At 51.0% G+C, this 70557-nt stretch overlaps 1 protein-coding gene across 1 annotated transcript; it reads left to right on the top strand.

Moving 5' to 3' along the window:
- Positions 1 to 12018: 12018 nt before the first annotated feature.
- On the top strand, positions 12019 to 61226 carry LOC140724061 (syntaxin-5-like; the record flags this gene model as incomplete). Its single annotated transcript, XM_073038545.1, has 8 exons — positions 12019 to 12172; positions 44006 to 44216; positions 47597 to 47667; positions 49326 to 49381; positions 53618 to 53688; positions 56347 to 56463; positions 56578 to 56634; positions 61142 to 61226. Coding segments are annotated over exons 2-8 (649 nt in total), but the record flags the coding sequence as incomplete, so codon positions are not given.
- Between the last annotated feature and the right edge of the window lie 9331 nt (positions 61227 to 70557).

Below are 70557 nucleotides of genomic sequence, written 5' to 3'. Positions count from 1 at the left end.
GTTGAGTGTGTGCCTTCAGGCTCCTGTACCCCCTCCCTGATGGCAGAGGGGAAGAAGCTGTTCCTGAATCGTTGAGTGTGTGTCTTCAGGCTCCTGTACCCCCTCCCTGATGGCAGAGGGGAAGAAGCTGTTCCTGAATCGTTGAGTGTGTGTCTTCAGGCTCCTGTACCCCCTCCCTGATGGCAGAGGGGAAGAAGCTGTTCCTGAATCGTTGAGTGTGTGTCTTCAGGCTCCTGTACCTCCTCCCTGATGGCAGAGGGGAAGAAGCTGTTCCTGAATCGTTGAGTGTGTGTCTTCAGGCTCCTGTACCTCCTCCCTGATGGCAGAGGGGAAGAAGCTGTTCCTGAATCGTTGAGTGTGTGTCTTCAGGCTCCTGTACCTCCTCCCTGATGGCAGAGGGGAAGAAGCTGTTCCTGAATCGTTGAGGGTGTGTCTTCAGGCTCCTGTACCTCCTCCCTGATGGCAGAGGGGAAGAAGCTGTTCCTGTATCGTTGAGTGTGTGTCTTCAGGCTCCTGTACCCCCTCCCTGATGGCAGAGGGGAAGAAGCTGTTCCTGAATCGTTGAGTGTGTGTCTTCAGGCTCCTGTACCCCCTCCCTGATGGCAGAGGGGAAGAAGCTGTTCCTGAATCGTTGAGTGTGTGTCTTCAGGCTCCTGTACCTCCTCCCTGATGGCAGAGGGGAAGGAGCTGTTCCTGAATCGTTGTGTGTGTGTCTTCAGGCTCCTGTACCCCCTCCCTGATGGCAGAGGGGAAGAAGCTGTTCCTGAATCGTGTGTGTGTCTTCAGGCTCCTGTACCTCCTCCCTGATGGCAGAGGGGAAGAAGCTGTTCCTGAATCGTTGAGTGTGTGTCTTCAGGCTCCTGTACCTCCTCCCTGGTGGCAGAGGGGAAGAAGCTGTCCCTGAACCGTTGAGTGTGTGTCTTCAGGCTCCTGTACCTCCTCCCTGATGGCAGAGGGGAAGAAGCTGTCCCTGAACCGTTGAGTGTGTGTCTTCAGGCTCCTGTACCTCCTCCCTGATGGCAGAGGGGAAGAAGCTGTTCCTGAATCGTTGAGTGTGTGTCTTCAGGCTCCTGTACCCCCTCCCTGATGGCAGAGGGGAAGAAGCTGTTCCTAAATCGTTGAGTGTGTGTCTTCAGGCTCCTGTACCCCCTCCCTGATGGCAGAGGGGAAGAAGCTGTTCCTGAATCGTTGAGTGTGTGTCTTCAGACTCCTGTACCCCCTCCCTGATGGCAGAGGGGAAGAAGCTGTTCCTGAATCGTTGAGTGTGTGTCTTCAGACTCCTGTACCCCCTCCCTGATGGTCCTGGGTGGTGGGGGTCCCTTTCTGAGGCATCGCTCCGTGAGGATGTCCTGGGGAGGCTGGTGCCCATGATGGAGCTTAAAACCAGAGTGCAAAAGTCAACAAACTGCAAATCAAAAAAAGAAAATTTAATAAATATTGAGATCATGAGGTAAAGAGTCCATTGGTTCATTGGATCGGTGAGTGAAGTTATCGTCACTGGTTCAGGAGCCTGATGGTTGAGGGGTAATAACTGTTCCTGAACCTGGTGGTGTTGGTCCTGAGGCTCCTGTACCTCCTTCCCGATGGAATCAGTTCAGAGTTGAGGTTATCCTCACTGGTTCAGGAGCCTGATGGTTGAGGGGTAATAACTGTTCCTGAACCTGGTGGTGTGGGACCTAAAGCTCCTGTACCTCCTTCCCGATGGAATCAGTTCAGAGTTGAGGTTATCCTCACTGGTTCAGGAGCCTGATGGTTGAGGGGTAATAACTGTTCCTGAACCTGGTGGTGTGGGACCTGAAGCTCCTGTACCTCCTTCCCGATGGAATCAGTTCAGAGTTGAGGTTATCCTCACTGGTTCAGGAGCCTGATGGTTGAGGGGTAATAACTGTTCCTGAACCTGGTGGTGTGGGACCTGAGGCTCCTGTACCTCCTTCCCGATGGAATCAGTTCAGAGTTGAGGTTATCCTCACTGGTTCAGGAGCCTGATGGTTGAGGGGTAATAACTGTTCCTGAACCTGGTGGTGTGGGACCTGAGGCTCCTGTACCTCCTTCCCGATGGAATCAGTTCAGAGTTGAGGTTATCCTCACTGGTTCGGGAGCCTGATGGTTGAGGGGTAATAACTGTTCCTGAACCTGGTGGTGTGGGACCTGAGGCTCCTGTACCTCCTTCCCGATGGAATCAGTTCAGAGTTGAGGTTATCCTCACTGGTTCAGGAGCCTGATGATTGAGGGGTAATAACTGTTCCTGAACCTGGTGGTGTGGGACCTGAGGCTCCTGTACCTCCTTCCCGATGGAATCAGTTCAGAGTTGAGGTTATCCTCACTGGTTCAGGAGGCTGATGGTTGAGGGGTAATAACTGTTCCTGAACCTGGTGGTGTGGGACCTGAGGCTCCTGTACCTCCTTCCCGATGGAATCAGTTCAGAGTTGAGGTTATCCTCACTGGTTCAGGAGCCTGATGGTTGAGGGGTAATAACTGTTCCTGAACCTGGTGGTGTGGGACCTGAGGCTCCTGTACCTCCTTCCCGATGGAATCAGTTCAGAGTTGAGGTTATCCTCACTGGTTCAGGAGCCTGATGATTGAGGGGTAATAACTGTTCCTGAACCTGGTGGTGTTGGTCCTGAGGCTCCTGTACCTCCTTCCCGATGGAATCAGTTCAGAGTTGAGGTTATCCTCACTGGTTCAGGAGCCTGATGGTTGAGGGGTAATAACTGTTCCTGAACCTGGTGGTGTGGGACCTGAGGCTCCTGTACCTCCTTCCCGATGGAATCAGTTCAGAGTTGAGGTTATCCTCACTGGTTCGGGAGCCTGATGGTTCAGGGGTAATAGCTGTTCCTGAACTGGGTGGTGTGGGACCTGAGGCTCCTGTACCTCCTTCCCGATGGAATCAGTTCAGAGTTGAGGTTATCCTCACTGGTTCAGGAGCCTGATGGTTGAGGGGTAATAACTGTTCCTGAACCTGGTGATGTGGGACCTGAGGCTCCTGTAACTCCTTCCCAATGAAATCAGTTCAGAGTTGAGGTTATCCTCACTGGTTCAGGAGCCTGATGGTTGAGGGTAATAACTGTTCCTGAACCTGGTGGTGTGGGACCTGAGACTCCTGTACCTCCTTCCCGATGGAATCAGTTCAGAGTTGAGGTTATCCTCACTGGTTCGGGAGCCTGATGGTTGAGGGGTAATAACTGTTCCTGAACCTGGTGGTGTGGGACCTGAGGCTCCTGTACCTCCTTCCCGATGGAATCAGTTCAGCGTTGAGGTTATCCTCACTGGTTCAGGAGCCTGATGGTTGAGGGGTAATAACTGTTCCTGAACCTGGTAGATGTGGGACCTGAGGCTCCTGTAACTCCTTCCCGATGGAATCAGTTCAGAGTTGAGGTTATCCTCACTGGCTCAGGAGCCTGATGGTTGAGGGGTAATAACTGTTCCTGAACCTGGTGGTGTGGGACCTGAGGCTCCTGTACCTCCTTCCTGATGTGCTTTTGCCCAACAAGGGGGGGAGGAGGAGGGAACCGTGAGCCCGGTGGCAATGTGCTGTCGGGCTTTTGCCCAACAAGGGGGGGAGGAGGAGAGAACCGTGAGCCCGGTGGCAATGTGCTGTCGGGCTTTTGCCCAACAAGGGGGGGAGGAGGAGAGAACCGTGAGCCCGGTGGCAATGTGCTGTCGGGCTTTTGCCCAACAAGGGGGGGAGGAGGAGGGAACCGTGAGCCCGGTGGCAATATGCTGTCGGGCTTTTGCCCAACAAGGGGGGGAGGAGGAGAGAACCGTGAGCCCGGTGGCAATGTGCTGTCGGGCTTTTGCCCAACAAGGGGGGGAGGAGGAGAGAACCGTGAGCCCGGTGGCAATGTGCTGTCGCGCTTTTGCCCAACAAGGGGGGGAGGAAGAGAGAACCGTGAGCCCGGTGGCAATGTGCTCTCCGGCTTTTGCCCAACAAGGGGGGGAGGAGGAGAGAACCGTGAGCCCGGTGGCAATGTGCTGTCGGGCTTTTGCCCAACAAGGGGGGGAGGAGGAGAGAACCGTGAGCCCGGTGGCAATGTGCTGTCGGGCCTTTGCCCAACAAGCGGGGGAGGAGGAGGGAACCGTGAGCCCGGTGGCAATGTGCTCTCCGGCTTTTGCCCAACAAGGGGGGGAGGAGGAGAGAACCGTGAGCCCGGTGGCAATGTGCTGTCGGGCTTTTGCCCAACAAGGAGGGGAGGAGGAGAGAACCGTGAGCCCGGTGGCAATGTGCTGTCGGGCTTTTGCCCAACAAGGGGGCGAGGAGGAGAGAACCGTGAGCCCGGTGGCAATGTGCTGTCGGGCTTTTGCCCAACAAGGGGGGGAGGAGGAAGAGAGAACCGTGAGCCCGGTGGCAATGTGCTGTCGGGCTTTTGCCCAACAAGGGGGGGAGGAGGAGAGAACCGTGAGCCCGGTGGCAATGTGCTGTCGGGCTTTTGCCCAACAAGGGGGCGAGGAGGAGAGAACCGTGAGCCCGGTGGCAATGTGCTGTCGGGCTTTTGCCCAACAAGGGGGGGAGGAGGAAGAGAGAACCGTGAGCCCGGTGGCAATGTGCTGTCGGGCTTTTGCCCAACAAGGGGGGGAGGAGGAGAGAACCGTGAGCCCGGTGGCAATGTGCTGTCGGGCTTTTGCCCAACAAGGGGGGGAGGAGGAAGAGAGAACCGTGAGCCCGGTGGCAATGTGCTGTCGGGCTTTTGCCCAACAAGAGGGGGGAGGAGGAGAGAACCGTGAGCCCGGTGGCAATGTGCTGTCGGGCTTTTGCCCAACAAGGGGGGGAGGAGGAGAGAAGGAGCGGAGTCGGAGGGGTCCTTGATTATCTTGGCTGCTTTCCGGGGGCAGTGGTAAGTTCTCGGGGGAGGAGGCTGGTTTCCGTGATGGACTTGGCCGTATCCATTACTTTCTGTAGGATTTTCCATTCAAGGGCACTGGTGTCTCCATCCCGGGCTGTGATGCAGCCAGTCGATATACTCTCCACCACACGTCCATAGAAGTTTGACACAGTTTTAGATGTCGTGACAAAATCTCCACAACCCCCCTCAGGAATTCGAGGCACCGCCGTGCTCTCTTTGCAATTGCACTTGCGTGCTGAGCCCGGAACAGGTCCTCGGAAATAAGAACGCCTTGCAATTTGAAGTTGCTGGCCCTCTCCACCCCTGATCCCCCAGTGAGGACTGGCTCGGGGACCTCTGGTTTCCCACTCCTGAAGACTGCAATCAGCTCCTTGGCAGCACTCAGACAGACTTTCAATCTCCCATCCTGCACGCTGGTCCGTCTCCACCTTCGAAAACAGTGAGCGGCACCGTTCAACCGCCTGGGTTAACCTGGAGCACCGGATTGAGACTCAGACTGCAGGTGCTGGAATCTGGAGCAAGTCTCGTTAGAACGTAGAACATGCTCTTCGGCCCACGATGTTGTGCCTATCTTAACCTACTGCAAGATCAAGCTCAGGGTAAATTTAGTATCAAAGCGCGTATATGCCACCGTACACACTGCCGTGAGATCAACCGTCTTGCAGGCATTCTCAGAACAAAGGAATCCGATAGAATCAGTAAAAAACTTCACACAAACACTGACAATTTTATTTATGGAGCACTTTGGTCTCGAGCAGGATTATAAGACGGTTCTGTGGTCGCAGAGCTTGGAAAACGAGTAGGAGAACATCAATTCTACGAGATACAGGGAGCCAAGGCAGAGTCGCTAGGATGGGAGCGATCTGCTCCCTCGCCCTGGTTGGAGTTAAGAGCCCAGCAGCGGCGTTCTGAGTGAGTTGAAGTTTGTCAACAGCGTGCTTTGGAAGGCCAGTAGAAAGGCACTGCAGTGATCTAGTCTTCGATGCAAAGGCGTGAATTAATTTTACAGCATCGTTACGTGACAGAAACAGACGCACTTTTAGAATATTTCTCAAGTGTGGTAACACCACTCTGATCACTTCCTTTATGCGGGATTTAAAATTCAAATCTGAATTTAGGCTTGTTACTTCTGATTTTACAAGGGGGAGGGCCAAGCTCCCGCGGTTATCTTTTGGCTTTGGCACCAGCCAGAAGTATTTTCGTTTTCGGAAACTGTCAATCGATAGACCGTTGCAGCAGGGAGGGGAGGAGCGAAGGGCTCGTGGGGCAATTGGCAGGGGCAAATAAAAGGACGGGTCACTGAAGAGGAGCAGTCAGTGTGTGAGTGGCTCAGGGGAGGAGTGGAGCTTTGGCTTTGAGGCTGAGGACGAGCTTGAACCCAGTGAGGTAAGTGCCTTCAATTAATTTAATTAGCTTAGGAGTAGGTAATGGAGGCAACAGTTAGGGCAGTTGAGTGCTCCGTTTGCAGTATGTGGGAAGTCAGGGCGAGCACTGTTGTCCCTGATGACTACACCTGCAAAAGGTGCATCCAGCTGCAGCTCCTGACAAACCGTGTTAGGGAACTGGAGCTGGAGCTGGATGAACTTCGGATCATTCGGGAAGCAGAGGCAGAACTAGACAGGAGTTTCGGAGATAGTCACCCCTAGGAGTCAGGAGACAGGTAGTTGGGTGACTGTCAGGAGAGGGAAGGGGAATAGACAGGAAGAGCAGAGCACCCCTGTGGCCATTCCCATCAACAATAAGTATACCGTTTTGGATACTGTTGGTGGGGACGACCTACCAGGGACAAGTTGCAGTGGTTGCATCTCTGGCACCGAGACTGGACCCTCAGCTCAGAAGGGAAGGAGGGAAAAGAGGAGAGCAGTAGTGATAGGGGATTCGATAGTTAGGGGAACAGATAGGAGGTTCTGTGGAAGAGATCGAGAATCCCGGATGGTCTGTTGCCTCCCAGGTACCAGGGTCCGCGATATCTCGGATCGAGTTCTCAGTATTCTCAAGAGGGAGGGTGAGCAGCCAGATGTCGTGGTCCATGTAGGGACCGATGACATGGATAGGAAGAAGGAGGAGGTCCTGCAAAGAGAATTTATGGAATTAGGTACAAAGTTGAAGGACAGGACCTCCAGGGTTGCAATCTCAGGATTGCTATCCATGCCACGTGCTAGTGAGGCGAGAAATAGGAAAATATTGCAGCTAAATACGTGGCTAAGGAGTTGGTGCAGGAGGGAGGGCTTCATGTTCCTAGACAATTAGGCTTTGTTCCAGGGGAGGTGGGACCTGTTCCGACAGGACGGTTTGCACCTAAACTGGAGGGGGACTAACATCCTTGGGGGGTAGGTTCGCTAGTGCTGCTCCAGGGGGTTTAAACTAGATTTGCAGGGGGAGGGGAACCAAAGTGTTAGAGCAGATGGTGAGGTGGAGGAGGATAAAGATCATGCAAGGACTGCTTGTGTGGACAGAAATCAAAGGTTTGTATGTGATAGGAATGTTCTCAGGTGCCAAACTGCACAGACTGGGGAAGAGGCGTCTGGCTCTCAAACAGAGGAAGATAGGAGACAGCGTGTGAGGGAGGATAGGCAGGTGATAGAGAAGGGACGCGCTCAGACCGAAGGTTTGAGATGTATCTATTTTAACACAAGGAGGGTTGTGAACAAGGCGGATGAGCTTAGAGCGTGGATCAGTACTTGGAGATATGATGTGGTGGCCATTTCAGAGACTTGGATGGCTCAGGGACAGGAATGGTTACTTCAAGTGCCGGGTTTTAGATGTTTCAGCAAGCTCAGGGAGAGGGGCAAAAGAGGTGGGGATGTGGCACTGTTGATCAGAGATAGTGTCACTGCTGCAGAAAAGGTGGACGCCATGGAAGGATTTTCTATGGAGTCTCTGTGGGTGGAGGTCAGAAACAGGAAGGGGTCAATAACATTACTGGGTGTTTTTTATAGGCCGCCTAATAGTAACTGGGATATCGACGAGCAGATAGGGAAACTGATCCTGGAAAGGTGTAATAATAAGAGTTGTCGTGATGGGAGATTTTGATTTCCAAAATATCAATTGGCATCTCCCTAGGGCAAGGGGTTTAGATGGGGTGGAGTTTGTTAGGTGTGTTCGGGAAGGTTTCTTGACACAATATGTAGATAAGCCTACAAGAGGAGAGGCTGTACTTGATTTGGTATTGGGAAATGAACCTGGTCAGGTGTCAGATCTCTCAGTCAGAGAGAATTTTAGAGATAATGATCATAAGTCTGTCTCCTTTACAATAGCATTGGAGAGAGATAGGAACAGACAAGTTAGAAAAGCATTTAATTGGAGTAAGGGGAATTATGAGGCTATCAGGCAGGAAATTGTAAGCTTAAATTGGAAACGTTCTCAAGGAAAAGTACGAAAGAAATGTGGCAAATGTTCAGGGGATATTTGTGTGGAGTTCTGCAGAGGTACGTTCCAATGAGACAGAGGAGTTATGGCAAGGTGTAGGAACCGTGGTATACAAAGACTGTTGTCAATCTAGTCAAGAAGAAAAGAAAAGCTTAAGAAAGGTTCAGAGAGCTAGGTAATGTTAGAGATCTAGAAGATTATTAGGCTAACAGCAAGAAGCTTAAGAAGGAAATTAGGAGAGCCAGAAGGGGCCATGAGAAGGCCTTGGTGGGCAGGATTAAGGAAAACCCCAAGGCATTCTACAAGTATGTGAAGAGCAAGAGGATAAGATGTGAAAGAATAGGACCTATCAAGTGTGACAGTGGGAAAGTGTGTATGGAACCGGAGGAAATAGCAGAGGTACTTACTGAATACTTTACATCAGTACTCACTATGGAAAAGGATCTTGGTGATTGTAGGGACTGAAAAGCTTGAGCATGTAGATATTAAGAAAGAGGATGTGCTGGAGCTTTTGGAAAACATCAAGTTGGATAAGTCACCGGGACCGGATGAGATGTACCCCAGGCTACTGTGGGAGGCGAGGGAGGAGATTGCTGAGCCTCTGGCGATGATCTTTGCATCATCAATGGGGACGGGAGAGGTTCCAGAGGATTGTAAGTTTGCGGATGTTGTTCCTTTATTCAAGAAAGGGAGTAGAGATAGCCCAGGAAATTATAAACCAGTGAGTCTGACAGATCCTGCGTCTCTCGATAGTCACCGTGCACGGGGACGGACCCGGGGGATCCTGCAGATCTTGGACACGCAGAGCAACACGCTCCAAATGTTAGAGGGGTCAGCAGGTCGGGCAGTGTCTGTGGAGTCGAAGCTTTGGGCCAAGAAAGTCCTGGAAAGGGAGCGGGGAGTGGCCAGACGGCAGCCATGGAGAGGGATAAAGAGTCTGCGTTTCAGGCCGAGACTCAGGAGTTCCTCTCCCTGGATGCTGTTTTCCTACAGCATTGCTCTGTCTGCACTGAAGTGCAGAATCGGTTCGAGGGGGGGAAGCAGACGTGGTTTTGGGGTCCAGTTTATCAGCCACTTCGGCCTGTGGTTGCGCAGTCTGCCTTGGATGCAATCTCTAACGCCGACGGGAGTGGTTCGAGGCCCAGCTTCCTCTCGGCACCGCCGGCGACGTAAACCGGACCCCAGGAGCAACGCAGAAGCTGGTGAGATGAGAGGTCACGACCAGAGGGCAGAGGATCTGGGAACTGAAAGGGTATTGAGCTTTCTGACCACAAAACAGGAGCAAACTCAGGCCATGTGGCCCATCGAGCCTGTCGCACCATTCTACCATGGCTGATGTATCACCCCTCTCGACCCCATTCCTCTGCCTCCTCCCCTAACATTCAACGCCCTGACTAATCGAGAGCTGGTCACGCTGTGCTTTACGTATACCCACAGCCACCTGTGGCAGTGAATTCCACAGATTCACCACCTATTTCTAGTTTCAAATATGATTATTACCATCCATCAAATCCCCGATGGGTCTTGAGGAGAATATTGGATTGATGGGCTTGGCTGAAAGCATTCTTCCTCATCTCTCTTCCAAATGGGATGTCCTTGTGTTCTGAAGCCGCGCCCTCTGGTCCGAAACTCCGCCACAGTAGCTGACCGCAAATCTAATCAGTAAGCGTCAAGGACTTGGACTCAATACCTCCCTGGGCAGTTGGATCCTGGATTTCCTCACTTGCAGACCCCAGTCAGTTCGTATTGGCACCAACATCTCCTGCACAGCCTCGAGACTGTCTGCTTAGCCCCCTTTACATTTTACACCCACGACTGTGAGGCTGAGCACAGCTTTGGAGTTTATCATCCCTCCCAACCTCGTTCTCCTGCCTTCTCCCCGTCAGGTCCCACACCACAAGGTTCAGGAACAGTTATTACCCCTCAAACATCAGGCTCCTGAACCCGTGAGGATAACCTCAACTCTGAACTGATTCCATCGGGAAGGAGGTACAGGAGCCTCAGGACCCACACCACCAGGTTCAGGAACAGTTATTACCCCTCAACCATCAGGCTCCTGAACCAGTGAGGATAACCTCAACTCTGAACTGATTCCATCGGGAAGGAGGTACAGGAGCCTCAGGTCCCACACCACCAGGTTCAGGAACAGTTATTACCCCTCAACCATCAGGCTCCTGAACCAGTGAGGATAACCTCAACTCTGAACTGATTCCATCGGGAAGGAGGTACAGGAGCCTCAGGTCCCACACCACCAGGTTCAGGAACAGTTATTACTCCTCAACCATCAGGCTCCTGAACCAGAGGGGATAACCTCAACTCTGAACTGATTCCATCAGGAAGAAGGTACAGGAGCCTCAGGTCCCACACCACCAGGTTCAGGAACCGTTATTACCCCTCAACCATCAGGCTCCTGAACCAGTGAGGATAACCTCAACTCTGAACTGATTCCATCGGGAAGGAGGTACAGGAGCCTCAGGTCCCACCACCAGGTTCAGGAACAGTTATTACCCCTCAACCATCAGGCTCCTGAACCAGTGAGGATAACCTCAACTCTGAACTGATTCCATCAGGAAGGAGGTACAGGAGCCTCAGGTCCCACACCACCAGGTTCAGGAACAGTTATTACCCCTCAACCACCAGGCTCCTGAACCCGTGAGGATAACCTCAACTCTGAACTGATTCCGTCGGGAAGGAGGTACAGGAGCCTCAGGTCCCACACCACCAGTTCAGGAACAGTTATTACCCCTCAACCACCAGGCTCCTGAACCCGTGAGGATAACCTCAACTCTGAACTGATTCCGTCGGGAAGGAGGTACAGGACCCTCAGGTCCCACACCACCAGGTTCAGGAACAGTTATTACCCCTCAACCATCAGGCTCCTGAACCAGAGGGGATAACCTCAACTCTGAACTGATTCCATCGGGAAGGAGGTACAGGAGCCTCAGGTCCCACACCACCAGGTTCAGGAACAGTTATTACCCCTCAACCATCAGGCTCCTGAACCAGAGGGGATAACCTCAACTCTGAACTGATTCCATCGGGAAGGAGGTACAGGAGCCTCAGGTCCCACACCACCAGGTTCAGGAACAGTTATTACCCCTCAACCATCAGGCTCCTGAACCAGAGGGGATAACCTCAATTCTGAACTGATTCCATCGGGAAGGAGGTACAGGAGCCTCAGGTCCCACACCACCAGGTTCAGGAACAGTTATTACCCCTCAACCACCAGGCTCCTGAACCTCCACAACCTCTGGACTCACTTTTAAGGACTCTTCCCCTCATGTTTTTATTTATTTATTGCTTCCTTACCTAGTATTATTTCCCTCGTTTTGTATTTCCGCAGTGTGTGGTCTTGAGCAAACAGATTCAACGTCCAAGTTAGCGTGGTCTTTCATTCATTTTGTTATGATTATCATTCTAATATGAGTATTCTCGCAAGGGCTGTATGTCAAAGGCATTGTATATACAATCATGATCAATTTAATTTGAACTTTGATATTAAACTCGCTTCTGAGGACCGTATCCCTTTAAATCGTGGCCCCGCCCTTTCGCGGCGGGGTTCAGCGAGAGGCGCGCATGCGTCGGGAGACGTGGCAGTCACGTGGGTTCTGCTGACGCCGGCGGGTCGCCGATCGAGCGCGGGGGGAGGGGACCGGGAAGACGTGTCCGGTGCCGCCATCGCCGCCGAGACAGGGAGCCCGGAGGCCGGCGAGCCTTCCGTCCAGACGCCGGCGAGCCGGTCAGCCATCGGGGAGACTCCGAGCCCGGGGTGGTGAGTCCTCCGCGTCCCCACCGTCAACCGGAGGGCCGTTAAAGGCAGGTGGGAGGGAGCGGGGCAGCTGATGGACGCTCGGCTCGGCCAATAGCTGCGCGGCCCTGCCCTGGAGCGTCCAATCAAAGGGCGAGCAGGCTGGTGAGGTGGCCGTCACTCCGCAGCAGGATGTCGCCCCGAGTCGGAGCCCGTGAGTCCGTTGTGATGTGTTCAATCTCTTTGCCTCTCCTCACCTCCCCTCTCCTCTCCTCCCCTCCCCTCTCCTCACCTCTCCTCTCCTCACCTCCCTCTCCTCTCCTCACCTCCCCTCTCCTCACCTCCCCTCTCCTCTCCTCCCCTCTCCTCACCCCCTCTCTCTCCTCTCCTCACCTCCCCTCTCCTCTCCTCACCTCCCCTCTCCTCACCTCCCCTCTCCTCTCCTCCCCTCTCCTCACCTCCCTCTCCTCACCTCCCCTCTCCTCTCCTCCCCTCTCCTCACCTCCCCTCTCCTCTCCTCCCCTCTCCTCACCTCCCCTCTCCTCACCTCCCCTCTCCTCCCCTCCCCTCTCCTCACCTCCCCTCTCCTCTCCTCACCTCCCCTCTCCTCACCTCCCCTCTCCTCACCTCACCTCCCCTCCCCTCCCCTCCCCTCCCCTCGCCTCCCCTCGCCTCTCCCTCTCCTCTCCTCTCCTCTCCTCTCCTCTCTTCTCTTCCTGCCCGCTCCGGGGCGGCCATCTGCCCAGGTCCGCAGGTTACACAGGCCCTTTTCTCCCATCGGCTGCCGTTCTGTCATCTGGCTTGGCCTGAGGCCGTCTGGCTAACGTGGACAAAACCTACAGTTGCTTGGAAATACAGGCGACACAGTCTCTTTGACACAGAATGGTTCTACTGAGGCTGTGACCAGAGGACACAGATAGAGTGGATGTGGAGAGGATGTTTCCTATAGTGGGGGAGTCTAGGACCAGAGGACACAGATAAAGTGGATGTGGAGAGGATGTTTCCTATAGTGCGGGAGTCTAGGACCAGAGGACACAAATAGAGTGGATGTGGAGAGGATGTTTCCTATACTGGGGGTGTCTAGGACCAGAGGACACAGATAGAGTGGATGTGGAGAGGATGTTTCCTATAGTGGGAGAGTCTAGGACCAGAGGACACAGATAGAGTGGATGTGGAGAGGATGTTTCCTATAGTGGGGGGAGTCTAGGACCAGAGGACACAGATAGAGTGGATGTGGAGAGGATGTTTCCTATAGTGGGGGAGTCTAGGACCAGAGGACACAGATAGAGTGGATGTGGAGAGGATGTTTCCTATAGTGGGGGGAGTCTAGGACCAGAGGACACAGATAGAGTGGATGTGGAGAGGATGTTTCCTATAGTGGGGGAGTCTAGGACAAGAGGACACAGATAGAGTGGATGTGGAGAGGATGTTTCCTATAGTGGGGGGAGTCTAGGACAAGAGGACACAGATAGAGTGGATGTGGAGAGGATGTTTCCTATAGTGGGGGAGTCTAGGACCAGAGGACACAGATAGAGTGGAACGTGGAGAGGATGTTTCCTATAGTGGGGGAGTCTAGGACCAGAGGACACAGATACAGTGGATGTGGAGAGGATGTTTCCTATAGTGATGGAGTCTAGGACCAGAGGACACAGATAGAGTGGATGTGGAGAGGATGTTTCCTATAGTGGGGGAGTCAAGGACCAGAGGACACACATAGAGTGGATGTGGAGAGGATGTTTCCTATAGTGGGGGAGTCTAGGACCAAAGGACACAGATAGACTGGATGTGGAGAGGATGTTTCATGTAGTGGGGGAGTCTGGGACCAGAGGACACAGATAGAGTGGATGTGGAGAGGATGTTTCCTATAGTGGGGAGTCTAGGACAAGAGGACACAGATAGAGTGGATGTGGAGAGGATGTTTCATGTAGTGGGAGAGTCTAGGATCAGTGACTGCAGCCTCAGAATGGAGGGATGTACGTTTAGAATGGATATGAGGAAGAATTTCTTTAGCCAGAGGGCAATGAATCTGGAATTCATTGTCACAACAGCTGGTGTATTTTATGTGGAGGCTAATAGGTTTTTGATTAGTCAGGGCTTCAAAGGTTATGGGGAGAAGGCAGGAGAATGGGGTTGAGAGGGATAATGATCGAATGGTGGAGCAGGCTTGATGGGCTGAATTGCTGAATTCTGCTCCTGTGTCCTGTACCCAGCAACTTGCTGTGAAGTGGATTCCTCATTGCAATTTGCCAGCCATCCCATGAACAGCGATATAACACGGATGGTCTGTTTTTAATGATGGTGCTTGAGTCTGGACAAAGGGGAGCTTCCCTTTCCTTTCCCCCTTCCATGCCCCGCTGAGGTACATTGGTCCCTGCGTTCAGGGCAAGTGCAGACGTACTGCATTGTGCTCCTGTCATATGGTGCTGGATGAGATCTTAAACCAGGGTTTAACGGGCTAAATGGCTTAATTCTGCTCCCGTCTTGTGCTTGTGTCTCTATCTGCCTTCACTGATGGACTACAAAGGCACTGAGGTCAGAAAGCAGCAGTCAACATCAGGGACCCCCACCACCCAGGTCAGGCTCTCTTCTCACTGCTGCCTTCGGGAAGGAGGTACAGGAGCCTCAGGTCCCACACCAACAGGTTCAGGAACAGTTATTACCCCTCAACCATCAGGCCCCTGAACCAGTGAGAATAACCTCAACTCTGAACTGATTCCATCGGGAAGGAGGTACAGGAGCCTCAGGTCCCACACCACCAGGTTCAGGAACAGTTATTACCCCCTCAACCATCAGGCTCCTGAACCAGTGAGGATAACCTCAACTCTGAACTGATTCCATCGGGAAGGAGGTACAGGAGCCTCAGGTCCCACACCACCAGGTTCAGGAACAGTTATTACCCCTCAACCATCAGGCTCCTGAACCAGTGAGGATAACCTCAACTCTGAACTGATTCCATCGGGAAGGAGGTACAGGAGCCTCAGGTCCCACACCACCAGGTTCAGGAACAGTTATTACCCCTCAACCATCAGGCTCCTGAACCAGTGAGGATACCTCAACTCTGAACTGATTCCATCGGGAAGGAGGTACAGGAGCCTCAGGACCCACACCACCAGGTTCAGGAACAGTTATTACCCCTCAACCATCAGGCTCCTGAACCAGTGAGGATAACCTCAACTCTGAACTGATTCCATCGGGAGGAGGTACAGGAGCCTCAGGTCCCACACCACCAGGTTCAGGAACAGTTATTACCCCTCAACCATCAGGCTCCTGAACCAGTGAGGATAACCTCAACTCTGAACTGATTCCATCGGGAAGGAGGTACAGAGCCTCAGGTCCCACACCACCAGGTTCAGGAACAGTTATTACCCCTCAACCATCAGGCTCCTGAACCAGTGAGGATAACCTCAACTCTGAACTGATTCCATCGGGAAGGAGGTACAGGAGCCTCAGGACCCACACCACCAGGTTCAGGAACAGTTATTACCCCTCAACCATCAGGCTCCTGAACCAGTGAGGATAACCTCAACTCTGACTGATTCCATCGGGAAGGAGGTACAGGAGCCTCAGGTCCCACACCACCAGGTTCAGGAACAGTTATTACCCCTCAACCATCAGGCTCCTGAACCAGTGAGGATAACCTCAACTCTGAACTGATTCCATCGGGAAGGAGGTACAGGAGCCTCAGGACCCACACCACCAGGTTCAGGAACAGTTATTACCCCTCAACCATCAGGCTCCTGAGCCAGTGAGGATAACCTCACTCAAATCCCACTTGCCCCATCACTGAAATGTTCCCACAACCCAAGGACTCTTCATCTCATGTTCGCAATATTTATTTATTTATTTTTATTACTTAGGTTTTTTTTTCTTTTGTATTTGCACAGTTTGTTGTCTTTTGCACACTGGTTGTCTGTCCTGTTGGGTGCAGGCTTGCGTTGATTCTGTTATAGGATTTATAGAGTATGCCCACAAGAAAATGTATCGCTGGGTTGAAAATATGGTGAGATACAAGTATGTTTACCTTTGACCGTTGTAAAAGGTTCTGTCGATTAGGGGATAAAAAGTGAGGGAGTTTTCCGCAACTCATTAGCTGCAGTTATTTATCATCAGCACATCTGGTTGTGAGAACTGGAAATGGGTTCTGCAGTTCCCCGTTAGTTATTGGGGAGGGACTTGTCTATTTAAATATTGCTATTTCTTTACAGTTGTGAGTAGACAGACTCGTTGCATGGTATCACCTGCTGGTCTTTGAGCTCAAGTCAACCCTGCACTGGGTATTTGTATGAATTTGCGTCATGCTTGGTTTAAAATTACTGGCTGTTTTCTTCAAGGCAGCACTTGATGCTAAATCCGTCCATTGTCTTTGTGTGGTGGAGCCCTCTTGCCTTTAGACCAGGAAGCTGAAACGGGGTGTTGAGCATCTACAGTCGTTAGGTACACCTGCTTGTTCATGCAAATATCTAATTGGCACGCAGACGTGGTCAAGCGGTTCAGTTGTTGTTCAAACCAAACACCAGAGTGGGGAAGAAATGTGATCTCAGTGACTGATTGTGGTGCCAGACGGGGTGGTTTGAGTATCTCAGAAACTGCTGATCTCCTGGGATTTTCACACACAACAGTCTCTAGAGTTTACAGAGAATGGTGTGAAAAACAAAAAACCATCCAGTGAGGGGCAGTTCTGTGGGTGAAAACACCTCGTTAATGAGAGAGGTCAGAGGAGAATGGCCAGACCGGTTCACACGCTGACAGTGACTCAGATAACCACACGTTACGACAGTGGTCGGCAAAAGAGCATCTCTGAACGGATGCCACGTTGAGCCTTGAAGGGGATGGGCCACAGCAGCAGAGACCATGGACATACACTCAGTGGCCACTTATTAGGTAAAGGAGGATGCTGATAAAGTGGCTACTGAACGGTCCAGTCTGATAACCCGGAGGAGGGTACAGATTTTAACTCTCATCTGCACATTCGGTAGAATGTAAGAGGACAGGTGTTTCTCAAACACAGCCACTGCAGTTTGTGCGATCAGACTGTCTGCTGTTTGGCTGCACTCAAATTATTCCTCATGTAGTGAAGTGGTTGGGGATATGAATAGAGTCATTTTTACAGGTTTGCTCTTCTTTCAGTGTTTGGTGGGACTCGTACTGATTTACGGGACTGGGTATGGTTTTCTGCCTAATTACTCGGTATGGATGCAGGCAGATTTGGCCACAATGGCCTGTCCAGTTTGGGATCTGTGCTTTGAACGGTTGGGAGCAGATGCAGCTGTAACCGTGTGGAGTTGCAGAGTCTTACAGGCAGACTGACTACTCCCTGGACAGAGCGATAACCCACAGTCAAATCTCCCAAGTATGTCTCAGAGTGAGGATCATAAACGTTGGAGCAGAATTAGGCCATTCTGCCCATCAAGCCTGCCCCACCATTCAATCATGGCTGATTTGGGGCAATGAATGCCACAGATTCACCACCATCTGGCAAAAGAAATTGCTCCTCATCTTTGTTCCAAGAGGCCATGCCTTCTGGTCCTAGACTCCCCCCACTATAGGAAACATCCTCTCCACATCCACTCTATCTGTGTCCTCTGGTCCTAAACTCCCCCACTATAGGAAACATCCTCTCCACATCCACTCTATCTGTGTCCTCTGGTCCTAGACTCCCCCACTATAGGAAACATCCTCTCCACATCCACTCTATCTGTGTCCTCTGGTCCTAGACTCCCCCACTATAGGAATCATCCTCTCCACATCCACTCTATCTGTGTCCTCTGGTCCTAGACTCCCCCACTATAGGAAACATCCTCTCCACATCCACTCTATCTGTGTCCTCTGGTCCTAGACTCCCCCTCTATAGGAAACATCCTCTCCACATCCACTCTATCTGTGTCCTCTGGTCCTAGACTCCCCCACTATAGGAAACATCCTCTCCACATCCACTCTATCTGTGTCCTCTGGTCCTAGACTCCCCCACTATAGGAAACATCCTCTCCACATCCACTCTATCTGTGTCCTCTGGTCCTAGACTCCCCCACGATAGGAAAACATCCTCTCCACATCCACTCTATCTGTGTCCTCTGGTCCTAGACTCCCCCACTATAGGAAACATCCTCTCCACATCCACTCTATCTGTGTCCTCTGGTCCTAGACTCCCCACTATAGGAAACATCCTCTCCACATCCACTCTATCTGTGTCCTCTGGTCCTAGACTCCCCCACGATAGGAAACATCCTCTCCACATCCACTCTATCTGTGTCCTCTGGTCCTAGACTCCCCCACTATAGGAAAACATCCTCTCCACATCCACTCTATCTCTGTCCTCTGGTCCTAGACTCCCCCTCTATAGGAAACATCCTCTCCACATCCACTCTATCTGTGTCCTCTGGTCCTAGACTCCCCCACTATAGGAAACATCCTCTCCACATCCACTCTATCTGTGTCCTCTGGTCCTAGACTCCCCCACTATAGGAAACATCCTCTCCACATCCACTCTATCTGTGTCCTCTGGTCCTAGACTCCCCCACGATAGGAAACATCCTCTCCACATCCACTCTATCTGTGTCCTCTGGTCCTAGACTCCCCCACTATAGGAAACATCCTCTCCACATCCACTCTATCTGTGTCCTCTGGTCCTAGACTCCCCCACTATAGGAAAACATCCTCTCCACATCCACTCTATCTGTGTCCTCTGGTCCTAGACTCCCCACGATAGGAAACATCCTCTCCACATCCACTCTATCTGTGTCCTCTGGTCCTAGACTCCCCCACTATAGGAAACATCCTCTCCACATCCACTCTATCTGTGTCCTCTGGTCCTAGACTCCCCCACTATAGGAAACATCCTCTCCACATCCACTCTATCTGTGTCCTCTGGTCCTAGACTCCCCCACGATAGGAAACATCCTCTCCACATCCACTCTATCTGTGTCCTCTGGTCCTAGACTCCCCCACTATAGGAAACATCCTCTCCACATCCACTCTATCTGTGTCCTCTGGTCCTAGACTCCCCACTATAGGAATCATCCACTCCACATTCACTCTATCTGTGTCCTCTGGTCCTAGACTCCCCCACTATAGGAAACATCCTCTCCACATCCACTCGGTCTGTGTCCTCTGGTCCTAGACTCCCCCACTATAGGAAACATACTCTCCACATCCACTCTATCTAGGCCTTTCAGCATTCGATAGGTTGGTAATAAATGTCCTGGACATGGAGTCAGAAAGCAGTACAGGAACGTACCCTTCAGCACTTCTAGTCTGTGCTGAACTGTTATTCTGCCTCATCCCATCTGGACCATAGCACTCTATAGCCCTTCCATCCAAATTTCTTCAGTCATCCAGTAAAGACTCGCACCATGCTCTTGAGAGAGGTAGTTCCCCTTAAATATTTAACCTTTCACACGTAACCTATGAGCTCTAGTTGTCGTCTCAGTGGGATAAGTATTTACCCTCTCAATACCCCTCATTATTTTATATACCCCTATGAGATCTTCCCTCATTCTGCGAGGGGAACCGTTGAGCGCCGTGTCGAGGATGGCCTCACGTGGCACTTTAGTGTCCAGTGAGAAAAGGGGGAAGTGCTGTTGCTGTTCTGCTTCGGCAAGCAGTTCTAGATGTACCAGACCGCCGGCACTTTGTGGCCGTGAAGCTGCTGTGCTTGGGGCGAGGGGCTTCCATTCGTCCCAGGGTCAAAGGGAAGGGAAGTGATTGTCGCGCCAGCATACTGGGGAATGGAACCAGGCCAGTTTGACTCAAAGCTGAGTGCTCGTTTCCCGGTGAAACACGCAGATATCCCAGCATAGCAGTTGCTGCTGAGTGGCCCGACGAGCAGGCTTGTTAGCTCGCAGATGTTCTGTTGCCCGGCTAGGCAACATCATCAGTGCATTTATTAATTGGAGGGCGGTGCAGAATTCAAGCTGCACCCCCCAGGTTAACCCCAGCGTAATCACAGGTGAATTTGCAACCTACCAACTGGTACGCCTTTGGAGTGTCAGAATATACCCATGCGGTCACGGGGGGGAAGTGCAAACTCCTTCCGGGCAGGGGGTGGGAATTGAACCTGGGTCGTCTGTGCTAACCCCTACACACCGTGTCACCCCAGCACGGTCTGTTTCCTTCCTGGACTAAACGGACCACCCGACACCCAGAGTCATCTGCAGTTCCGAGTCTTGAGTATAGGTTTGTTGAAATCTTAAAATAGACAAAGTGAAAGAGAATCTGTAAGTGAGTACATTGTGCAATTTTCTGGTGAATTAGAGATTTGAAAGTGAAACAGAAATGCTTTTGAGGTAATGTAATAGTCTCATTAACTCGTCTGTGAATTATCATCACCTGGTACGTATGAAAAACACTAGGGTTAATCTAGTCAGAGTTAGCTCCGTAGGCGATTGATTTAGTCTCTTGTGCACACCTAAAGAATGAGGGTGTGTATTGGTTGTGAGTAAATCAGTTCTGAATCGGGAGGACAAAACTGCGGTTTATGTCATAGCAGACATCCCGCCCTGCAAAAACTGGTTTCAGGGAGGTAGCACCCACTACTGCAACCCCGTATCCCCCCCCCCCCCAACATCACAATTAGAAAAAGCAGCTTCATCAACTGCCAGAGCTCTTTCAATCTCAACTGCCCTGTGCTCACAGATTTCACATTGGACAGCTTCCCCCAGAATCTTCAACTGGAAAACTTCGCTAGCTTGGCACCAGTCCTTCAAGGTTAGTTGAGACATAATCCGGGAGTTCCAAGTGGACTTGTTCTCTTGCATCTGCCTTGACCACATTTGGAAATCTCACTGCCAAAAGTGCAGCGAGCAACACTGTCATTATCTTTGACCCCTGTTAGGCAGGGGTACACTTCAGTGTGGTCTGGGGTGAAGTACGTTTTATATTTCCTTTTCTTGGAACACTCTGCCACGGCGCTGCAGGGCACTAAACTGAACTGATGGACAAAGAAAGAGAGGGAGGTCGACTGTAAAGCTGGCCCACAGAGAAAACTGATGGGTCCTACTTAGCACAGAGAGAGAATGCTCTCCCTCTCCCCCCCAAAAAAGTCGATTTCCAGGATATTGGATATAATTTGCGGTCGTCGGAGCCGCTATCAGTATGCAGGAGACTCCTGTAACGTCCGGGAGAGGTGGGATGTCTGTCATACACCACACCAAGTTCCTTTCACTCCATGTCCCAGAGCTACATTTCCGTCAGGGAAATGTAGTTTAAAATGTAACCCCCCCCCCCCCCCCCATGACTTTTCCTCTCTCTTTATCAACCAGTCTTGCAATTGTTCCGAAGAAGGGTCTTCACCTGAAATGTCTTTCCCATTGTTGCTGCCTGGTCTTCTGAGTTCCTCCAGCATTTTGTGTCTGTTGCTTTGGATTTCCAGAATCGGCAGGAATTCTCATGTTTGCAATTATTCCTGTTGTGTTGTTATCAGATATACCGGGGGTACAGTGAATTCCTGTTGTGTTGTTATCAGATATACTGGGGTACAGTGAATTCCTGTTGTGTTATTGTTATCAGATATACCGGGGTACAGTGAATTCCTGTTGTGTTATTGTTATCAGATATACCGGGGTACAGTGAATTCCTGTTGTGTTATTGTTATCAGATATACCGGGGTACAGTGAATTCCTGTTGTGTTATTGTTATCAGATATACCGGGGGTACATTGAATTCCTGTTGTGTTGTTATCAGATATACCGGGGTACAGTGAATTCCTGTTGTGTTATTGTTATCAGATATACCGGGCTCCATTGAATTCCTGTTGTGTTATTATCAATTATACCGAGGTACAGTGAATTCCTGTTGTGTTATTGTTATCAGATATACCGGGGTACAGTGAATTCCTGTTGTGTTATTGTTATCAGATATACCGGGGTACAGTGAATTCCTGTTGTGTTATTGTTATCAGATATACCGGGGTACATTGAATTCCTGTTTGTGTTGTTATCAGATATACCGGGGTACAGTGAATTCCTGTTGTGTTATTGTTATCAGATATACCGAGGTACAGTGAATTCCTGTTGTGTTATTGTTATCAGATATACCGGGGTACATTGAATTCCTGTTGTGTTGTTATCAGATATACCGGGGTACAGTGAATTCCTGTTGTGTTATTGTTATCAGATATACCGGGCTCCATTGAATTCCTGTTGTGTTATTATCAATTATACTGAGGTACAGTGAATTCCTGTTGTGTTATTGTTATCAGATATACCGGGGTACAGTGAATTCCTGTTGTGTTATTGTTATCAGATATACCGGGGTACAGTGAATTCCTGTTGTGTTATTGTTATCAGATATACCGGGGTACATTGAATTCCTGTTGTGTTGTTATCAGATATACCGGGGTACAGTGAATTCCTGTTGTGTTATTATCAGATGTACCAGGGAACAGTGAAAAACTTGGTTTTGCATTCCGACCATCAAGGTCATCTCCTCACACCAGTACTTCGAGGTTCTTCAAGGGAGAAGCAATAACGGAATGCAGAATAGAGCGTTACACAGAAGCGCACCGCACACAGATCATCGGGTGCAAGGTAGATAACAAAGTAGATTGGGAGGTCAAGAGTCGATCTTAATCATTCTAGGGACAGGGGTGATCCCAGCCATTATCAATACCCTTCAGAGATTGTCTGCCTGGTGTCAGTGGTCACATAACCAGGACTTGTGATCTGCACCGGCTGCTCATACCATCATCCACCACCTGCTCCCACGGCTTCACCTCACCCTGATCGGGGTGGGGGAGGCTAAGTATGTGCTACACCTTGCCTGAGGGTGACCTCGAGGCTAGCAGAGGGAAGGAGCCCCTCACACCTCCTTCGACGTATCTCCACCCTGCCACCAACACTTCCATAATAACTTCAGTTTGCCCTTGTATAGCGGGGGCTGAGGATGCAGTCCTATTGGGTGCAGATATTGAGAATTCTCAGTCATGATTTTCAAGTCTGCCTGGTTTCCTTTGTCCTGTGGAATCAGCATCCCTCGACCCTACAGGAAGAGAGTTTACATAGATGTAGTATAGTAAATAATCTCAGGGGATCCTGGCAGAATCTACACTGCTGAAGTGACTGTCACAGTGAACAGTCAGCGGCCGATATGCAGACTGACGGTGATTACCAGATCATACTGAAGTGACTGTCACAGTGAACAGTCAGCGGCCGATATGCAGACTGACGGTGATTATCAGATCATACTGAAGTGACTGTCACAGTGAACAGTCAGCGGCCGATATGCAGACTGACGGTGATTATCAGATCATACTGAAGTGACTGTCACAGTGAACAGTCAGCGGGCCGATATGCAGACTGACGGTGATTATCAGATCATACTGAAGTGACTGTCACAGTGAACAGTCAGCGGCCGATATGCAGACTGACGGTGATTACCAGATCATACTGAAGTGACTGTCACAGTGAACAGTCAGCGGCCGATATGCAGACTGACGGTGATTATCAGATCATACTGAAGTGACTGTCACAGTGCACAGTCAGCGGCCGATATGCAGACTGACGGTGATTACCAGATCATACTGAAGTGACTGTCACAGTGAACAGTCAGCGGCCGATATGCAGACTGACGGTGATTATCAGATCATACTGAAGTGACTGTCACAGTGAACAGTCAGCGGCCGATATGCAGACTGACTGTGATTACCAGATCATACTGAAGTGACTGTCACAGTGCACAGTCAGCGGCCGATATGCAGACTGACGGTGATTATCAGATCATACTGAAGTGACTGTCACAGTGAACAGTCAGCGGCCGATATGCAGACTGACGGTGATTATCAGATCATACTGAAGTGACTGTCACAGTGAACAGTCAGCGGCCGATATGCAGACTGACGGTGATTATCAGATCATACTGAAGTGACTGTCACAGTGCACAGTCAGCGGCCGATATGCAGACTGACGGTGATTACCAGATCATACTGAAGTGACTGTCACAGTGAACAGTCAGCGGCCGATATGCAGACTGACGGTGATTATCAGATCATACTGAAGTGACTGTCACAGTGAACAGTCAGCGGCCGATATGCAGACTGACGGTGATTATCAGATCATACTGAAGTGACTGTCACAGTGAATAGTCAGCGGCCGATATGCAGACTGACTGTGATTACCAGATCATACTGAAGTGACTGTCACAGTGAACAGTCAGCGGCCGATATGCAGACTGACGGTGATTATCAGATCATACTGAAGTGACTGTCACAGTGCACAGTCAGCGGTCCGATATGCAGACTGACGGTGATTACCAGATCATACTGAAGTGACTGTCACAGTGAACAGTCAGCGGCCGATATGCAGACTGACGGTGATTACCAGATCATACTGAAGTGACTGTCACAGTGAACAGTCAGCGGGCCGATATGCAGACTGACGGTGATTACCAGATCATACTGAAGTGACTGTCACAGTGAACAGTCAGCGGCCGATATGCAGACTGACGGTGATTACCAGATCATACTGAAGTGACTGTCACAGTGAACAGTCAGCGGCTGATATGCAGACTGACGGTGATTATCAGATCATACTGAAGTGACTGTCACAGTGAACAGTCAGCGGCTGATATGCAGACTGACTGTGATTATCAGATCATACTGAAGTGACTGTCACAGTGAACAGTCAGCGGCTGATATGCAGACTGACTGTGATTATCAGATCATACTGAAGTGACTGTCACAGTGAACAGTCAGCGGGCCGATATGCAGACTGACGGTGATTACCAGATCATACTGAAGTGACTGTCACAGTGAACAGTCAGCGGCCGATATGCAGACTGACGGTGATTACCAGATCATACTGAAGTGACTGTCACAGTGAACAGTCAGCGGCCGATATGCAGACTGACGGTGATTACCAGATCATACTGAAGTGACTGTCACAGTGAACAGTCAGCGGCCGATATGCAGACTGACGGTGATTACCAGATCATACTGAAGTGACTGTCACAGTGAACAGTCAGCGGCCGATATGCAGAATGACTGTGATTATCAGATCATACTGAAGTGACTGTCACAGTGAACAGTCAGCGGCCGATATGCAGACTGACTGTGATTATCAGATCATACTGAAGTGACTGTCACAGTGAACAGTCAGCGGCGATATGCAGAATGACTGTGATTATCAGATCATACTGAAGTGACTGTCACAGTGAACAGTCAGCGGGCCGATATGCAGACTGACTGTGATTACCAGATCATACTGAAGTGACTGTCACAGTGAACAGTCAGCGGGCCGATATGCAGACTGACTGTGATTATCAGATCATACTGAAGTGACTGTCACAGTGAACAGTCAGCGGCCGATATGCAGAGTGACTGTGATTACCAGATCATACTGAAGTGACTGTCACAGTGAACAGTCAGCGGCCGATATGCAGACTGACGGTGATTACCAGATCATACTGAAGTGACTGTCACAGTGAACAGTCAGCGGCCGATATGCAGACTGACTGTGATTACCAGATCATACTGAAGTGACTGTCACAGTGAACAGTCAGCGGCCGATATGCAGACTGACGGTGATTATCAGATCATACTGAAGTGACTGTCACAGTGAACAGTCAGCGGCCGATATGCAGACTGACGGTGATTACCAGATCATACTGAAGTGACTGTCACAGTGAACAGTCAGCGGGCCGATATGCAGAGTGACTGTGATTACCAGATCATACTGAAGTGACTGTCACAGTGAACAGTCAGCGGCCGATATGCAGACTGACGGTGATTACCAGATCATACTGAAGTGACTGTCACAGTGAACAGTCAGCGGGCCGATATGCAGACTGACTGATTACCAGATCATACTGAAGTGACTGTCACAGTGAACAGTCAGCGGCCGATATGCAGACTGACTGTGATTATCAGATCATACTGAAGTGACTGTCACAGTGAACAGTCAGCGGCCGATATGCAGACTGACTGTGATTACCAGATCATACTGAAGTGACTGTCACAGTGAACAGTCAGCGGCCGATATGCAGACTGACGGTGATTATCAGATCATACTGAAGTGACTGTCACAGTGAACAGTCAGCGGCCGATATGCAGACTGACGGTGATTATCAGATCATACTGAAGTGACTGTCACAGTGAACAGTCAGCGGCCGATATGCAGACTGACGGTGATTATCAGATCATACTGAAGTGACTGTCACAGTGAACAGTCAGCGGCCGATATGCAGACTGACGGTGATTATCAGATCATACTGAAGTGACTGTCACAGTGAACAGTCAGCGGCCGATATGCAGACTGACGGTGATTATCAGATCATACTGAAGTGACTGTCACAGTGAACAGTCAGCGGCCGATATGCAGACTGACGGTGATTATCAGATCATACTGAAGTGACTGTCACAGTGAACAGTCAGCGGCCGATATGCAGACTGACGGTGATTATCAGATCATACTGAAGTGACTGTCACAGTGAACAGTCAGCGGCCGATATGCAGACTGACGGTGATTACCAGATCATACTGAAGTGACTGTCACAGTGAACAGTCAGCGGCCGATATGCAGACTGACTGTGATTACCAGATCATACTGAAGTGACTGTCACAGTGAACAGTCAGCGGCCGATATGCAGACTGACGGTGATTACCAGATCATACTGAAGTGACTGTCACAGTGAACAGTCAGCGGCTGATATGCAGAGTGACGGTGATTATCAGATCATACTGAAGTGACTGTCACAGTGAACAGTCAGCGGCCGATATGCAGACTGACGGTGATTATCAGATCATACTGAAGTGACTGTCACAGTGAAACAGTCAGCGGCCGATATGCAGACTGACGGTGATTATCAGATCATACTGAAGTGACTGTCACAGTGAACAGTCAGCGGCCGATATGCAGACTGACGTGTGATTATCAGATCATACTGAAGTGACTGTCACAGTGAACAGTCAGCGGCCGATATGCAGAGTGACTGTGATTACCAGATCATACTGAAGTGACTGTCACAGTGAACAGTCAGCGGCCGATATGCAGACTGACTGTGATTACCAGATCATACTGAAGTGACTGTCACAGTGAACAGTCAGCGGGCCGATATGCAGACTGACGGTGATTACCAGATCATACTGAAGTGACTGTCACAGTGAACAGTCAGCGGCCGATATGCAGACTGACGGTGATTACCAGATCATACTGAAGTGACTGTCACAGTGAACAGTCAGCGGCCGATATGCAGAATGACTGTGATTATCAGATCATACTGAAGTGACTGTCACAGTGAACAGTCAGCGGCCGATATGCAGACTGACTGATTACCAGATCATACTGAAGTGACTGTCACAGTGAACAGTCAGCGGCCGATATGCAGACTGACTGTGATTATCAGATCATACTGAAGTGACTGTCACAGTGAACAGTCAGCGGCCGATATGCAGACTGACGGTGATTACCAGATCATACTGAAGTGACTGTCACAGTGAACAGTCAGCGGCCGATATGCAGACTGACGGTGATTATCAGATCATACTGAAGTGACTGTCACAGTGAACAGTCAGCGGCCGATATGCAGACTGACGGTGATTACCAGATCATACTGAGAGTGACTGTCACAGTGAACAGTCAGCGGCCGATATGCAGACTGACGGTGATTACCAGATCATACTGAAGTGACTGTCACAGTGAACAGTCAGCGGCCGATATGCAGACTGACGGTGATTATCAGATCATACTGAAGTGACTGTCACAGTGAACAGTCAGCGGCCGATATGCAGACTGACGGTGATTACCAGATCATACTGAAGTGACTGTCACAGTGAACAGTCAGCGGCCGATATGCAGACTGACGGTGATTATCAGATCATACTGAAGTGACTGTCACAGTGAACAGTCAGCGGCCGATATGCAGACTGACTGTGATTACCAGATCATACTGAAGTGACTGTCACAGTGAACAGTCAGCGGCCGATATGCAGACTGACTGTGATTACCAGATCATACTGAAGTGACTGTCACAGTGAACAGTCAGCGGCCGATATGCAGACTGACTGATTACCAGATCATACTGAAGTGACTGTCACAGTGAACAGTCAGCGGCCGATATGCAGACTGACGGTGATTACCAGATCATACTGAAGTGACTGTCACAGTGAACAGTCAGCGGGCCGATATGCAGACTGACGGTGATTACCAGATCATACTGAAGTGACTGTCACAGTGAACAGTCAGCGGCCGATATGCAGACTGACGGTGATTACCAGATCATACTGAAGTGACTGTCACAGTGAACAGTCAGCGGCCGATATGCAGACTGACGGTGATTACCAGATCATACTGAAGTGACTGTCACAGTGAACAGTCAGCGGCCGATATGCAGACTGACGGTGATTACCAGATCATACTGAAGTGACTGTCACAGTGAACAGTCAGCGGCCGATATGCAGACTGACGGTGATTATCAGATCATACTGAAGTGACTGTCACAGTGAACAGTCAGCGGCCGATATGCAGACTGACTGTGATTACCAGATCATACTGAAGTGACTGTCACAGTGAACAGTCAGCGGCCGATATGCAGACTGACTGTGATTACCAGATCATACTGAAGTGACTGTCACAGTGAACAGTCAGCGGCCGATATGCAGACTGACGGTGATTACCAGATCATACTGAAGTGACTGTCACAGTGAACAGTCAGCGGCCGATATGCAGACTGACGGTGATTACCAGATCATACTGAAGTGACTGTCACAGTGAACAGTCAGCGGGCCGATATGCAGACTGACTGTGATTATCCAGATCATACTGAAGTGACTGTCACAGTGAACAGTCAGCGGCCGATATGCAGACTGACGGTGATTACCAGATCATACTGAAGTGACTGTCACAGTGAACAGTCAGCGGCCGATATGCAGACTGACGGTGATTACCAGATCATACTGAAGTGACTGTCACAGTGAACAGTCAGCGGCCGATATGCAGACTGACGGTGATTATCAGATCATACTGAAGTGACTGTCACAGTGAACAGTCAGCGGCCGATATGCAGACTGACTGTGATTACCAGATCATACTGAAGTGACTGTCACAGTGAACAGTCAGCGGCCGATATGCAGACTGACGGTGATTACCAGATCATACTGAAGTGACTGTCACAGTGAACAGTCAGCGGCCGATATGCAGACTGACTGTGATTACCAGATCATACTGAAGTGACTGTCACAGTGAACAGTCAGCGGCCGATATGCAGACTGACGGTGATTACCAGATCATACTGAAGTGACTGTCACAGTGAACAGTCAGCGGCCGATATGCAGACTGACGGTGATTACCAGATCATACTGAAGTGACTGTCACAGTGAACAGTCAGCGGCCGATATGCAGACTGACTGTGATTACCAGATCATACTGAAGTGACTGTCACAGTGAACAGTCAGCGGCCGATATGCAGACTGACGGTGATTACCAGATCATACTGAAGTGACTGTCACAGTGAACAGTCAGCGGCCGATATGCAGACTGACTGTGATTACCAGATCATACTGAAGTGACTGTCACAGTGAACAGTCAGCGGGCCGATATGCAGACTGACTGTGATTACCAGATCATACTGAAGTGACTGTCACAGTGAACAGTCAGCGGCCGATATGCAGACTGACTGTGATTACCAGATCATACTGAAGTGACTGTCACAGTGAACAGTCAGCGGCCGATATGCAGACTGACGGTGATTACCAGATCATACTGAAGTGTCTGTCACAGTGAACAGTCAGCGGCCGATATGCAGACTGACGGTGATTACCAGATCATACTGAAGTGACTGTCACAGTGAACAGTCAGCGGGCCGATATGCAGACTGACGGTGATTACCAGATCATACTGAAGTGACTGTCACAGTGAACAGTCAGCGGCCGATATGCAGACTGACGGTGATTACCAGATCATACTGAAGTGTCTGTCACAGTGAACAGTCAGCGGCCGATATGCAGACTGACGGTGATTACCAGATCATACTGAAGTGACTGTCACAGTGAACAGTCAGCGGCCGATATGCAGACTGACGGTGATTATCAGATCATACTGAAGTGACTGTCACAGTGAACAGTCAGCGGCCGATATGCAGACTGACGGTGATTATCAGATCATACTGAAGTGACTGTCACAGTGAACAGTCAGCGGCCGATATGCAGACTGACTGTGATTACCAGATCATACTGAAGTGACTGTCACAGTGAACAGTCAGCGGCCGATATGCAGACTGACGGTGATTATCAGATCATACTGAAGTGACTGTCACAGTGAACAGTCAGCGGCCGATATGCAGACTGACAGTGATTATCAGATCATACTGAAGTGACTGTCACAGTGAACAGTCAGCGGCCGATATGCAGACTGACGGTGATTATCAGATCATACTGAAGTGACTGTCACAGTGAACAGTCAGCGGCCGATATGCAGACTGACGGTGATTACCAGATCATACTGAAGTGACTGTCACAGTGAACAGTCAGCGGCCGATATGCAGACTGACTGTGATTACCAGATCATACTGAAGTGACTGTCACAGTGAACAGTCAGCGGCCGATATGCAGACTGACTGTGATTACCAGATCATACTGAAGTGACTGTCACAGTGAACAGTCAGCGGCCGATATGCAGAGTGACTGTGATTACCAGATCATACTGAAGTGACTGTCACAGTGAACAGTCAGCGGCCGATATGCAGACTGACGGTGATTACCAGATCATACTGAAGTGACTGTCACAGTGAACAGTCAGCGGCCGATATGCAGACTGACGGTGATTATCAGATCATACTGAAGTGACTGTCACAGTGAACAGTCAGCGGCCGATATGCAGACTGACGGTGATTACCAGATCATACTGAAGTGACTGTCACAGTGAACAGTCAGCGGCCGATATGCAGACTGACGGTGATTACCAGATCATACTGAAGTGACTGTCACAGTGAACAGTCAGCGGCCGATATGCAGACTGACGGTGATTACCAGATCATACTGAAGTGACTGTCACAGTGAACAGTCAGCGGCCGATATGCAGACTGACGGTGATTACCAGATCATACTGAAGTGACTGTCACAGTGAACAGTCAGCGGCCGATATGCAGACTGACTGTGATTACCAGATCATACTGAAGTGACTGTCACAGTGAACAGTCAGCGGCCGATATGCAGACTGACTGTGATTATCAGATCATACTGAAGTGACTGTCACAGTGAACAGTCAGCGGCCGATATGCAGACTGACGGTGATTATCAGATCATACTGAAGTGACTGTCACAGTGAACAGTCAGCGGCCGATATGCAGACTGACGGTGATTATCAGATCATACTGAAGTGACTGTCACAGTGAACAGTCAGCGGCCGATATGCAGACTGACGGTGATTATCAGATCATACTGAAGTGACTGTCACAGTGAACAGTCAGCGGCCGATATGCAGACTGACGGTGATTATCAGATCATACTGAAGTGACTGTCACAGTGAACAGTCAGCGGCCGATATGCAGACTGACGGTGATTATCAGATCATACTGAAGTGACTGTCACAGTGAACAGTCAGCGGCCGATATGCAGACTGACGGTGATTATCAGATCATACTGAAGTGACTGTCACAGTGAACAGTCAGCGGCCGATATGCAGACTGACGGTGATTACCAGATCATACTGAAGTGACTGTCACAGTGAACAGTCAGCGGCCGATATGCAGACTGACGGTGATTACCAGATCATACTGAAGTGACTGTCACAGTGAACAGTCAGCGGCCGATATGCAGACTGACGGTGATTACCAGATCATACTGAAGTGACTGTCACAGTGAACAGTCAGCGGCCGATATGCAGACTGACGGTGATTACCAGATCATACTGAAGTGACTGTCACAGTGAACAGTCAGCGGCCGATATGCAGACTGACTGTGATTACCAGATCATACTGAAGTGACTGTCACAGTGAACAGTCAGCGGCCGATATGCAGACTGACGGTGATTACCAGATCATACTGAAGTGACTGTCACAGTGAACAGTCAGCGGCCGATATGCAGACTGACGGTGATTACCAGATCATACTGAAGTGACTGTCACAGTGAACAGTCAGCGGCCGATATGCAGACTGACGGTGATTATCAGATCATACTGAAGTGACTGTCACAGTGAACAGTCAGCGGCCGATATGCAGACTGACGGTGATTACCAGATCATACTGAAGTGACTGTCACAGTGAACAGTCAGCGGCCCGATATGCAGACTGACGGTGATTATCAGATCATACTGAAGTGACTGTCACAGTGAACAGTCAGCGGCCGATATGCAGACTGACTGTGATTATCAGATCATACTGAAGTGACTGTCACAGTGAACAGTCAGCGGCCGATATGCAGACTGACGGTGATTATCAGATCATACTGAAGTGACTGTCACAGTGAACAGTCAGCGGCCGATATGCAGACTGACGGTGATTATCAGATCATACTGAAGTGACTGTCACAGTGAACAGTCAGCGGCCGATATGCAGACTGACGGTGATTATCAGATCATACTGAAGTGACTGTCACAGTGAACAGTCAGCGGCCGATATGCAGACTGACGGTGATTACCAGATCATACTGAAGTGACTGTCACAGTGAACAGTCAGCGGCCAATATGCAGACTGACGGTGATTATCAGATCATACTGAAGTGACTGTCACAGTGAACAGTCAGCGGCCGATATGCAGACTGACGGTGATTACCAGGTCATACTGAAGTGACTGTCACAGTGAACAGTCAGCGGCCGATATGCAGAGTGACTGTGATTATCAGATCATACTGAAGTGACTGTCACAGTGCACAGTCAGCGGCCGATATGCAGACTGACTGTGATTACCAGATCATACTGAAGTGACTGTCACAGTGCACAGTCAGCGGCCGATATGCAGACTGACTGTGATTACCAGATCATACTGAAGTGACTGTCACAGTGCACAGTCAGCGGCCGATATGCAGACTGACGGTGATTATCAGATCATACTGAAGTGTCTGTCACAGTGAACAGTCAGCGGCCGATATGCAGACTGACTGTGATTACCAGATCATACTGAAGTGACTGTCACAGTGCACAGTCAGCGGCCGATATGCAGACTGACTGTGATTACCAGATCATACTGAAGTGACTGTCACAGTGCACAGTCAGCGGCCGATATGCAGACTGACGGTGATTACCAGATCATACTGAAGTGACTGTCACAGTGAACAGTCAGCGGCCGATATGCAGACTGACTGTGATTACCAGATCATACTGAAGTGACTGTCACAGTGCACAGTCAGCGGCCGATATGCAGACTGACTGTGATTACCAGATCATACTGATGTGACTGTCACAGTGCACAGTCAGCGGCCGATATGCAGACTGACGGTGATTACCAGATCATACTGAAGTGACTGTCACAGTGAACAGTCAGCGGCCGATATGCAGACTGACGGTGATTACCAGATCATACTGAAGTGACTGTCACAGTGAACAGTCAGCGGCCGATATGCAGACTGACTGTGATTACCAGATCATACTGAAGTGACTGTCACAGTGAACAGTCAGCGGCCGATATGCAGACTGACGGTGATTACCAGATCATACTGAAGTGACTGTCACAGTGAACAGTCAGCGGCCGATATGCAGACTGACTGATTACCAGATCATACTGAAGTGACTGTCACAGGGAACAGTCAGCGGCCGATATGCAGACTGACTGTGATTACCAGATCATACTGAAGTGACTGTCACAGTGAACGGTCAGCGGCCGATATGCAGACTGACTGTGATTATCAGATCATACTGAAGTGACTGTCACAGTGAACAGTCAGCGGCCCGATATGCAGACTGACGGTGATTACCAGATCATACTGAAGTGACTGTCACAGTGAACAGTCAGCGGCCGATATGCAGACTGACTGTGATTATCAGATCATACTGAAGTGACTGTCACAGTGAACAGTCAGCGGCCGATATTGCAGACTGACGGTGATTACCAGATCATACTGAAGTGACTGTCACAGTGAACAGTCAGCGGCCGATATGCAGACTGACGGTGATTATCAGATCATACTGAAGTGACTGTCACAGTGAACAGTCAGCGGGCCGATATGCAGACTGACTGTGATTATCAGATCATACTGAAGTGACTGTCACAGTGAACAGTCAGCGGCCGATATGCAGACTGACTGTGATTACCAGATCATACTGAAGTGACTGTCACAGTGAACAGTCAGCGGCCGATATGCAGACTGACGGTGATTACCAGATCATACTGAAGTGACTGTCACTGTGAACGGTCAGCGGCCGATATGCAGACTGACTGTGATTACCAGATCATACTGAAGTGACTGTCACAGTGAACAGTCAGCGGCCGATATGCAGACTGACGGTGATTACCAGATCATACTGAAGTGTCTGTCACAGTGAACAGTCAGCGGCCGATATGCAGACTGACGGTGATTACCAGATCATACTGAAGTGACTGTCACAGTGAACAGTCAGCGGCCGATATGCAGACTGACTGTGATTACCAGATCATACTGAAGTGACTGTCACAGTGAACAGTCAGCGGCCGATATGCAGACTGACGGTGATTACCAGATCATACTGAAGTGACTGTCACAGTGAACAGTCAGCGGCCGATATGCAGACTGACTGTGATTACCAGATCATACTGAAGTGACTGTCACAGTGAACGGTCAGCGGCCGATATGCAGACTGACTGTGATTATCAGATCATACTGAAGTGACTGTCACAGTGAACAGTCAGCGGCCGATATGCAGACTGACGGTGATTACCAGATCATACTGAAGTGACTGTCACAGTGAACAGTCAGCGGCCGATATGCAGACTGACTGTGATTACCAGATCATACTGAAGTGACTGTCACAGTGAACGGTCAGCGGCCGATATGCAGACTGACTGTGATTATCAGATCATACTGAAGTGACTGTCACAGTGAACAGTCAGCGGCCGATATGCAGACTGACTGTGATTATCAGATCATACTGAAGTGACTGTCACAGTGAACAGTCAGCGGCCGATATGCAGACTGACGGTGATTATCAGATCATACTGAAGTGACTGTCACAGTGAACAGTCAGCGGCCGATATGCAGACTGACGGTGATTATCAGATCATACTGAAGTGACTGTCACAGTGAACAGTCAGCGGCCGATATGCAGACTGACGGTGATTATCAGATCATACTGAAGTGACTGTCACAGTGAACAGTCAGCGGCCGATATGCAGACTGACTGTGATTATCAGATCATACTGAAGTGACTGTCACAGTGAACAGTCAGCGGCCGATATGCAGACTGACTGTGATTACCAGATCATACTGAAGTGACTGTCACAGTGAACAGTCAGCGGCCGATATGCAGACTGACTGTGATTATCAGATCATACTGAAGTGACTGTCACAGTGAACAGTCAGCGGCCGATATGCAGACTGACGGTGATTACCAGATCATACTGAAGTGACTGTCACAGTGAACAGTCAGCGGCCGATATGCAGACTGACGGTGATTATCAGATCATACTGAAGTGACTGTCACAGTGAACAGTCAGCGGCCGATATGCAGACTGACGGTGATTATCAGATCATACTGATACTGATGGATAGGAGTGATGAAGAAATCAGGGAACCTGACTGATGTGCACGTTTTAAGGGATATTGCAACCAGGAACTCGCCTTCAAATTTACGTTTTGAATTTGCTGTCTCAGCGCACATCACAAAAACTCTGTCTCGGCTCTGCCAGCATCATCTCTCTGCTGTTGTGCGCTATGACTCTATGATCCGGAATAAATTACACCTCAGAATACTGATTGGGTTGCCTTTGTTTTGGAATTCTGCTCTGCATCCTTTGGGAGCTGCGTTTGCCTTTTGGCCATGAGAGCTAAGAGCGCTCCCCAATGTTGAATAGTTGCGATACAGATCAGTGATGTGGTTAGGATTGAGGCCGTTCACATCCTGACCTCTGCTGAGGTGTTGGGAGCTAGGCAATGAGGGGGAAACTTCGAGCTGTGTGTGGGAAAAGTCGAATTCACTTTGAAAACTCAGCCAGCTCCATCACAGGCACAATCCTCCCCACCTCTGAAAATTCTTCAAGAGGCAGTGTCTCACTACAAACCCTGTCCTGGTCACCGCTCTCATTGGGGTAGAGATCAGGAGCCTGGAGACCCATAATGAATGATTTTGAAACTCTGTTGGGGTGGTGAGTGTGGAGTGTGGGACAGGGGGCAGAGAAGGAGTGTCAGGGGTGGGTACAGACACACCCAGCCCTGAGACACCAGGCAGGGTCATTTGTTTCCAAACAGTTGGCTTATTGATCATTTTAGAATGTCTCTCTGGTGCTTCCTGCTCCCTCCCCTCTCCCTTCCCCTTTTCCCAACCATGATTCCCCTCTCCCTGCCCCCTTCCCACTCTCAGTCCACAATAGAGACCCAGATCAGAATCAGGTTTATCATCACTCACACATGTTAGGATATTTGCTTTTTTTGTGTGACAGGTCAATACATAAAATTACTACAGTACGGTGCAAAAGTCTTAGGCACCCGAGCGATATAGATGTGCCCACAGTACTGTAGATGATGTGTGGAACCAGCTACCAGCAGTGCACAGTGCACACTCTTCAGCCCACAATGTCTGCCGACATTTTAACCTGCTGAAGATCAATCCAACCCTTCGCACCCACATAACCCTCCATTTTTCCATCATCCATGTGCCTATCTCACAGTCTCTTAAGTGTACCTGATTGTGTTTGGAAAAAGGGGAAGGGAGAGGGGAGGGAGCGGGAAGCACCAGAGAGACATTCTGTAATGATCAATAAACCAATTGTTTGGAATCAAATGACCTTGCCTGGTGTCTCAGGGCTGGGTGTGTCTGTACCCGCCCCTGACACTCCTTCTCTGCCCCCTGTCCCACACCCCTCCCACGGCGCTCTACCCTCACCATTCCCAACACCCTTTGCTCCCGCCAGATTTACAAACTCGCTCTCCGCTCCACGTCGACAAGTACAAGACTGTGTGAAAGTCTCAGGCTCCCTAGATATATATTTGTGCCTAAGTCCTTTGCACAGAACTGTATACAGCTTTTTTTTAAAAAAAGCGCTGGTAAGAATTTCTTGCATTGATGATGTCAGAATGTCCCAGAAAGCCACCAAAGTACTTTAAATACATTTATTTCTGTAATTTGCTAGTGGCAAACTTCCACCTGCCACAATTAGATAAATACCAACATATTTTCAAGGAAGAAATGGGTGTCACATTTTTCTGGATAAAATAATGTTGTGACCATTCGCGTGGTTAATGGAGGGTATCAGGTTTGAAAGACTCATTCGAACTCAGATTAACGACAGATGGAAGACGGTGATCGCTCACGTCATGCAACACGGCACATGACGATGGTGATGGTCAGTCTGGAACAGTAACTCGGTTCACTCTCCACAGATGCTGGCTGAACTGCGGAGTATTTGCAGCACATCTGATTTTAGTTCAGAGGTTGAACCACCTTCTCTCTGTTGCTTCTCAAGCAATGCAACAATTAGCCTGATCATTTGTTTCCAGTGATTGCCCAGAAAACTAGTAAGGGACGATTATCCATCCCCTGCTGTGTGGTGGAATTACACTCAGTGCAGGAATGGAACTAACTTTTAAGATTCATCCATGTGGAAACTTTGTGTGTCCACCCTGAGGGTACTCAAGGACAGGGTAAGGTAGTGGATAGCATAACGTTTTACAGTACCAGTGACCCGGGTTCAATTCCCATCACACGGTAGTGTAGTGGATAGCACACCGTTTTACAGTACCAGTGACCCGGGTTCAATTCCCATCACACGGTAGTGTAGTGGATAGCACAACGTTTTACAGTACCAGTGACCCGGGTTCGATTCCCATCACACGGTAGTGTAGTAATTAACACAACGTTTTACAGTACCAGTGACCCGGGTTTGATGCCCATCACACGGTAGTGTAGTGGTTAGCACAACGTTTTACAGTACCAGTGACCCGGGTTCGATTCCCATCACACGGTAGTGTAGTGGTTAACACAACGTTTTACAGTACCAGTGACCCGGGTTCGATTCCCATCACACGGTAGTGTAGTGGTTAACACAACGTTTTACAGTACCAGTGACCCGGGTTCGATTCCCATCACACGGTAGTGTAGTGATTAACACAACGTTTTACAGTACCAGTGACCCGGGTTCGATTCCCATCACACGGTAGTGTAGTGATTAACACAACGTTTTACAGTACCAGTGACCCGGGTTCGATTCCCATCACACGGTAGTGTAGTGATTAACACAACGTTTTACAGTACCAGTGACCCGGGTTCGATTCCCATCACACGGTAGTGTAGTGATTAACACAACGTTTTACAGTACCAATGACCCTGGTTCGATTCCCATCACACGGTAGTGTAGTGATTAACACAACGTTTTACAGTACCAGTGACCCGGGTTCGATTCCCATCACACGGTAGTGTAGTGATTAACACAACGTTTTACAGTACCAGTGACCCGGGTTCGATTCCCATCACACGGTAGTGTAGTGGTTAACACAACGTTTTACAGTACCAGTGACCCGGGTTCGATTCCCATCACACGGTAGTGTAGTGGTTAACACAACGTTTTACAGTACCAGTGACCCGGGTTCGATTCCCATCACACGGTAGTGTAGTGGTTAACACAACGTTTTACAGTACCAGTGACCCGGGTTCGATTCCCATCACACGGTAGTGTAGTGGTTAACACAACGTTTTACAGTACCAGTGACCCGGGTTCGATTCCCATCACACGGTAGTGTAGTGGTTAACACAACGTTTTACAGTACCAGTGACCCGGGTTCGATTCCCATCACACGGTAGTGTAGTGGTTAACACAACGTATTACAGTACCAGTGACCCAGGTTCGATTCCCATCACACGGTAGTGTAGTGGTTAACACAACGTTTTACAGTACCAGTGACCCGGGTTCGATTCCCATCACACGGTAGTGTAGTGATTAACACAACGTTTTACAGTACCAGTGACCCGGGTTCGATTCCCGCTGTAGCGCTCTCCTCATGACCGCGTGGGTTTCCTCCCGGTGCTCTGGTTTCCTCCCACAGTCTGAAGAAGGTTAACTGGTCATTGTAGATTGTCCTGTGATTATGCTGGCGTTAAATCAGAGTTTGCTTTGAGGTTCGGTTGCAAGGGCCTTTCCACGTTGTATCTCAATAAAATAAAGATTAGCTTCATTTGTGACAAGTGCATCAAATCATACAGTGGAATGCATCATTTATGTCAAATCAAATCAGTGAATGTCACCCGGAAGTGTGGCTGTGCTTCCAGTGTCAACATCGCACTCTCGTTCATAGACAGCTAAATGAGGTATAAAAGACAGCACACACAATGCAGGCAGTTACACTGACAAATTACATTAACACAAGTCCTTGAGTGAAACGCCCTGAAGATTGACAGGTGCGAGGTGCATGTTTCTGTATAACGTTACTGACACCATCGTAACAAAAGAAGCAGTCGTATAAATCAGCAGCATTGACAGTGAGCAGCGCGGGGTGACGCCCTCAACTCGCTAACCCGAAGTGTCCATCTTTGGACTGTGGGAAGAAACCTATGCGGTCGCGGGGAGAACATGCAAACTCCTCACAGACAGCAGCGGGAATTGAAAGCCAGTCGGGATCGCTGATGCCGTGCCCCCCTGGCTATTCAGCTTTCCTTGTCATGCGGATATCAGATAGTGTTTCTGACGTGGCCCATTTACAACATCACAGTGGCAGAGTGAGTGGATGTAAGCCAAGAAGGAACTGGGTGCAGATAGAAGGGTGTTGCCCAGGGAAAAGACGACCGTTCACGTCATTATCTGCATGACTGGTGAGCAGCTGTGCGGGCGAGGCAGAGTAATCTCGGAGATCAGATAACAACGTGTTCCACTGCAGGAACCCTGCAAATCTCGAACTGGGGGAGTTGGGGGCCGACTGTGGACGTTGCATTCTAGCTGTTTAGATGATACGCAAGTACGATGTAGAGTAATCTGCTACGTGTGTGGCAGACTCCCCCCTCTCCACGCAGCTGAACGACCGAGACTGGTACCAGCAGCATCGCAGGAGTTGCCATTCAGCATTGAACTCCACTTAGGACTGGCTTAGCGACTCCAGCTCTGGAGTTTTCCTCGAGGTTTACTCCCGAAGCTCTCCTCGTGAGTGGGTATAGCCACAAGGCAGTGGAGGCTTGAGATCAGTTTTCCTTCTGGATGAGCTGCCAACGAGCCCCATCTGCCCGAAGCGACTGGTTTTAAGTGACGGTAGCCCCCCCCTTTGCCCCTTCTATCGGTAAAGCTACATTTGACGGCGAGGAGCTGGATTTGATTGTCAGAGGCTATTGGGACACACGCCATTGGCAGCATTTAATAGGTAGTGGGAGCTTGTCTCCACTAACACCCCCACCACCCCTGACTGTGACAACCTTAAGGAACCCAGAACTGAAGAGACTATTGTTGTCCACCTCGGCTTGTTTTGTGAAAATCTTAGTGGTGGGCCTACTGTGTCAGCAGAACCAGGTTTATTATCACCGGTATGTGACGTTAACTTAGCAGCAACAGTTCAATGTAATACAGAATCAAGCAAGAAAATAATAATTAAACAAGTAAATCAGTTACGTATATTGAATGGACTTTAAAAATGTGCAAAAACAGAAATACTGTATATTTTTTTAAAAAGTGAGCTCGTGTCCAAGGGTTCAATGTCCATTTAGGAATTGAATAGCAGAGGGGAAGAAGCTGTTCCTGAATCGCTGTGTGTGTCGCCTTCAGGCTTCTGTATCTAATACCGGATGGTAACAGTGAAATAGTTCATGCCCTGGGTGCTGCAGGTCCTTAATAATGGACACTGCCTTTCTGAGACACCGCTCCCTGAAGATTTCCTGGGTACTTTGTAGGCTAGTGTCCAAGATGGAGCTGACTAGATTTACAATCCTCTGCAGCTTCTTTCGGTCCTGTGCAGTAGCCCCTCCATACCAGACAGTGATGCAGCCGGTCAGAATGCAGTAGCCCCTCCGTACCAGACAGTGACGCAGCCTGTCAGAATGCAGTAGCCCCTACGGACCAGACAGTGATGCAGCCTGTCAGAATGCAGTAGCCCCTCCGGACCAGACAGTGACGCAGCCTGTCAGAATGCAGTAGCCCCTCCATACCAGACAGTGACGCAGCCTGTCAGAATGCAGTAGCCCCTCCATACCAGACAGTGAAGCAGCCTGTCAGAATGCAGTAGCCCCTCCGTACCAGACAGTGACGCAGCCTGTCAGAATGCAGTAGCCCCTCCGTACCAGTGATGCAGCCTGTCAGAATGCAGTAGCCCCTCCAGACCAGACAGTGATGCAGCCTGTCAGAATGCAGTAGCCCCTCCGTACCAGACAGTGATGCAGCCTGTCAGAATGCAGTAGCCCCTCCGTACCAGACAGTGATGCAGCCTGTCAGAATGCAGTAGCCCCTCCGTACCAGACAGTGATGCAGCCTGTCAGAATGCAGTAGCCCCTCCATACCAGACAGTGATGCAGCCTGTCAGAATGCAGTAGCCCCTCCGTACCAGACAGTGACGCAGCCTGTCAGAATGCAGTAGCCCCTCCGTACCAGACAGTGAAGCAGCCTGTCAGAATGCAGTAGCCTCTCTGTACCAGACAGTGACGCAGCCTGTCAGAATGCTCTCCATGGTACTATAGAAGTTTTTGAGTGTATTTGTTGACATGCCAAATCTCTTCAAATTCCTAATAAAGTATAGCCGCTGTCTTGCCTTCTTTATGAATACATCGATATGTTGGGACCAGGTTAGATCCTCAGAGATCTTGGCACCCAGGAACTTGAAACTGCTCACTCTCTTCACTTCTGATCTCTCTATGAGGACTGGTATGTCTTCCTTCGTCTTAACTTTTCTGAAGTTGGGTGCCAGGTTGTTGCTGTGGCACCATTCCACCAGTTGGCATATCTCACTCCTGTATGCCCTCTCGTCACCACCTGAGATTCTACCAACAATGTGACCATACCAGGATGTGTGTGTGTCCCCCCACCCCCCGGGCGTGTTGGTTACGAATGCAAACTGCATATTTCACTGTATGTTTTGACATACACATGATAAATAGTTCTGAATCTGAGGATCTGAGTGTTGGACTGAAATAAAATCAAAATATAACCAAAATTATCACGTCGGGGAGGCCCAGGTTAACTTGGGGGCTGACAAAGGAGCTGGGTGGTGGATTTCAGTAACAAATGTGGTGTAGTTCCTCTGAACAATGAACTTGATGACTAACGGTGGCCAGCAGCAGGATTATACTGTGGTCACATGATGCTTCTGTGAATAGTGTGGTCACGTGATGCAAGTCTGCTTGGGGCCTGGGTTATTTAGTGTCGACATATAAATGATCTGTAACTCCGGAGCGTGACTGCAGTGACCGTGATACAAATGGTACAAATGATTTTATTTGAGTTACCTTGTGTGATAAAATAAAATATACCTCAGGTCCCACACCACCAGGTTCAGGAACAGTTATTACCCCTCAACCATCAGGCTCCTGAACCAGTGAGGATAACCTCAACTCTGAACTGATTCCATCGGGAAGGAGGTACAGGAGCCTCAGGTCCCACACCACCAGGTTCAGGAACAGTTATTACCCCTCAACCATCAGGCTCCTGAACCAGTGAGGATAACCTCAACTCTGAACTGATTCCATCGGGAAGGAGGTACAGGAGCCTCAGGTCCCACACCACCAGGTTCAGGAACAGTTATTACCCCTCAACCATCAGGCTCCTGAACCAGTGAGGATAACCTCAACTCTGAACTGATTCCATCGGGAAGGAGGTACAGGAGCCTCAGGTCCCACACCACCAGGTTCAGGAACAGTTATTACCCTCAACCATCAGGCTCCTGAACCAGTGAGGATAAACTCAACTCTGAACTGATTCCATCGGGAAGGAGGTACAGGAGCCTCAGGTCCCACACCACCAGGTTCAGGAACAGTTATTACCCTCAACCATCAGGCTCCTGAACCAGTGAGGATAACCTCAACTCTGAACTGATTCCGTCGGGAAGGAGGTACAGGAGCCTCAGGTCCCACACCACCAGGTTCAGGAACAGTTATTACCCCTCAACCATCAGGCTCCTGAACCAGTGAGGATAACCTCAACACTGAACTGATTCCATCGGGAAGGAGGTACAGGAGCCTCAGGTCCCACACCACCAGGTTCAGGAACAGTTATTACCCCACAACCATCAGGCTCCTGAACCAGTGAGGATAACCTCAACTCTGAACTGATTCCATCGGGAAGGAGGTACAGGAGCCTCAGGTTCAGGAACAGTTATTACCCCACAACCATCAGGCTCCTGAACCAGTGAGGATAACCTCAACTCTGAACTGATTCCATCGGGAAGGAGGTACAGGAGCCTCAGGTCCCACACCACCAGGTTCAGGAACAGTTATTACCCCACAACCATCAGGCTCCTGAACCAGTGAGGATAACCTCAACTCTGAACTGATTGCACAGCCTACAGATTCACTGCCACGGACTCTACAACTCAGTATTTGGTAGAATCAGAGGGAGGTGAGAGTGTGTAATGAGCTGCCAGTGCAAGTGGTGGGCGGGGGCTCGATTTCAATATTGAAGAGAAGTGCATGGATGGGAGGGGTGCGGAGGGCTGTGATCCCTCTGCAGGTCGATGAGAGTGGGCAGTTTAAATGGTTTGGTGTGGGTCAGATGGGCCGAAGGGCCTGTTTCTGTGCTGTACTTTTCTATGACTTATTATCTGTTTACTTATTCTTTGATGATGATTTGCCCTCTTTTGCAAACTGTTCTATTGTCAGTTTTTATTTATAGTTTTTCATACATTCTATTGTATTTCTTTACTTTCTTGTAATTACCTCCAAGGAAACGAATCTCCTGGTTGTCAATTTACTTTGAGCCAGTTTCAACATCCCAATGTTTGATCGCCCCTTTATTACTAAATCTGTGGGGTGCTCAGTAACTGTAAGGAGCTATGCAAGTACAAATACATTTTCTCACAAGGTGCATTCTCAACCCCAGGCAGAGGTTATGAGCCTCGATGAATACGCGAAGACGTCACGGTCCCTCCAGTACTGATCAGGGAGTGTACCTTGGGCCAACGCAGACACAAGTACTCTCCTCCAGCTCCTCCTCGTCAGCCCCCGCCTCTTCCATTCTCGAGGACAACATGTCGTGTCGCGATCGCACGCAGGAGTTCTTCGCTGCCTGCAAGTCAATGCAGAGCAGACAGGTAAGGGCCCAGCAACTTCCATTTACCAGCGCGTGGTGGTGGGGGGAAATGGTGGGGCTACAGAGGATGGACTTGTAAGAGTGTTTGGATAAAATTAATGTACACAGAGCATTACATCAACGATCCGGTGAACAAGATGTCAGATGATGCCATATCCCAAGTGGGCCTCTTGCCCAGACTCCAACCCAGACAAAGAACATATCGCAGGCTTCTCTGACTCCTGTCTGGCAATCACAATCATTGCCAAGAATTATGTCAAATTTATAACAGACACGTTGGCCCAAAAGCTGTCTGTGGGTGTATCTGTTAGACACTCAGACTCACTGTATTGGGTAGAGGACTGGAACGCAGTGTGATCTCTGTTCAACATGTTGTGTGTTCAGAGATGCTCTTCTGCACACCACTGTTGTAGCACGTCGTTACTTGGCTTAATGTGGCCTTCCCGTTAGCTTGTACTAGTCTGGCCATTCTCCTTGTAATGGCCACTTCAGCCATTTTCTTTCAAGCAATCCCCCCCACCCCCTTCTTCTAAATTCCAGCAAGTACCGGCCCAGAGCCATCAAATGGCCCTCATACATCAACCCGTTCATTCTTCTGCATATCACACTGACCAAATTTCTCCCAAATAATCTTATAAAATCCAGAGAACGCAGCTGAATTTTGTATAAGCCCCCCTCCCCCCCAACTCACCTGGTCCCTTTCCGGTGCCAACACGTTCTTAGAGAAGTAGCTCAAACTGCTCTCAATACTGCAAGTGCTGAGGATAATCTTTCAGCTCATCACTCTGTACTTAGGATGGGTTATACAATATATTTATTATTCCAGTACATATACTATGCACAACATCGGGATTCGTCTCCTTACAGGCAGCCACGAAACAAAGACACACAACAGACCCCATTTTAAGAAAAAGTGGTCTGCCAAGCTCCCAAACAATAAGACTAAGCGACTGACATTCAGAACTGAAGTTCACATAAGTGAGCCCACGGCCACAAAGCCAGTTCATGGCTGCAGCCCATCTGTTCAGGTGGGTTTCATTGAAAAAGTAGTCAGTAGTTTGTTTTGTTTTGGCTATGCTTTGAAGTTCACATAAGGTGAACACATCGACTACTTGTCGGTTATCAGTCCTACTTTTTCTGGTCAATGATCACTGTAATTTATAGCCTGTAACCTCCCTTTTGGAGTTGTGTTTTTGAACCGCCTGCACGACGTGGTGTTTTTGCGGTGTGAACCGCCTGTACGACCTGGTGTTTTTGTGGTGTGAATTACCTGTACGACCTGGTGTTTTTGGACCACCTGTACGACCTGGTGTTTTTGTGGTGTGAATTACCTGTACGACCTGGTGTTTTTGCGGTGTGAACCGCCTGTACGGCCTGGTGTTTTTGTGGTGTGAACCGCCTGTACGGCCTGGTGTTTTTGTGGTGTGAATTACCTGTACGGCCTGGTTTTTTTGGACCACCTGTACGACCTGGTGTTTTTGTGGTGTGAACCACCTGTACGACCTGGTGTTTTTGTGGTGTGAACCACCTGTACGACCTGGTGTTTTTGGACCGCCTGTACGGCCTGGTGTTTTTGTGGTGTGACCACCTGTACGACCTGGTGTTTTTGTGGTGTGAATTACCTGTACGACCTGGTGTTTTTGGACCACCTGTACGACCTGGTGTTTTTGTGGTGTGAACCACCTGTACGACCTGGTGTTTTTGTGGTGTGAATCACCTGTACAACCTGGTGTTTTTGTGGTGTGAACCACCTGTACGACCTGGTGTTTTTGGACCACCTGTACGACCTGGTGTTTTTGTGGTGTGTACTACCTGTACGACCTGGTTTTTTTGGACCACCTGTATGACCTGGTGTTTTTGTGGTGTGAATTACCTGTACGACCTGGTGTTTTTGTGGTGTGAACTACCTGTACGACCTGGTGTTTTTGGACCACCTGTACGACCTGGTGTTTTTGTGGTGTGAATTACCTGTACGACCTGGTGTTTTTGTGGTGTGAACTACCTGTACGACCTGGTTTTTTTGGACCACCTGTACGACCTGGTGTTTTTGTGGTGTGTACTACCTGTACGACCTGGTGTTTTTGTGGTGTGAACTACCTGTACGACCTGGTGTTTTTGGACCACCTGTACGACCTGGTGTTTTTGCGGTGTGAACCACCTGTACGACCTGGTGTTTTTGTGGTGTGAATTACCTGTACGACCTGGTGTTTTTGCGGTGTGAACCGCCTGTACGGCCTGGTTTTTTTGCGGTGTGAACCACCTGTACGACCTGGTGTTTTTGGACCACCTGTACGACCTGGTGTTTTTGTGGTGTGAATTACCTGTACGACCTGGTGTTTTTGCGGTGTGAACCACCTGTACGACCTGGTGTTTTTGCGGTGTGAACCACCTGTACGACCTGGTGTTTTTGTGGTGTGAATTACCTGTACGACCTGGTGTTTTTGCGGTGTGAACCACCTGTACGACCTGGTGTTTTTGCGGTGTGAATTACCTGTACGACCTGGTGTTTTTGGACCACCTGTACGACCTGGTGTTTTTGTGGTGTGAATTACCTGTACGACCTGGTGTTTTTGCGGTGTGAACCGCCTGTACGGCCTGGTGTTTTTGTGGTGTGAACTACCTGTACGACCTGGTGTTTATGTGGTGTGAACTACCTGTACGACCTGGTGTTTTTGTGGTGTGAACTACCTGTACGACCTGGTGTTTTTGGACCACCTGTACGACCTGGTGTTTTTCGATGTGAACTGAGGTCTGGGAGATGCGGGATGGTTGCGCCGTGCTGATGGCACCTGGAACAACCCGAGTTTTGGACGATTGATTTAAGCACCGGGCCGGAGGTGAGGGATGGGCTAGCATTCGGCTGACTGCCATCTCTGTGAGTTTACTCATCTCTGTGCTGAACTGGCTTCGTGGCTGTGGGCTCAGTTCTGAGTGCTAGTTGCTTGCACTTTGGGAGTTTGGCAGTGTTCTTGTTAAAATGGGTTGTGTAAACCAGGAGTCTCCCCCCCACCTTAAACTGGGGCTTTACGTTCTAAACCATGAGAAGCTGGAAGTAGGGAATGTCCAAAGAAACTTCAGGGTGCTCCGTCTGTTAACAAAAACTCATGGTCAGTTAGGGAAAGAAGTTTAAAAATCTTAAGGTCTAGGTGGAATTCAAAGGAAAATAAATTCTGCATCACCTTTGAGAGCAGGAAGAAAATCTTGGAGAGAAGCATCCTGGATTTACTAGGTTGAATGGTGGGTGGGGGTGTGCAAAATGGAGCTCTGTTCTCCAGAATTTATAAGATTATTGTGGGGGCAGGGTTAATTTGATCAGGGTGATTTGGAGAAGGGAGAGAGGCTGTTACCTTTTGTTATAAAGTTCCGATGTTTCTTTCTCAGAATGGATTACAGGTTAACAAACCTCACCTGAATGCAGTGCGTCAGCGGAGTGAATTCACAGTCATGGCCAAGTGAGTGTGACTACGAACGCATTGTGTTTTGGAGTGGGCGCAGGGCGGGGCATAGAGTCCTCATCCGTCTGCTGGAGGAGCTTGGCGGGTGGGGGGGGGAATCGTCAATGCCTCAGGGTGAATCTTGACTTCAGCATCTGCGGTCTCCCGTGCCATTGAATCTGCTCTGCCCCTCCATCGTGACTGGCACCCCACGATAGGAAACATTCTCTCCACGTCTTTCAATATTCGTTAGGTGTCAATGAGACCCCCCCCCTCCCCCATTCTTCTGAACTCCAGCGAATCCAGTGAGTTTGCTGTTGTGTGCTGGGGCAGCAGGCTGAGGGTAGCAGACACCAACAGAATCAACAAACTCATTCGTAAGGCCAGTGATGTTGTGGGGGTGGAACTGGACTCTGACGGTGGTGTCTGAAAAGAGGGTTCTGTCCAAGTTGCATGCCATCTTGGACAATGTCTCCCATCCACTCCATAATGTACTGGTTAGGCACAGGAGTACATTCAGCCAGAGACTCATTCCACCGAGATGTAACACTGAGCGTCATAGGAAGTCATTCCTGCCTGTGGCCATCAAACTTTACAACTTCTCCCTCGGAGTGTCAGACACCCTGAGCCAATAGGCTGGTCCTGGACTTATTTCCACTTGGCATGATTAACCTATTATTATTTAATTATTTATGGTTTTATATTGCTATATTTCTTCACTATTCTTGGTTGGTGCAGCTTAACGAAACCCAATTTCCCTCGGGATCAATAAAGTCTGTCTGTCTGTACAGGCCCAGAGCCATCAGACGCTTCTCAGATGTTAACCCTTTCATTCCTGGGATCATTCCCGTGAACCCCCTCCCCGCACCCCGAACCCTCTGCAAAGCCAGCATATCCAAGGTATCCCTGCTGGCTGTTGCTCAACTGTTCTAGTGAACATTGCTGCACAAAAACCTTATTGTACATTCCTGGGGTGCCTGAGACTTTTACCCGTACTGTATTTGTCAATGTGGAGCGGAGAGCGAGTTTGTAAATCTGGCGGGAGCAAAGGGTGTTGGGAATGGTGAGGGTGGAGGGGGGTGGGACAGGGGGCAGAGAAGGAGTGACCAGGGTGGGGTGATGTGGGTGCAGATAATTTGATTCCAAACAATCGGTTTATTGATCATTACAGAATGTCTCTCTGGTGCTTCCCGCTCCCTCCCCTCTCCCTTCCCCTTTTCCCAACCACGATTGGGTACATTTAAGAGATACTGAGATGGGTACATTGATGATAGTAAAATGGAGGATTGGGGAAGGGAGAGGGGAGTGAAAATCAAATTACCTTACCTGGTAACTCAGGGCTGGGTGTGCCTGCACCCACACCTACCCCTGGCACTACCACCTGACCCACGCCCCTCCACCCTCACCATTCCCAGCATCCTTTCCTCCCGCCAGATTTACAAACTCGCTCTCCGCACCACATCGACAAGTACAGTCCTGTGTAAAAGTCTTGCACCCTAGCTCGCCCTCGTGTCCTCAGATTTTTGCAGAGAGCTGTAAAAGTTGCCTGACCTGCTGAGATCCCCCAGCATTTCGTGCATTGCTCTGGCTGCAGAATCTCTTGTGCTTATGAACAATAATTAAAAGGCTTCTTTACAAAGTTGTGTCTGTAAATGTCACTTTGTTTTTCATTGCAGACGAATTGGCAAAGATTTGAGTAACACATTCTCCAAACTGGAAAAGCTCACTATACGTAAGTATTACCGCCAAGCGGAAGAATGGGCTCCCCCGACACTTGGCTGGTCAGGCCAAAGGGACACACCCACGTTCTGATCTGTCACCTTTGGACAAAGTGCTTAAAAATACACAAGGCTGAATTAGGGTGGAATTTCAAGTCCACGCCCAGGATGCAACGCTAAATTGAATTTTTAAAATTCCGGTGCAAAACTTAGCAGGTCAAGCAGCTTCTGTGAAGGCAAAGGGATGGTCGATATTCCTGTGGAATGCCAGTGTTGTGCAGGGTCTCGACCCATCCCATCGCCTCCATGAATCCCATCTGATATTCCTGTGGAATGCCAGTGTTGTGCAGGGTATTGACCCATCCCATCGCCTCCGTGAATCCCATCTGATATTCCTGTGGAATGCCAGTGTTGAGCAGGGTCTCGACCCATCCCATCACCTCCATGAATCCCATCTGTTAGTGTCGATATTCCTGTGGAATGCCAGTGTTGTGCAGGGTCTCGACCCATCCCATCGCCTCCGTGAATCCCATCTGATATTCCTGTGGAATGCCAGTGTTGTGCAGGGTCTCGAATCATCCCATCGCCTCCATGAATCCCATCTGATATTCCTGTTGAATGCCAGTGTTGTGCAGGGTCTCGACCCATCCCATCGCCTCCGTGAATCCCATCTGATATTCCTGTGGAATGCCAGTGTTGAGCAGGGTCTCGACCCATCCCATCACCTCCGTGAATCCCATCTGATATTCCTGTGGAATGCCAGTGTTGAGCAGGGTCTTGAATCATCCCATCCCATCTGAGTTCCTCCAGCAGTTTGTCCGCTCTTTAAGATTCAGCCTTCTGTGCGTCAGTAATTTTGGTGACTTGCAGGCCTGAATGCCTTTTGTGGAAGAAAGCATGCCGGACTGGTGTTTGGGGAAGAAATTTCTCCTCTAATCCATTACATGAGATTTAGTCAGCGCGACTTGGCGTGGGAGAAATCCCATCACACTGCGTTGACACTCCCACCTGCATTTCACTTGGAGTATTATCAACAGATCTCACAAAGGATGTTGTCATTGGAGAGACTCCAGAGGAGATCATGAGGGTGATTGTGGGATGAGTGGGTTAACATACGAGGTGCGTTTGGCAGCTTTGGGCCTGTACTCACTGGAGTGGGAATCTGATTGAAACCTAACAAATGTTGAAAGGACTAGATAAGGGTGGATGTGGAGAGGATGTTTCCTATGGTGAGGGTATCCAGAACTAGAGGGCACAGCCTCAAAATTGAGGGGCAACCTTTTAGAACAGAGGTAAGGAGGATTTTTTTTTAGCCAGAGTGGTGAATCTGCGGAATGCTCTGCCACGTCCGCGGGAATATTTAAAGCGGAAGCTGATAGATTCCTGATTGGTGGGGCATCAAGTGATATGGTGAGAAGGCAGGTGTAAGGGATTGAATGGGATCCAGGATCAGCCACGATGGAATGGCAGAGCAGACTCGATGGGCTGAATGGCCTAATTATGCTCCTATGTCTTATGGTCTCGTGTCACTGTGACTCTGGGTCGCTGTTGATCTGATCTCTGAAGAGGAAGAAATTCCTCCACCGAGCAGCAGATGGCGCCAGTGTTGTGAGCAATGATCTGTGGGCTGTTGGCAGGGACAGGCGGATCGTCAACTCCCTTCGGTCCACATTATCGAACCTTCCTTCAGCCGACCCTTTGCCAGACTGAAGATCTGAAGCCGGTTCATTCACACAACATGTCTGTAGTGTAGGAGGACACGCTCAGTGCAGCCATCACAAGGGTTCCTGGGCTATTGGAGAGGGAGGATTGGGCTGGGCGAGGAGGCCCCTCAATTACTGTGGGAGTGTCCCAGCCCTGGCAGCCACCTGAGTCCCAACAGTCCTGTTGGTTTTAGGGAATGTAATAGAACACTAAGCTTAAACAAAAAGAAACCTGAAGTAATGGGAATATCAAAGAAACCTGATATCCCAGACTGTAGGATCGTATTGGGGAATGAAATCCTGAAACAAGTTCACAACTTCAAGTACCTTGGATCGTGGGTAACATCTGATGGCAAATGCGAAACAGACATAAAAGCAAGAATAGCAACGGCAAGAACAGCATTTACAGGAATGAGAAACATCCTAACAGACAAGAAAACAGCAATTGATGTCTACGTTCGAACCCTCAGCTGCTACATTCTCCCTATATTGATGTACGGCTGCGCGATGGACCATCACAAAATCAGTGGGAAAAGGAATCAAAGCAGCAGAGATGTGGTTCCTCAGAAGAACGCGATGCATATCTACGGACAGGATCACCAACAAAGAAGTTCTACAGAGAACAAAAACAAACGTACATTACTTTAAAAGATCAGAAAACAGTGATCAGTATTCTTTGGACACGTCATGCGAAGAGAAACATTGGAACATTTAGTTACAACTGGAAAGCTGGAAGGAGAACAACGCAGAGGCTGACAGAGGTAGTGCCCGTGGGTTTGTTGTCTGTTCAGAAATCTGAGCAGAAGCTGTGCCTAACATTGAGTGTGTGTGTCTTCAGGCTCCTGTACTTCCTCTGGGATGGTAGCAATGCCAAGAGGGCATGTCTTGTGTGGTGGGGGTCCTTAATGATGGATGCAGCCTCTTTGAGTCTTTAGGAGTTGCAAGATTCAGCACACGAGTGTAAATGAGAATGAAATAATTGTTAGGCCGAGTATGACCGAGTTAGACAGAAGTATAGGTATGAAAGCAATCCTATAGACTACACTGTACAAATGTCACTCTCTCACACACACACTCCCTCGCACGCACTCACTCTCACTCTCTCACACATTCACTCACACACACACACACTCTCTCACACACACACTTCCTCGCACGCACTCACTCTCACACACAGACTCACTCGCACGCACTCCCTCTCACTCTCTCATACATTCACTCTCACACTCACTCCCTCGCACGCACTCACCCTCACTCTCACACACATTCACTCACACACACACACACACACACTCCCTCTCACTCTCTCACACATTCACTCTCACACACACTCACTCGCACACACTCCCTCTCACTCTCTCACACATTCACTCTCACACACACACACTCTCTCACACACACACTCCCTCTCACTCTCACACACACACTCCCTCGCACGCACTCACTCTCACACACACTCCCTCTCACTGTCTCACACATTCACTCTCACACACACTCACTCGCACACACTCCCTCTCACTCTCACACACATTCACTCTCTCACACACACACACTCCCTCTCACTCTCACACATTCACTCTCACACTCACTCCCTCGCACGCACTCACTCTCACTCTGTCACACATTCACATCCTTGCTGACACGGCAGAGTGATGCCAGGTGCCTGCTGAGACAGGGGGGAGTGGCCAGTATGATGAACGTGATGAGTTGATGGATGGCTGGTACCCCGGCAGGGGAGATAAAGGACTAGTCTGCTGAGACACAGGCAGACATGCCACTGGACACTGAACGAGTGTTGTGCACTCACAGGAAGGTGGGGGTTTGGAGGGTCGATTCGGGGGAATCGGTCAGAGGCTCACAGTGTGTGAAGGCAGACCGGTGGGGGCTTGTGTGTGTGTCCACCCTCGCCTGGGTGACAGGCTCACCACTGAAGAACGGTCTAGCCGGGAACGGAAGGGTCATAACTGAATGACCACAACAGTACAACGGAACAAGACAACGGAAGCTGCAGCTGCTCATCTCCCCCTCCCCCTCCCCCCCCTCTCTCTCTCTCTCCTCTCTCCTCTCTCCTCTCTCGTCACAACAGCAACTACCTCAACCCAAACTGAACTAAACTCTGCATTATCTTAAGACTATTCATTTACCCCTAGACTACGATAGAGCTTGGTTTTGATTCTTGTTCCTACACTTCTGTATTTATCATTGCTAACCTGTTTTATATCTGTATTTGCATGTTTGATACTGTATTGTTTAGTTTACTAATAAACATCTTTGGTTACAGTACCACCAGACTCCAACGTATCATTCCATTTCTGCTGGTTTGGTAACCCGGTCACGGGGTACGTGACAGTTTGTACATTAAGTGACACCAGGTGATGTGTATGTAAAGGTGGGTTTGTGATGGGATCAGGGTGGTGAGGCTCTGACCTTTCCCAGTGTTATCCATTGTTGTGGAATATGAGCCCCAGCCCGTGGTGAGGTTGTGGGAGGGTCTCGTTTGTCATTAGTCCCAGCTCACACTGACGGTGTCTTCTGGTTTCATTGCAGTTGCAAAGCGCAAATCACTCTTCGATGACAAAGCAGTTGAAATTGAAGAACTGACGTACATCATCAAACAGGTTTGGGCAGTTAAAATGCCTTGGGGCTTGTTTTGTTAAACCGTACTGCCCAATCCCTTTACAGCATGTCAGGAAACATTGACACAACACCCCCTGCATCTCCTCTCTCTCAAAGTATTTTCAAAGGGCACGACTGGCTTGCAAAGATTCATGAAAAGGGTGTTGAAAATCAGGGCTTTTTTTCTCCTCTGTGGGAGAGAATGATGCTAGGAGTGAAAGGGTTAACATGAACGAATTAATGGCTCTGGGCCTGTACTTGCTGACGTTAGAAAAATGGGGGTGAGGGAGGGGTCCTTTTTGAAATCTATGAAATATTGAATGGCCTAGATAGAGTGGATGTGGAGAGGATGTTTCCTATAGTGGGGGAGTCTAGGACCAGAGGGCACAGAGAGAGTGGATATGGAGAGGATGTTCCCTATAGTGGGGGAGTCTAGGACCAGAGGACACAGATAGAGTGGATGTCGCGAGGATGTTTCCTATAGTGGGGGAGTCTAGGACCAGAGGACACAGATAGAGTGGATGTGGAGAGGATGTTTCCTATAGTGGGGGAGTCTAGGACCAGAGGGCACAGAGAGAGTGGATGTGGAGAGGATGTTCCCTATAGTGGGGGAGTCTAGGACCAGAGGACACAGATAGAGTGGATGTGGAGAGGATGTTTCCTATAGTGGGGGAGTCTAGGACCAGAGGGCACAGATAGAGTGGATGTGGAGAGGATGTTTCCTATAGTGGGGGAGTCTAGGACCAGAGGACACAGATAGAGTGGATGTGGAGAGGATGTTTCCAGTAGTGGGGGAGTCTAGGACCAGAGGACACAGATAGAGTGGATGTGGGGAGGATGTTTCCTATAGTGGGGGAGTCTAGGACCAGAGGACACAGATAGAGTGGATGTGGAGAGGATGTTTCCTATAGTGGGGGAGTCTAGGACCAGAGGACACAGATAGAGTGGATGTGGAGAGGATGTTTCCTATAGTGGGGGAGTCTAGGACCAGAGGACACAGATAGAGTGGATGTGGAGAGGATGTTCCCTATAGTGGGGGAGTCTAGGACCAGAGGACACAGATAGAGTGGATGTGGAGAGGATGTTTCCTATAGTGGGGGAGTCTAGGACCAGAGGACACAGATAGAGTGGATGTGGAGAGGATGTTTCCTATAGTGGGGGAGTCTAGGACCAGAGGACACAGATAGAGTGGATGTGGAGAGGATGTTTCCTATAGTGGGGGAGTCTAGGACCAGAGGACACAGATAGAGTGGATGTGGAGAGGATGTTTCCTATAGTCGGGGAGTCTAGGACCAGAGGACACAGATAGAATGGATGTGGGGAGGATGTTTCCTATAGTGGGGGAGTCACTGGGTATATTTGAAGTGGATGTTGATAGGTTTTTGATTAGTCAGGGCGTGATTATGGGGAGACAGGAGAATGGGGTTGAGAGGGATAATAAATAAGCTGTGATGGGCCAAATGGCCTAATTTATTATCTCTCTCAAACCCATTCGCCAGCCTTCTCTCCATAGCTTTAACATCCTGGCTAATGTAAAAACGAGCAGCTTCCACTTTAAATATACCCAGTGACTTGGCTGTGTGTGGCAGTGAGATCCCCAGATCCAACACACTAAAGAAATTCTTCCTCATCTCTTTTAAAAAGTATAGGAATGTCCCTTTCTGAAGATGTGTCCTCTTGGTCCAAGACTCCCCCACTATAGGAAATATCCTCTCCACATCCACTCTATCTGTGTCCTCTGGTCCTAGACTCCCCACTATAGGAAACATCCTCTCCACATCCACTCTATCTGTGTCCTCTGGTCCTAGACTCCCCCACTATAGGAAACATCCTCTCCACATCCACTCTATCTGTGTCCTCTGGTCCTAGATTCCCCCACTATAGGAAACATCCTCTCCTCATCCACTCTATCTGTGCCCTCTGGTCCTAGACTCCCCCAGTATAGGAATCATCCTCTCCACATCCACTCTATCTGTGTCCTCTGGTCCTAGACTCCCCCAGTATAGGAATCATCCTCTACACCCACACTGTCTAGGCCTTTCAATATTTGATAGGTTTCAATGAGATCGTTTCCCCCACCCCTCATTCTTCTAAACTTCAGTGAGTACAGGTCCAGAGCCATCAAATGCTCCTCCTACGTTACCCCTTTCATTCCTGGGATCGTTCTTACGAACCTCCTCTGAGTCCTCTCTATTGGCAGTACATCCTTTCTCAAATAAGGGCCTAAAATTGCTCACAATACTGCAGATGTGGTCTGACCGAAGCCTTACAAAGCCTCAGCATTACATTTTTGCTTTATATGCTAGTCGCCTGGAAATGAATGCTGACGTGACCTCACCACCGTCTCAATTCGCTCTTCATTTAGAAAGTAATCTGCGCCTTTATTCCCCGTACTATCCTTCCGTCACTTTGTCCATTTTCCTCATCTGTCTGAGTCCTTCCTCAACACTACCTGCCCCTCCACTGGGCTCTGTATCATGAGTTCTGTCTATGAAATATTGAATGTGACAAGAAGCTGATGCAGTCTGACCGTTCCGTACGCGGTACATCACGTTCAAACAAAGGGGAAGAGCGCCAGAGCGCAGGTCAGGGGCCCCAGAGGGCCAAACGGCAGGATCTGCGGGGTTGTTCACCACCTCATTCGCTCCTGTCTCCTGCAGGATATCAACAGCCTGAACAAACAGATCGCACAACTGCAAGACTTTGTCAGAGCCAAGGGGAGCCAAAACGGGCGCCACTTACAGACACATTCCAACACCATCGTGGTCTCGCTACAGGTAAACCGGCCTACGTCCCCGAGCCCGCGAGGAACGCCAGCGTCCCGTCCGCTCTGAGCCCAGCGGTGCCTGTGCTGAGAAATGTTTAACCTGTTCCTTCCTTCCCTCTTGCAGTCCAGACTGGCCTCCATGTCAAACGACTTCAAATCGGTTCTTGAAGTGAGGACAGAGGTAATGGACATTGCTTTTCCTGTAGTGTGTTTAGTGTGCTGTGACTGGGAGTGGCAGGGTCTTTGAAATACAAGAAGGGTGGTGGTAGAGAAAGCAATAGAATCAGGTACAGGAGCCTCAGGTCCCACACCACCAGGTTCAGGAACAGTTATTACCCCTCAACCATCAGGCTGCTGAACCAGTGAGGATAACCTCAACTCTGAACTGATTCCATCGGGAAGGAGGTACAGGAGCCTCAGGTCCCACACCACCAGGTTCAGGATCAGTTATTACCCCTCAACCATCAGGCTCCTGAACCAGTGAGGATAACCTCAACTCTGAACTGATTCCATCGGGAAGGAGGTACAGGAGCCTCAGGTCCCACACCACCAGGTTCAGGAACAGTTATTACCCCTCAACCATCAGGCTGCTGAACCAGTGAGGATAACCTCAACTCTGAACTGATTCCATCGGGAAGGAGGTACAGGAGCCTCGGGTCCCACACCATCAGGTTCAGGAACAGTTATTACCCCTCAACCATCAGGCTCCTGAACCAGTGAGGATAACCTCAACTCTGAACTGATTCCATCGGGAAGGAGGTACAGGAGCCTCAGGTCCCACACCACCAGGTTCAGGAACAGTTATTACCCCTCAACCATCAGGCTCCTGAACCAGTGAGGATAACCTCAACTCTGAACTGATTCCATCGGGAAGGAGGTACAGGAGCCTCAGTCCCACACCACCAGGTTCAGGAACAGTTATTACCCCTCAACCATCAGGCTCCTGAACCAGTGGGGATAACCTCAACTCTGAACTGATTCCATCGGGAAGGAGGTACAGGAGCCTCAGGTCCCACACCACCAGGTTCAGGAACAGTTATTACCCCTCAACCATCAGGCTCCTGAACCAGTGGGGATAACCTCAACTCTGAACTGATTCCATCGGGAAGGAGGTACAGGAGCCTCAGGTCCCACACCACCAGGTTCAGGAACAGTTATTACCCCTCAACCATCAGGCTCCTGAACCAGTGAGGATAACCTCAACTCTGAACTGATTCCATCGGGAAGGAGGTACAGGAGCCTCAGGTCCCACACCACCAGGTTCAGGAACAGTTATTACCCCTCAACCATCAGGCTCCTGAACCAGTGAGGATAACCTCAACTCTGAACTGATTCCATCGGGAAGGAGGTACAGGAGCCTCAGGTCCCACACCACCAGGTTCAGGAACAGTTATTACCCCTCAACTATTTTTGGACAGTTTATCATCTTTTGCACATTGGTTCTTAGTCAGTCTTTGTTAATGTATAGTTGTTCATAAATTGTAATTTCTTTATCTTCCTGTCAATGCCTGCAAGGAAGTGAAGCTCAAGAGTGTATATGGATAATAAATTTATTTTGAACTTTGAGCTCGTGTTCAAAAGACACATGAGAAGGTTCATCGATAGGAAAGATCTGGATGATGTGGACCAAACAGGACTAGCTCGGCATGGTTGAGTTGGACTGAAGGACTTGGTTCTGTTCTGTATATTCAGCCTGTCTGGATCTCAGCCCCAAATGTCAACTTTTTATCCCCCTCCTGGAGCTGCCTAACACGCCGAGTTCCTCCAGCACTTTGTGTGTTGCTGTGGCCAACCTCTCCAAGTAGCTGTTCCAGACAGCATCCTGGTGAACCGCTTCTGTACGCGCTCGACAGTGGCAGAGTCGCGTGGCGGTTAGCATAACGTTAATAAATCAGCCATGACAGAACGGCGGAGCAGGCTCGGTGGCCGAATTCTGCTCCCCTCACTGTTACCGTGCCCGCAGACGGAGAAAAGAAATTAATTTGGCAGTGCGGGCTGTAGTTAAAATCAACCCTTCCTGTAATGGGGTGACCAGGATGGCACACAAAGCTCCCAAGTGTGCCCGGACCGAAGAGCTGGTGGAGTGAAGGCAGAAGGCAGCCCGGCGTTCGGTGGGTATTTCATAAATACCCGGTGCTTCCATGTCCTCGTCTGTGATGAAGTTATCCCAGCTTCATCAGCGTGTTAACCGGGTAGTCCCGCCAACAGGAATTGGGGAGCTCGTGCCAGTGAACCTAATCTTTATCCCTGCCGATCTGAGGACTGGTCGGGCGTTTTCCTTGTGGTCCCCTTCACCCATCACCTGGTACGATTAGCAGCCTCACTGATAGGCAGTGAAAAGCTGGAGCATTGTCACAGAAAGCTGCCAGGATAGCATTAGATCACAGTACAAGTCTCTCGGCCCACGATGTGCCGATCTTTTGGCCTATTCCAAGATCAGTATAACCCTTCATTTTTCTCTCAACCATGTGCCAATCTGAGTCTTTTAAATGCCCCTGCTTTACCTGCCTCTACCACCACCCCTGGCAGGGCATTCCACACACCCACCATTCTCTGTGTTTTAAAAACAAACTCCAGGCTCTGACATTATAGCAGCCATTTCCACCCTGGGATGAGTCTCTGATTGTCCACTTGATCATTGCCTCAGCGTCTTGCACCTCTGCTGTCAGCTGTTGCCCTCCTTCGCTCAAAAGAGATGCCCTAGCTTCATAAGATGTGCCCTCTAGTCAACCTTACAAATGTTGAAAGGTCTAGATAGAGTGGATGTGGTAGGGGTGTCTAGGACCAGAGGACACAGCTTGCAAATATAGGGATGTCCATTTAGAACAGATGAGGAGAAATTTCTGTAGCCGGAGGGTGGCGAATCTGACACTGCAGGGGCAAGAAGTGCCTTCCACCTCCCTTAGTCTTCACCCTGCTACCCAGTACACGAACGTAAAGAACATCTGCAGACGCTGGGTATCCAAAGCAACTCACACAAAATGCAGGAGGAACTCAGCCGGTCAGGCAACATCTATGGAAATGAATAAACAGTCAATGTTTCGGGCCGAGACCCTTCAGCAGGATCTGAAGAAGGGTTTCGGCCCGAAATGTCAACTGTTCACTCTTTTCCATATATGCTGCCTGGCCTGCTGAGATCCTCCAACATTTTTGTGTGTGTGGTAAAGGAGAACTGAGTGATTGTTATTACAAATCCAATGCAGCATTAAAAAACAAGTTTATAAAAATACACAAAAAGATCACAATAAATTTACTATAAAACACAAATTAACTGCTGAACGTGTATCCAAGAACCATAATCGAATCAATGAAAGACAGTGTCCCACAGGACGGATAAACAATCAATGTGCAAAAGACGACAAAAAGAAAAAAAACTATTAGTAACAGATAAATAAGCAATAAATATCGAGAACGTGAGATGAAGAGTCCTCGAAATGTCCCCATTTTCAGTGATGGGGTGAGTGAAGTTATCCACACTGGTTCAGGAGCCTGATGTTTGAGGGGTAATAACTGTTCCTGATCCTGGAGGTGTGGGACCTGAGGCTCCTGTACCTGAGAAGAGAGCAGGTCCTGAAAGGTGGGTCCTTGCTGGTGGATGCTGCTTTCCTACAACACCAAACCCTAATCCTAATGTCGATGTGCTCAGTGGTGGGGAGGGCTTTACCCGTGATGGTCTGGGCCGTATCCAGTACTTGTAGGATTTTCCATTCAAGGGCATTGGTGTTTCCACACCAGGTGGGGCTGTGACCAGTTAATGTACTCTGCACTGCAGTTTTGATGTGACGAACTTATAAGTGACTCTTGGCCAGAGGAACTCTTCTGTGTAACAGCAGGGCTTCTGAATCAGAATTAGAGTAGGTATCTAAACAGCTGGCCGAGGGATTTGCAAAGAATGTGGACGCTGGATGAGTTTCCCAAGTGCCCCTCCCCACCCAACAAGGGCACGCCACCCCAGTTACACCCAAGTGGCCATAACCCGTATGTCTTTGGGAGCGGCTGCATCATTGTGTGGTATGAAAGCGGCCAGGCAGGACCCTACACTGAGAGGATGGCTGGGTCTCTCTCCCCCGAATAGTGACATTTACTGGGAGCATTGCAGACAAAGGGCCCGAGCGTCCATCCCATCCCGCAATCTCTCTGACCCCCTGCCCTCAGGAGAGAGGTACAGGAGCATCAGACTGGGTAACAGCTTCCTCCTGTGACCCTGCCAGCCCCGAGGAGCCGTCACTTGCACAGCGATCTGCTTACTGTTTCGCTGTGCAGTGCGCTACAGGCAGCTCGAATTGTATTTTATTATTTTGGTGTCTGTGCTGTGTGGGTGACCGTGGTCCAGAGGAGTGTTGTTAGGTTTGGTTGTACATATGTACAGTCAGATGACGATAAACTTTGGACTGGAGCGTCTGGAGGAAACCCCTGTAGTCACAGGGAAAACGTACACACTCTTAAAGACGGTGCTGGGAATCGACCCCAGTTCACTGGTGCTGTAACCGCTAGACTACCAGGCTGCCCCAGAATCAACACTGGAAGCAGGGGTGCTGTCTCTGGGACACGGGTCACTGTAGGGGGGTATAGACAGGGAGAACAGGACCAACACAGTTCAGTGTGTAAGGGGTGGCAATGTGGAGCACACACTGGGGGGGGGCGTCGTTTGACCTTTTAAAATTATTTGTTCTCTCCCCGACCAACAGAACCTCAAAATGCAACGTAACAGGAGAGAACAGTTTTCACTAGCCACGGTATCCAGTCTCCCTCCTTCGGCCGCTAACGGTTACGGTAAGCACCTTGCATTCTCGATTGTTGCACGTCAGGGAGCAATGTCAGAGCAGAATTGTGGACAGGGGGACCCAGGAGCAGCACTGAAGGTCCGGTGTAACCTCCTCTACATCGGTGAGGCCTGGTGTAAATTGATCAGCCTCTATCAGGATGTTAAAGCGTGTTCCTTCAGTGAATCGGGGCTGGGACCCTTCTCTGATCAGCAAAGAGGCTCCTGAGCCTCATGTCCAGCTGGTCATTCTGCCTAATTCCACCATCTATGGCACTCTATCCAGGAGAGGGCTCACTGTCTCCACGAGTCCCTCGTCCACTCGTCCCTGCCCTCTGACATCTAAACCAGCACCTCTGCCTCACTCTCTCCACTCGTCCCTCGTCCACTCGTCCCTGCCCTCTGCCATCTAAACCAGCACCTCTGCCTCACTCTCTCCACGAGTCCCTCGTCCACTCGTCCCTGCCCTCTGCCATCTAAACCAGCACCTCTGCCTCACTCTCTCCACGAGTCCCTCGTCCACTCGTCCCTGCCCTCTGACATCTAAACCAGCACCTCTGCCTCACTCTCTCCACGAGTCCCTCGTCCACTCGTCCCTGCCCTCTGCCATCTAAACCAGCACCTCTGCCTCACTCTCTCCACGAGTCCCTCGTCCACTCGTCCCTGCCCTCTGACATCTAAACCAGCACCTCTGCCTCACTCTCTCCACGAGTCCCTCGTCCACTCGTCCCTGCCCTCTGCCATCTAAACCAGCACCTCTGCCTCACTCTCTCCACGAGTCCCTCGTCCACTCGTCCCTGCCCTCTGACATCTAAACCAGCACCTCTGCCTCACTCTCTCCACGAGTCCCTCGTCCACTCGTCCCTGCCCTCTGACATCTAAACCAGCACCTCTGCCTCACTCTCTCCACGAGTCCCTCGTCCACTCGTCCCTGCCCTCTGCCATCTAAACCAGCACCTCTGCCTCACTCTCTCCACTCGTCCCTCGTCCACTCGTCCCTGCCCTCTGACATCTAAACCAGCACCTCTGCCGCACTCTCTCCACTCGTCCCTCGTCCACTCGTCCCTGCCCTCTGACATCTAAACCAGCACCTCTGCCTCACTCTCTCCACTCGTCCCTCGTCCACTCGTCCCTGCCCTCTGACATCTAAACCAGCACCTCTGCCTCACTCTCTCCACGAGTCCCTCGTCCACTCGTCCCTGCCCTCTGACATCTAAACCAGCACCTCTGCCTCACTCTCTCCACGAGTCCCTCGTCCACTCGTCCCTGCCCTCTGCCATCTAAACCAGCACCTCTGCCTCACTCTCTCCACTCGTCCCTCGTCCACTCGTCCCTGCCCTCTGACATCTAAACCAGCACCTCTGCCTCACTCTCTCCACGAGTCCCTCGTCCACTCGTCCCTGCCCTCTGCCATCTAAACCAGCACCTCTGCCTCACTCTCTCCACGAGTCCCTCGTCCACTCGTCCCTGCCCTCTGACATCTAAACCAGCACCTCTGCCTCACTCTCTCCACGAGTCCCTCGTCCACTCGTCCCTGCCCTCTGACATCTAAACCAGCACCTCTGCCTCACTCTCTCCACGAGTCCCTCGTCCACTCGTCCCTCGTCCACTCGTCCCTGCCCTCTGCCATCTAAACCAGCACCTCTGCCTCACTCTCTCCACTCGTCCCTCGTCCACTCGTCCCTGCCCTCTGACATCTCAACCAGCACCTCTGCCTCACTCTCTCCACGAGTCCCTCGTCCACTCGTCCCTGCCCTCTGACATCTAAACCAGCACCTCTGCCTCACTCTCTCCACTCGTCCCTCGTCCACTCGTCCCTGCCCTCTGCCATCTAAACCAGCACCTCTGCCTCACTCTCTCCACGAGTCCCTCGTCCACTCGTCCCTGCCCTCTGCCATCTAAACCAGCACCTCTGCCTCACTCTCTCCACTCGTCCCTCGTCCACTCGTCCCTGCCCTCTGACATCTAAACCAGCACCTCTGCCTCACTCTCTCCACTCGTCCCTCGTCCACTCGTCCCTGCCCTCTGACATCTAAACCAGCACCTCTGCCTCACTCTCTCCACGAGTCCCTCGTCCACTCGTCCCTGCCCTCTGCCATCTAAACCAGCACCTCTGCCTCACTCTCTCCACGAGTCCCTCGTCCACGAGTCCCTGCCCTCTGCCATCTAAACCAGCACCTCTGCCTCACTCTCTCCACTCGTCCCTCGTCCACTCGTCCCTGCCCTCTGACATCTAAACCAGCACCTCTGCCGCACTCTCTCCACTCGTCCCTCGTCCACTCGTCCCTGCCCTCTGACATCTAAACCAGCACCTCTGCCTCACTCTCTCCACTCGTCCCTCGTCCACTCGTCCCTGCCCTCTGACATCTAAACCAGCACCTCTGCCTCACTCTCTCCACTCGTCCCTCGTCCACTCGTCCCTGCCCTCTGACATCTAAACCAGCACCTCTGCCTCACTCTCTCCACGAGTCCCTCGTCCACTCGTCCCTGCCCTCTGCCATCTAAACCAGCACCTCTGCCTCACTCTCTCCACTCGTCCCTCGTCCACTCGTCCCTGCCCTCTGACATCTAAACCAGCACCTCTGCCTCACTCTCTCCACGAGTCCCTCGTCCACTCGTCCCTGCCCTCTGCCATCTAAACCAGCACCTCTGCCTCACTCTCTCCACGAGTCCCTCGTCCACTCGTCCCTGCCCTCTGACATCTAAACCAGCACCTCTGCCTCACTCTCTCCACGAGTCCCTCGTCCACTACGTCCCTGCCCTCTGACATCTAAACCAGCACCTCTGCCTCACTCTCTCCACTCGTCCCTCGTCCACTCGTCCCTGCCCTCTGCCATCTAAACCAGCACCTCTGCCTCACTCTCTCCACGAGTCCCTCGTCCACGAGTCCCTCGTCCACCTCGTCCCTGCCCTCTGCCATCTAAACCAGCACCTCTGCCTCACTCTCTCCACTCGTCCCTCGTCCACTCGTCCCTGCCCTCTGCCATCTAAACCAGCACCTCTGCCTCACTCTCTCCACGAGTCCCTCGTCCACATCGTCCCTGCCCCTCTGCCATCTAAACCAGCACCTCTGCCTCACTCTCTCCACGAGTCCCTCGTCCACTCGTCCCTGCCCTCTGCCATCTAAACCAGCACCTCTGCCTCACTCTCTCCACGAGTCCCTCGTCCACTCGTCCCTGCCCTCTGACATCTAAACCAGCACCTCTGCCTCACTCTCTCCACGAGTCCCCTCGTCCCACTCGTCCCTGCCCTCTGCCATCTAAACCAGCACCTCTGCCTCACTCTCTCCACGAGTCCCTCGTCCACTCGTCCCTGCCCTCTGCCATCTAAACCAGCACCTCTGCCTCACTCTCTCCACGAGTCCCTCGTCCACTCGTCCCTGCCCTCTGACATCTAAACCAGCACCTCTGCCTCACTCTCTCCACGAGTCCCTCGTCCACTCGTCCCTGCCCTCTGACATCTAAACCAGCACCTCTGCCTCACTCTCTCCACGAGTCCCTCGTCCCACTCGTCCCTGCCCTCTGCCATCTAAACCAGCACCTCTGCCTCACTCTCTCCACTCGTCCCTCGTCCACTCGTCCCTGCCCTCTGACATCTAAACCAGCACCTCTGCCGCACTCTCTCCACTCGTCCCTCGTCCACTCGTCCCTGCCCTCTGACATCTAAACCAGCACCTCTGCCTCACTCTCTCCACTCGTCCCTCGTCCACTCGTCCCTGCCCTCTGACATCTAAACCAGCACCTCTGCCTCACTCTCTCCACGAGTCCCTCGTCCACTCGTCCCTGCCCTCTGACATCTAAACCAGCACCTCTGCCTCACTCTCTCCACGAGTCCCTCGTCCACCTCGTCCCTGCCCTCTGCCATCTAAACCAGCACCTCTGCCTCACTCTCTCCACTCGTCCCTCGTCCACTCGTCCCTGCCCTCTGACATCTAAACCAGCACCTCTGCCTCACTCTCTCCACGAGTCCCTCGTCCACATCGTCCCTGCCCTCTGCCATCTAAACCAGCACCTCTGCCTCACTCTCTCCACGAGTCCCTCGTCCACATCGTCCCTGCCCTCTGACATCTAAACCAGCACCTCTGCCTCACTCTCTCCACGAGTCCCTCGTCCACTCGTCCCTGCCCTCTGACATCTAAACCAGCACCTCTGCCTCACTCTCCTCCACGAGTCCCTCGTCCACTCGTCCCTGCCCTCTGCCATCTAAACCAGCACCTCTGCCTCACTCTCTCCACGAGTCCCTCGTCCACTCGTCCCTCGTCCACTCGTCCCTGCCCTCTGCCATCTAAACCAGCACCTCTGCCTCACTCTCTCCACTCGTCCCTCGTCCACTCGTCCCTGCCCTCTGCCATCTAAACCAGCACCTCTGCCTCACTCTCTCCACGAGTCCCTCGTCCACTCGTCCCTGCCCCTCTGCCATCTAAACCAGCACCTCTGCCTCACTCTCTCCACGAGTCCCTCGTCCACTCGTCCCTGCCCTCTGCCATCTAAACCAGCACCTCTGCCTCACTCTCTCCACGAGTCCCTCGTCCACTCGTCCCTGCCCTCTGACATCTAAACCAGCACCTCTGCCTCACTCTCTCCACGAGTCCCTCGTCCACTCGTCCCTGCCCTCTGCCATCTAAACCAGCACCTCTGCCTCACTCTCTCCACTCGTCCCTCGTCCACTCGTCCCTGCCCTCTGCCAACTAAACCAGCACCTCTGCCTCACTCTCTCCACGAGTCCCTCGTCCACTCGTCCCTGCCCCTCTGACATCTAAACCAGCACCTCTGCCTCACTCTCTCCACTCGTCCCTCGTCCACTCGTCCCTGCCCTCTGCCATCTAAACCAGCACCTCTGCCTCACTCTCTCCACGAGTCCCTCGTCCACTCGTCCCTGCCCTCTGACATCTAAACCAGCACCTCTCTGCCTCACTCTCTCCACGAGTCCCTCGTCCACTCGTCCCTGCCCTCTGACATCTAAACCAGCACCTCTGCCTCACTCTCTCCACGAGTCCCTCGTCCACTCGTCCCTGCCCTCTGACATCTAAACCAGCACCTCTGCCTCACTCTCTCCACGAGTCCCTCGTCCACTCGTCCCTGCCCTCTGACATCTAAACCAGCACCTCTGCCTCACTCTCTCCACGAGTCCCTCGTCCACTCGTCCCTGCCCTCTGACATCTAAACCAGCACCTCTGCCTCACTGTCTCCACGAGTCCCTCGTCCACTCGTCCCTGCCCTCTGACATCTAAACCAGCACCTCTGCCTCACTCTCTCCACGAGTCCCTCGTCCACTCGTCCCTGCCCTCTGCCATCTAAACCAGCACCTCTGCCTCACTCTCTCCACGAGTCCCTCGTCCACTCGTCCCTGCCCTCTGACATCTAAACCAGCACCTCTGCCTCACTCTCTCCACGAGTCCCTCGTCCACTCGTCCCTGCCCTCTGACATCTAAACCAGCACCTCTGCCTCACTCTCTCCACGAGTCCCTCGTCCACTCGTCCCTGCCCTCTGCCATCTAAACCAGCACCTCTGCCTCACTCTCTCCACTCGTCCCTCGTCCACTCGTCCCTGCCCTCTGACATCTAAACCAGCACCTCTGCCTCACTCTCTCCACTCGTCCCTCGTCCACTCGTCCCTGCCCTCTGCCATCTAAACCAGCACCTCTGCCTCACTCTCTCCACGAGTCCCTCGTCCACTCGTCCCTGCCCTCTGACATCTAAACCAGCACCTCTGCCTCACTCTCTCCACGAGTCCCTCGTCCACTCGTCCCTGCCCTCTGACATCTAAACCAGCACCTCTGCCTCACTCTCTCCACTCGTCCCTCGTCCACTCGTCCCTGCCCTCTGCCATCTAAACCAGCACCTCTGCCTCACTCTCTCCACGAGTCCCTCGTCCACTCGTCCCTGCCCTCTGCCATCTAAACCAGCACCTCTGCCTCACTCTCTCCACTCGTCCCTCGTCCACTCGTCCCTGCCCTCTGACATCTAAACCAGCACCTCTGCCTCACTCTCTCCACTCGTCCCTCGTCCACTCGTCCCTGCCCTCTGCCATCTAAACCAGCACCTCTGCCTCACTCTCTCCACGAGTCCCCTCGTCCACTCGTCCCTGCCCTCTGCCATCTAAACCAGCACCTCTGCCTCACTCTCTCCACGAGTCCCTCGTCCACTCGTCCCTGCCCTCTGCCATCTAAACCAGCACCTCTGCCTCACTCTCTCCACGAGTCCCTCGTCCACTCGTCCCTGCCCTCTGACATCTAAACCAGCACCTCTGCCTCACTCTCTCCACGAGTCCCTCGTCCACTCGTCCCTGCCCTCTGCCATCTAAACCAGCACCTCTGCCTCACTCTCCACGAGTCCCTCGTCCACTCGTCCCTGCCCTCTGCCATCTAAACCAGCACCTCTGCCTCACTCTCTCCACGAGTCCCTCGTCCACCTCGTCCCTGCCCTCTGACATCTAAACCAGCACCTCTGCCTCACTCTCTCCACGAGTCCCTCGTCCACTCGTCCCTGCCCTCTGCCATCTAAACCAGCACCTCTGCCTCACTCTCTCCACTCGTCCCTCGTCCACTCGTCCCTGCCCTCTGCCATCTAAACCAGCACCTCTGCCTCACTCTCTCCACGAGTCCCTCGTCCACTCGTCCCTGCCCTCTGACATCTAAACCAGCACCTCTGCCTCACTCTCTCCACGAGTCCCTCGTCCACTCGTCCCTGCCCTCTGACATCTAAACCAGCACCTCTGCCTCACTCTCTCCACGAGTCCCTCGTCCACTCGTCCCTGCCCTCTGACATCTAAACCAGCACCTCTGCCTCACACTCTCCACTCGTCCCTCGTCCACATCGTCCCTGCCCTCTGACATCTAAACCAGCACCTCTGACTCACTCTCTCCACGAGTCCCTCGTCCACTCGTCCCTGCCCTCTGACATCTAAACCAACACCTCTGCCTCACTCTCTCCACGAGTCCCTCGTCCACTCGTCCCTGCCCTCTGACATCTAAACCAGCACCTCTGCCTCACTCTCTCCACGAGTCCCTCGTCCACTCGTCCCTGCCCTCTGACATCTAAACCAGCACCTCTGCCTCACTCTCTCCACGAGTCCCTCGTCCACCTCGTCCCTGCCCTCTGACATCTAAACCAGCACCTCTGCCTCACTCTCTCCACTCGTCCCTCGTCCACTCGTCCCTGCCCTCTGACATCTAAACCAGCACCTCTGCCTCACTCTCTCCACGAGTCCCTCGTCCACTCGTCCCTGCCCTCTGACATCTAAACCAGCACCTCTGCCTCACTCTCTCCACTCGTCCCTCGTCTACTCGTCCCTGCCCTCTGCCATCTAAACCAGCACCTCTGCCTCACTCTCTCCACGAGTCCCTCGTCCACTCGTCCCTGCCCTCTGACATCTAAACCAGCACCTCTGCCTCACTCTCTCCACGGGTCCCTCTCGTCCACTCGTCCCTGCCCTCTGACATCTAAACCAGCACCTCTGCCTCACTCTCTCCACGAGTCCCTCGTCCACTCGTCCCTGCCCTCTGACATCTAAACCAGCACCTCTGCCTCACTCTCTCCACTCGTCCCTCGTCCACTCGTCCCTGCCCTCTGACATCTAAACCAGCACCTCTGCCTCACTCTCTCCACGCGTCCCTCGTCCACTCGTCCCTGCCCTCTGACATCTAAACCAGCACCTCTGCCTCACTCTCTCCACTCGTCCCTCGTCCACTCGTCCCTGCCCTCTGACATCTAAACCAGCACCTCTGCCTCACTCTCTCCACGGGTCCCTCGTCCACTCGTCCCTGCCCTCTGACATCTAAACCAGCACCTCTGCCTCACTCTCTCCACGAGTCCCTCGTCCACTCGTCCCTGCCCTCTGACATCTAAACCAGCACCTCTGCCTCACTCTCTCCACGAGTCCCTCGTCCACTCGTCCCTGCCCTCTGACATCTAAACCAGCACCTCTGCCTCACTCTCTCCACTCGTCCCTCGTCCACTCGTCCCTGCCCTCTGACATCTAAACCAGCACCTCTGCCTCACTCTCTCCACGAGTCCCTCGTCCACTCGTCCCTGCCCTCTGCCATCTAAACCAGCACCTCTGCCTCACTCTCTCCACTCGTCTCTCGTCCACTCGTCCCTGCCCTCTGCCATCTAAACCAGCACCTCTGCCTCACTCTCTCCACGAGTCCCTCGTCCACTCGTCCCTGCCCTCTGACATCTAAACCAGCACCTCTGCCTCACTCTCTCCACTCGTCCCTCGTCCACTCGTCCCTGCCCTCTGCCATCTAAACCAGCACCTCTGCCTCACTCTCTCCACGAGTCCTTCGTCCACTCGTCCCTGCCCTCTGCCATCTAAACCAGCACCTCTGCCTCACTCTCTCCACGAGTCCCTCGGTCCACTCGTCCCTGCCCTCTGCCATCTAAACCAGCACCTCTGCCTCACTCTCTCCACGAGTCCCTCGTCCACTCGTCCCTGCCCTCTGACATCTAAACCAGCACCTCTGCCTCACTCTCTCCACGAGTCCCTCGTCCACTCGTCCCTGCCCTCTGCCATCTAAACCAGCACCTCTGCCTCACTCTCTCCACGGGTCCCTCGTCCACTCGTCCCTGCCCTCTGACATCTAAACCAGCACCTCTGCCTCACTCTCTCCACGAGTCCCTCGTCCACTCGTCCCTGCCCTCTGCCATCTAAACCAGCACCTCTGCCTCACTCTCTCCACGAGTCCCCTCGTCCACTCGTCCCTGCCCTCTGCCATCTAAACCAGCACCTCTGCCTCACTCTCTCCACGAGTCCCTCGTCCACCTCGTCCCTGCCCTCTGACATCTAAACCAGCACCTCTGCCTCACTCTCTCCACGAGTCCCTCGTCCACTCGTCCCTGCCCTCTGACATCTAAACCAGCACCTCTGCCTCACTCTCTCCACGAGTCCCTCGTCCACTCGTCCCTGCCCTCTGACATCTAAACCAGCACCTCTGCCTCACTCTCTCCACGATTCCCTCGTCCACTCGTCCCTGCCCTCTGACATCTAAACCAGCACCTCTGCCTCACTCTCTCCACTCGTCCCTCGTCCACTCGTCCCTGCCCTCTGCCATCTAAACCAGCACCTCTGCCTCACTCTCTCCACGAGTCCCTCGTCCACTCGTCCCTGCCCTCTGACATCTAAACCAGCACCTCTGCCTCACTCTCTCCACGAGTCCCTCGTCCACCTCGTCCCTGCCCTCTGACATCTAAACCAGCACCTCTGCCTCACTCTCTCCACTCGTCCCTCGTCCACTCGTCCCTGCCCTCTGCCATCTAAACCAGCACCTCTGCCTCACTCTCTCCACGAGTCCCTCGTCCACTCGTCCCTGCCCTCTGACATCTAAACCAGCACCTCTGCCTC

The sequence above is a fragment of the Hemitrygon akajei genome, unplaced genomic scaffold (genome assembly GCF_048418815.1).
Source record: "Hemitrygon akajei unplaced genomic scaffold, sHemAka1.3 Scf000156, whole genome shotgun sequence".
Lineage (NCBI taxonomy): Eukaryota > Metazoa > Chordata > Chondrichthyes > Myliobatiformes > Dasyatidae > Hemitrygon > Hemitrygon akajei.
This window is presented reverse-complemented; position numbering and strand designations above follow the sequence as displayed.